The sequence below is a fragment of the Myotis nattereri genome (genome assembly GCF_964212035.1).
Source record: "Myotis nattereri genome assembly, chromosome: 17".
Classification (NCBI taxonomy): Eukaryota; Metazoa; Chordata; class Mammalia; order Chiroptera; family Vespertilionidae; genus Myotis; species Myotis nattereri.
The window spans coordinates 34,905,247-34,977,335 of record NC_138092.1 but is presented as its reverse complement, the minus strand read 5'-3'; the positions used below and the strand labels follow the sequence as shown (position 1 = coordinate 34,977,335).

General features: G+C 41.0%; 1 protein-coding gene across 1 annotated transcript; it reads right to left on the bottom strand.

Moving 5' to 3' along the window:
* Positions 1-19,159: 19,159 nt before the first annotated feature.
* Positions 19,160-50,251, bottom strand: DNAJC5B (DnaJ heat shock protein family (Hsp40) member C5 beta; the record flags this gene model as incomplete). Its single annotated transcript, XM_081111624.1, has 4 exons — positions 19,160-19,254; positions 25,912-26,083; positions 29,338-29,551; positions 50,133-50,251. The coding sequence occupies 4 exons, from the start codon at positions 50,249-50,251 to the stop codon at positions 19,160-19,162; spliced, it is 600 nt and encodes a 199-aa protein (XP_080967750.1).
* Positions 50,252-72,089: the final 21,838 nt, after the last annotated feature.

Genomic DNA, 72,089 nt, shown 5'->3' with positions numbered 1-72,089 from the left:
TTCAGAGCTGGAGGAGTTAGGAAGACTTCATGGGTGGGGTAGCATTTGAATTGATCCACTGAGGAATTTCGGTGGGTCATAGGTGGGGCTTCCTAAGAGAAGGCACAGAAGCAAAGACTGTGAGCACAGGAGAGCTGGGAATGCCCAGAGTTGTATGGTGCTTTGGGCTGGAGTGCAGAACATAGTGCTGGCTCATTGGCAGGCCAGGCACACCAGGCTAAAGCGTTTTCAACACTTAATAAATTAGACAACAGGAAGTGTTAAAAGTTTCTCAGAGGGATGTTTCCATGAGAGCTGTGCATTGGCTAGATTATAATCTCACAGTGGTGGTTGGAACAGATAAAAGTGACAGTGACCTGGCTAAAGACCAGATGGAAGGTTGTTGCCAATAGCCTGGGTGAAAGGTCACAAAGCCCTGGCACCAGGCGATGGCAGTGGGGAAGGAAAGGAGGAAATGGACTCTGGGTTGACTACAAAAGTAGAACTCACAGAGATGACTCAGATGCCCTGAGACTGAGCAACGAGCAATGAAATGGGAAGCTGCACAGTGAGTCAGAGACAGGCCTATTCAGCACTGATGGCCTCCTCGCTTTGTGATCTCAGGGAACTGACCTCACCTAGCTGGATTTCAGTTCTCTTAGCGATAAGTGAGAGTACTTCAGAACCTAATTTAGCAGAATGAGTAAGGAAACCCCCCTCCCCTCTGAAACAGTATTAATTTTGACATAGAGAATCCCCAATTTGATTATTTAACATAGAGTTGATCCCTATCCTCTCCTCTTTTTCCCTCTGCTCCTTCTTGCTCTCTGCCTTTTACTGTTTCTTAGAATTGCCTCTGGAGGCTACACAGGAAACTAGAAAGAATCCCATAGGAATATGAGTGAAGTTGATGGGTAATTATTTCCTTTTCCTCCTCATCTGCTTTTCTCCATTCCTCCATCCTCTCTACTCTCAGAGACGAGCAATCTATACGGTGGGCATGTGAGCTGAGAATGGGACATGGCAGTAGCACTCTATTCTAGGGAGGAACCAAAAAATTTTAGTCCACTCCCAAATCATTCACAGAGTCTAAGAGACAGGTAGAATTCCGGAACTGAATCAGAATTAAAGTCTGGTTCAAGTCATTGGGATTTGGAGTGGACTTGGGCCTCCACAGAGACATGAAAACCAGCCTAATCTCCTAAAGGTATCCTGGACTCTATAGGAGTTGGTGCATGACATCCTCCCCTTTCCCTACCCCATCCCTCCCCACACCTGGACAAGGAGTTGAAGCCAAATGGGAGCAATTAGTTGAAATCCCAACTGCCCCTCATGACTGAGTCTCACTAGACTGGGCAGGAGTATGTTTAGACATTTAGAAGCTGAAGCAAAACCACCACTGCTCTCACCTCCTCCAGCAGTTTCCCAATCCCCAGGTAAGTCAGAGGATGAAAGTTGGGTCTCTAAGAACCTGAGTAATTCATCAAACAAAACAGAGAACTTAGGGTCAGGTAGAGCTAAAGGGAAGTAAAACATAGATACAGTTTGAAGTAAAGCAGCAAGGCAGAGAGGCCCTGGTGGAAGAGAAAACAAGAATTGCCTTATAACACGGACTCAACTCATGGCATCTAGAAAATACTTAAAATTTTCCTCTGTCTACATTGTCAGTCTTTTCAGTTTAGCTGTCTATCTGCCAATAGACAGTTTGAATATGTGGTTTTTAAATTTTTAATGAAAAAAATTTACAAAATCTAAAATTAAAGAGAAATGAACTATTTTGAAAAGGACTTAGCAGAAGCCAACACTATGGCATTTCTTTCATTAGTTTGCAGACTTCTGGCTGAAAGCTTTTTTTTTTTTCATTTTGATAATTACTCCTAGTCCAAATCTGTTGTTTATAAATTTTACTTCATCATAAATATCTCTGAGGAAATGTTTGAAAGCCAACATATTGTACTTCCCTCTGAATATTCCTTGGCATAATCCACATGCCAGAAATAAACAGTGACTACCAAAAAGGAGCAAATATTTTAGCTAAGGCTTTCCATTGGCCATGTCTGAACTCCTCACCTTGGCTCCAGGCCCTCCTTGACTCCATCCTCAGCATATACAATTCCCCTCTACCTCCTTTTCAACCCCAGTGTCCTAATTGATTTCTCTGAATTCACTCTTGCCTTCTGCAATCTATTTCTCATATGTCACTCCCTATTTAAATCCAATTAATGGTCTTATTACCCCTAGGATAAAGATATTAATCTTCCCTGTGGTCCCTAAGGCCTGATCTGGCTCTTACTTATCTCTCCGACCTAACTACCCAATAGAAATAAGATCTGAGTGGTATATATGAGCTATATATATGATTTAAATTTCTAGTAGCCACATTGAAAATCAGAAACAAATAGAATTATTGCATTAATATATTCTATTTAACCCCCAAACATATAAACTATTATCATTTCAACATGTGATCAATATTTTTTAAAAATGAGATATCTGTAGAGATAGTTTTACTTCTTCCTTTCCAATCTAGACATGTTCTACTTCATTTTTCTTGCCTTATTACACTCACTAGAAACCCTAGAATGGACATCCTTGCTTTGTTCCTGATCTTAGGAGAAAAGTATTCATACTGTGAAGTATAGTGTTAGCTGTGTTTTTCATTGATGCCCTTTATCAGTTTGAAGAAGTTCCCTTCCCTTCTAAGTCTACTGACAGTTTTTAAAAATCTGGAATGGATGTTGAATTTTGTCAAATACTTTTCAGCATCTATTGAAATGATCATGTGGGTTTTCTTCTTTAGTCTGTTTAGTATGATGAATTAATGTTGATTTTGGAATGTTGAACCACTTTTATATTCTTGGAATAAATCCCACTTTGTCATGAATTCCATTCCACATCCAAGTTACTGATCCTGAGATCTTGTTTGAATTCTTGCTCTCTCATCTGCCCTAAACATGTGTTGTCCACCTGGATTTTGGGTGCATACCTTCCCATTCTTTTGACTTATTGCTCAATTTTTGTTCTTTTAGTAATCTATAGTTTCACTGCCAGCTCCTCCTGTCAGCCATCTAGAACACCCAAAACTTGGGACATATCATCTGATAAAATGATACCCTACTTTGTAATTTGTTTCCCCCAAAATGATGAGAGTATATTTTAAGTGAATTACTATGCACTTTATTGAAAGACTTTATTGAAAAGAATAAAATGAGATAAACACACACACACACACACACACACACTGTCCTAGAAAATGAAAGATATACCAATAAAATACAACAGATTGTACACATTGGTAACAAAAATGTACAGGTCGCCGAGAACCCTAAAATGGACATTGGATAAAAGAATGATCATTTGTTAATTGTAATCCTCAAAAAATAATAATAATAATAATAATAATAATACCTCCGCCTTTGTCTAGAAGATTTATTTTTGTGTTTAGAACTACAGTATGAGTTCAACAGCTTTTTTTGTGGCTGTAGTCTAGAAAATTAGGGTATGGAGAACTTATTGCCAGAAGAGCCTTTGTGTGTATTCTGCTCAATCTCTGAACCTTTCAGTGAGTGTATGTGTTTTTGTTTAACTTTCTTCTAATTAATCCCCTTGGTGCTGATCTCTCTCTAACTCTCCACAGTTATTTCCCAGGAGAAAAATGGCATTAGAACTCTCCTCCATCAGCAAGCGCTGGGTTCAGGCCGGTCTTCATTTGGTCACCTCTCCTAGGTATGTATACATTATCTTATATTCAGATTTGCCCAGAGCCAGCCACCTCACTGTACACAGTTGAGATGGAGCAGAATAGTCCTCGCTTCCACAGCTCAACCAAAATTTAAAGTAGTCAGCGCACTTTTCCAAGTTCTCTGTTTTTTGTTTGTTTTTGTTAGTGTTTATTTTCCATCTGTCAGCTATTCTAACTACGGGCAGCTTAGTCCTGGATGAATCCCTGGAAGTGCAGCCATCAATCGCAAAGGAATTCAAATGGCAAGATGTGACTGCACTCTGTCACCATTTTAGGAGAGAAAAAACAAAAAACGATTTCGTGAATTTCCCAAATAAGTGGGTCTAAACTTTTAAAACTTGAAGGATAAACGTCGTGCACCCATAACCCTCGTCTGAAAGTTTTATAGAGCGGTAACTTCAAACTAGCTGTACCCTTCACTTGCCCTATGGCTGACTTTCAGCAACATTTTAATTGAGAATCGAGAGGGAAAAAACGAGGTTAGAGGGGAAAAAGAAAAAACTGGAGGATGCGGGCATCGATCCCGCTACCTCTCGCATGCTAAGCGAGCGCTCTACCATTTGAGCTAATCCCCCACCGCTGGCTAAGGCGCCTTATCTCTTCCCCTAGAGAGAGGTCAGCATACGTAGTCACGAAGATAAACATACTTAGATCACATTCCTGACCTTCCTCACCGAGGCCAAAGAAACAAAACGCAATCATCTCTCCTTCGAGCCGGAATCGAACCAGCGACCTAAGGATGACAGCGGGCTCGCACCTACAGTCCTCCGCTCTACCAGCTGAGCTATCGAAGGGAGCGAGGGAACTTTGTCCTGGTTCTTCCCATAACTTCCAGATATTTCCTGGCTTTAGTGTACTTTCTACCACGTTTCCTTCCTGATTTCCAGGTCCCTGGAGCATAAAACCTTCCACGCAGCCCTCCCACCTCCTCCGGCAGCCGGAGGCCGCTGGCAGGCGCTCGGGCGCCCGCCCTACGGGGGACGCAGAGGCGGCGGTCCGCGGCCCGGGAGCCGGCGGCGTGACCGCGCTGGCTTTCTCCGCGAGGCTCAGGGGCCCGGACGCGCCCAGGACGACCTGGACACACGCAGAAGGCTGCGTCCTGGCACCTCCGGCCGAGCGCAGACTCACTGCCGCGCTCGGCACTCGGACAGCAGGGCGCGCTTCCGGGGTTCGCAAAAGGCTTCACAAAGGAGCCGCTGCCGTGGGCCCAAAGTGGAGCGCAAGTGGTAGAAACTCCAAATGTTCCTTGTAATGTAATGTATATTAGAGAAACGTAACCACGGGAAGGACTTGAACCACAGAAAGTTGGGGGAGGGAATAAAAAGCGCACTTGTCTCCTTCGAGCCGGAATCGAACCAGCGACCTAAGGATGACTCATGATTCGGAAATCAACTACAGTCCTCCGCTCTACCAGCTGAGCTATCGAAGGGACGGGCGACGGAGGTCCGCCTCCTGAGATTCAATATAAAAAGGAGAGCGCGCCCAACCCGCGACGGAGGCGGATCTGCGCAGGCGCAATACGGTGCGGAGCGGGACGTGCCGCGTGGTTGTGCGCGTGCGCAGAAAGGTAGTACAGCTTTGCTGGCGGGAGCTCTGGACCTGGGGTGTCCAACTCGGGTGTCCGAGACGTGTGGTGCCAGGACTCAGGGACCCCGACGCCAGCCCCGCTTGCCTGGCGCCCTTTTCCTTTACTGCCGCCGGTCGGGCGGCGACGCCTGAGAAGGCTCACGACTCTATGGCCTCTATGCCCCCCCCACCGCTTCCCCGGCACAAGGGGCCAGTGGCGCAATGGATAACGCGTCTGACTACGGATCAGAAGATTGTAGGTTCGACTCCTGCCTGGCTCGGCGTTTTGTTACCTCCCGTTTTAAAACCACAGATGATCACAACAATCCCCACACTGTGTCCCCCTCCCCGGCAGCATGACTTTCTCTGGCTCCTCCAAACCACAAATGCCCAGAGTGGTTTACGGCACGTTGGCCCTTCGCACCGTCGGCCGGGGGAGATGCTGAGAGCTGGGGCACTGACGCGACCCCGAGGCCGTGGAGGACAGAGGGCCGCCCCCGCGGGCCCAGGCGGGAAGCCGCAAGGTGAGGCCCGCGCACACTTCCCGGGACGAGCGGTCCCAGTTCCAGGCCGGCTCCCGCCGGGGCCAGGGCTCGGGTCGGTAAAGGTAGTTGAAGACTTCACAGCCCCTACGTCACCAGAGGCACCCCCCCATTCCCCTCACCCCCCACCCCACCCCCACCCCCACCCCGGCTGTGCGGAGGCCAGAAGTTCAGGTCCTTTAAATGACTTTCTGATCTGGGGCCTGTTTTACTTATTTGATTGTTAAAGGCACTGAGCCCTCCTCGGTTGTAAGCACAACGTGAAACTCATTGAAGGGCTCCGCTTCTGCTCTCAAGCGTCTTTGAACCAAGAGGGCCTTGTATGGGTTTGAGCAAACAGTCCTTTTTTTTTTTTTTTTTAAATTGTATTCATCTTATTTGTGGAGAGGAGTTTAGAATTCTTTCTTAAGACTCTCCAAGTAAGATAGCAATTCCTAAAAATCAAAGCTTTAATAAAAAGCGAAGTTCGGGAAGAGATGAGGAAAGGGCTGGTTTTTAAGTGGGAAGACGATTTCCTTAAGGCTACACAAATATGGTTAAAAGCAGTTAAAAATGTAGGGCTTGGGGGACAAGCACAGGCTTACTTGAACAAAATAATGGTGGGTTTTATTTGTTTCCTACTGAACATTTTGCCATTTTTTTGACAAATCTTTGAAGTTAATAGCGTTTCTGAGAGTTTTAAAACAGTATTATCTCTGCGGGAAGTTGAGAGATCCCTCCTCTCTTCGTCTGTGTGAGGACCCGGAAGTTAAAAGTTTGCACGTGGGAAGAGGGTTACACCCCTCCCCTCAGTTTGTGGACAGAAACTTGTAAGCTTGGGCCAAGAGAAAAGAGCCTCCGCCTGGTTGGTACCTTTTCACTTCGCAAGGGTGGCGTTTGTTACCTGCCGAGGCCGCTGCCAGCCTCTGTGCCCGAAACCCCGGGCCCTCCCAGGAGCCCCTTTGATGCCCCCTTTCCTCCATCAGCGGCCTGGCCACATTCCTGGGGGCAAAGGCGGTGCAGGATTCCTGGCTCTCGTACTGGTGACAGAAACTCGCACAGTCAGTGTAAGCAAGGGAGACACTGCTTGTGAAGATACGGGGTGTCCCCGGAAACCAAGGATGAGATGAACCTGGGCCTGCCTAAGGTTTTTCTCCCAGTGCCTCTCAGCTCCTCTTGAACTTCTCTAGTGCAGCCATTTTCAACAGTGTGCCTCGAGCATTTGTAAGACATGCAGCCCCCGACTGTTTAGTCAGGGGCCCTGACCTCTTTTCCCTTATATTGTCAAATAAAAATACGACAACAGCCAACAACAATAGCCGTCAATGGGAATGAATCTAGTTATACCTATTTTATTTTATTTTATTTTTTGTCAGATGAGCAAAAATGTATTTTTTGGTATGCCACAGAATTTTAGTAATTTTAGTTTAGGTGTACCAGGAGATGAAAAAGGTTGAAAGTCGCTGCTCTAGTGCAGAGTTGAAAACATGGTGCTGCCTCCCCCGCAAAGTTCCTGACCTTTCTCTCTCACAGTCTGTTGCTGTAGACTGAATACTTGTGTCTCCTCAAATTCACGTGTTGAAAACCAAACGCTTAATAAGAGGTGGGGGCCTGTGGGAGGTGATTCGGTCATGAGGACAGAGCCCTTACAAACAGGATTAGTGCACTTATAAAAGAGGTTCCGGTGGGGGTGGGCCAAAAGGGGTCAGTAAGAGAAAAAAGGAGGCATATGGTAATACTTTCAACAATACAGATTTTAAAAATAAAAATTTAAAAAAAATAAAAGAGGTTCCAGAGAGATCCCTCCTCTCTTCCACTATGTGAGGACACAGACGTTAAAAAGTTTGCAAGTGGGTAGAGGGTCTTCACCAGAACCTGACCGTGCTGGCAGCCTGATCGTGGACTTACAGCCTCCAGAACTGTGAGAAATAAATTGTTTATAAGCCACCCAGTCTGTGGTGTCTATTTTGTTATAGCAACCCAAACGGACTAAGACCTTTATCAACTAGAGACTCACTTCTCTTTTTCAGTCCTGACTGCAAAACGCTTCATTGTCTGGCCTCCATTAGGTGCACACCCCTGTCCCATGAAATGTGTCCAAGGTCAAAATCATATGCAACCATCAGGGCAGCTCACCTCTAGGCTTATGGTTGGGAATAAATGATTGTACCCCCTCCTTCCTAGGATCCCAGTGAAAAGATAATAAAGATATGCAAAAAGAAAAAAGACTGTTGTAGTATGGAAAACAACAAAGTACAATTAACAAACCTGAGATTTTGATTTCTGTGATTATATACCAAATCACTACATCAAAAGATCTTGATGAAATGAATCTCCAGCCCGTCACCTCCATTAAGGAGGTTAACAGGAGCCATTTGTTATGTACAAATAGGTAATTGTGAAGATAGCTAGCGGCCCGGTGCACAAAGATTTGTGCACTCGGCGGAGGAGGGTCCCTCAGCCCGGCCTGCACTCTTTCGCAGTCCAGGACCCTTCAGGGGATGTCCACCGAGCAGGCCCACACTGGCAGTCAGACATCTCCCGAGTGGTCCTTAGCACGGCGTAGGAGGCAGGAGAGGCTCCCACCACTGCCCCTGCACTCGCCAGCTGTGACCTGGCTTCTGGCTGAATGGCGCTCTCTCGTGGGAGCACACTGACCACCAGGGGGTAGCTCCTGCGTTGAGCATCTGCCTCCTGGTGGTCAGTGAACCATAGTGACCAGTTGTTCCACCATTCGGTCAATTTACATATTAGGGTTTTATATAGGATTAGGAATTTCTAAAAAACAAACAAAAAAGAAACAAAAAAGAGCTTTATGAAGGACTCATGGTCCAAATGAAAGCAAACTGAAATTGGGCACAATTGATGGCATGTGTTACAGGCTAATTTGTGTCCCCCCTTCCCCCAAATTCAAATATTAAAGCCCTAGCCCTCAATACCTCATAATGTGACTGTATTTGGAGATATGGCCTTTAAAGAGATAAAGAGAGTTAATTTGGTGGGCCATAAACCAATGTGATTAGTGTTTTTATAAAAAGAGATTAGGACACAGAGAAAGAGACACCAAACGTGCACACATAGAGAGAAGGCTATGTGAACACATAGCAGGAAGATGACCATCTGCAAGCCAAGGAGAGAGACCTCATAAGAAACAAACCCCCCGACATCTTGATCTTCCACTTCTGGCCTCTGCAACTATGAGAAAATAAATTTCTATTGTTTAGCTACTCAGTCCGGTATTTTGTTATGGAAATCCTAGCAAACTAATATAGGGGTGGAAAAGAAATTTGCTTCTTTCCTGCATTCTTTGGTATTGTTTGCATGTAGTAAAAATTGTTTAAAAATAGAGGAACTGATACCCAGAGATGTGAAATGACTTACCTTCAATAACAATGCACAATGGCAGATGAGGTCTCAGATCTCCTGAGTCACCAGCCAGGACCCTCTTTTTAGTATTACTTGGTCTCCCTGTCCCCAGTTGAACACTTGAATTACAGAGAGTGGACTGCTTCCTAGGAGCAAGGAGGTTGAAAGGTGGCTTTGAGGCTAGGCTTGGTCAGACGATGACCAGGATGTTCTGGGAGTAAAAGAATGTTCCATTTATTAAAGTGAACTCTCTTACCTCTAGAACCCAAAAATAAAATCCCTAGAATTTGTTAACAGTGGTGCTTCACAGAAGTTATGACAAGGTACAGCTTAAAAAGTACCTGACACGTATGCATAAGAAAGCATTTTCAAGGAAACTGTTTTATAGATCAGGAAGCTCTACCAAGAAATAATAATAAATAATTTCTTCAGGATGACCCCCCAGATTGAGGGAGTGGGGCTGAAGTCAGATTTACTGAATTCTCATCTGTGGCTTTCTGTAAATATGTACTGTGTCCAAGAAAGCTACTTGTGAGAAACCACAGATTGTTTCTGAGATCAGAAAGGAAGCCATTCTGGAGAACTCTAGGGGAGATGTAGTTGATTCTTGTTACTTGAAATTAGGTTTTATAAAATCACCACAAATATTGATTTAGTGAATACTGAGCTATTGCTGCTAGAGGAATATAAGGTTAAGTTCCTGTGAGCCTCTGTACACAACATTTTCATTAAGTGATCAATGCATGCATTGTTTTATATGTGTTTCTGTTTAGACGCTGTATTTAGTGTATTATTGATTCATTAACATTGAACTCACAGCCAACAGAGTGAGTTCTAACATACATATTATTATCTAACATACATATTTTCTCCATAAGGTACATTATAATTTCTTACACTTAGGAACACTAGGCAACACTTCTGCACTATGCCTTTAAACATTTTATTTTTAAAAATATATCTTTATTGATTTCAGAGAGGAAGGGAGGAGAGAGAAAAAGAAACATCAATGATGAGAGAGAATCGATCAGCTACTTCCTGCATGCCCTACACTGGGAATCGAGCCCACAACCCGGGCATATGTTCTGACCAGGAATCATGACTTCCTAGTTCACAGGCCAACACTCAACCACCGAGCCACACCAGCTGGGCTGCCTTTAAACATTTTAAATAGTGAAATCACCAACAAAAAGCACAAAAATGAAAAAAAATGTGGCACTTGTTTACAGTAAGAGAGCTGAGCTAAGAAGGCAGAACATTGCCTTGTTCAACCTCAGCTGGTCAACTGAAGTTTCTTGTCATTCTGTGTATGTCTGTGCATGATCATGAAATGAATTTTGGCAAGCAGGCAAATTTGCAAATATGGAATCTGTGAATGAAGATTGACTGTATTATTAAGTCAAATTAAATCCTGAATTATATACCAAATCACTACATCAAAAGATTTTGATGAAACCAATCCCCAGCCCCTCACCTCCATTAAGGAGGTTCACAGGAGCCATTTGTTAGCAGAGAGATGGGTGACCTTTGCCAAGCTACTCAACTCTTCCGTGTTTTAGTTTCTGAGTCTGAAAAATGGGGAATGATGATAATGGTGATAGTCCTTGTCCTATAGGTTGTTGTATTAAGCGAATAGGCTTATCTAAAGCCAATACAAATTTATTATGGTAGTGTCAGATACAAAGCACTACAATTGTTGGTAATTATTATTCATTTTAATAAATAATTTTAAAATAAATTTTAAAAATAAATAATTATTATTTATTTTTAATTTATGAAAGAATGAATCATCTTTTTCAAATACAAAAGCCCCTGTGGTCCTAAAAGCCATCACTTTCCACCTCCTTTCAAATCCTTTAGTTTGGGAAAAGGGATGTGCTGAGAAGGAGGTAAGAGAACTAAGAAAAGCGGAAGCTAAGCAGGGAAATGAATCATTTTTCTCTTCTACTAAAACTTTATCTTTTGACGTGTCTTTCAGGTAATTTTTTTGTGGCTAAAAATTAATTTCCTAATATGCTATATATTGTGTTTACAAATAAATTCCATCCTAAATACAATAAACTTTATTTTTTTTCTAAAAAAAAAAAAAGAAAATATATATATATATATATATATATATATATATATATATATATATATTATTGATTTCAGAGAGGAAGGGAGAGAGTCAGAAACATCAATGATGAGAGAGAATCACTGTTCGGCTGCCTCCTGCACGCCCCCTACTGGGGATCGAGCCCGAAACCCAGGCATCTGCTCTTGACCAGAACCCAGGACCCTTCAGTTCTCAGGCCAGTATTCTATCCACTGTGACAAACCAGCTAGGGCACAATAAACTTTTTAAATGAAGGCATTTTACATAGAACTGTTATGCTAATAAGTTAATATATCAACAATATTTTTATTGTCTGATGGCTTTCATTTGTTACTTTTAAACCTAGATTAGCTTTAAAATGTTACTTTCTGCAATTATAATAAATACCCCTGAAGAGTGACAGTTTAATAAATAGTTAACATATATATGTACAAATAGATAAAAACGTTAAATGTTGGACTTTCATTACTGAAGTAAAAATCTGCCCTAAAAATTTTCCCCAATTCTTCTTCACCAGGAAAAATGAAACTTTGTCTGACAAAAATGAATTTGGACATCTCAGGAGTGGAGATACTTGGATACCAGAGCAGATTACTCAGAAGTAAAGGGAAAACCCCTCACAAGGTAAGATCCCTTCTTTCTGGCCTTGAGAACAAAGATGTGTCTGGTGGGCTCTCAGGCATTAGAGAAGCTGATAACTGGATTTTCAACTATTAGAAAGCTCAGTTGACAGCCCAGTGGTGAGCAGAATGTGTTAACATCTGTCCTGTAACTGCTGATATATGATTCTAGGAATTTAGTTTTGCTTCTTGAGGACAGCCCTGTAGCAGCATGAAAATTTCAAAAAGTTGTGTCACACTTCTACCCATTCATCTGGCACCGAAGATGTTTAAGTCTCCTTTTAGGAAAAAAGCTTTTCTCAGAAATAGCATATTTCTGAGAAAATTAATCAATTAATTAACAGATACTTATTAGTTTTCTACTTTGTTTTTAGCACCGTGCAAAATACAGATGTAAGATGTAGTTCTGGAAATCAATGCTAATTTGAGCCATCTACAATTTGGAAATGGATGTGTTTAACAGAAACTGGTTGTCCAAATAGGTATAATCTACATTTTTGGTGCTTCATAGTCTAGAACTGCTCAGGAACAATATGAAGATTAATGTGACTTAGGTGCGTAGGAGGGCTACAGACGGAAAGGGGGGCTTTTGGAGAGCAGGAGGAGGTTTCTCTGCTTGGAGGACTACTACCCTGGAAAGGGACATTTGTCTTTATATCCGTGAGAAGGGAGGTCAGGGTGCTGAACTTTAAAAAAACAACTCTGTAATTGGATCAGAGCCTTGATTGGCTGCCGAGCTAACATATTTAATTTTCGCATTAATTTAATGCTAAGCCTCCCTTAAAAACTAAGGATTCTGGGAGCTTTTGTGTTTCTAGCAGTAGGGACTTCTCTATTCTATGACACAGGTTAACTTAGTTGTTTTACAAAATGTCCCTGGCTGTCTGTCCTATGTCAGGCACTGTTTTAAGTACTGAGGATTCAGCAGGACACAAAACAGACAAAAACCTTTGCCCTTGTGGTGTGGAAGACAGACAATAATCAAGATAAAAAGTATGTTGGTGGAAGGTACTAAGGAGAAAAAAATAGAGAAGAATGGGTGAGGTGAGGTATTATATTTCTAAGCAGGGTGGTCCAGGAAAGCCTATGGAGAGTGATATTTAAGAAAAAGTCTGGGGAAGTCTCCATTTCTAAATTAATCTAACTCTGACTCAGAGCTGCAGTTAAACACTGTAGCGAGAAATTTACCTCAGCCAGGTTTTGAGAGTCCCTCTTTGGTTGTAGGGGTTCAGCAGAGGGTTATGTCTCTATCCTCCAAGTGAGTTTCAAGCCCCTAATCTTGCCTCAGTCTGGTTTTTTGTTTGTTCGTTTGTTTGTTTGTTTGTTTGTTTGTTTTTTCCTGAGGTCTCAGTGTCCAACCCTGTGTGGTTCCCTGGAGGAGCCAGATGTTGGCACAGGAATCTTTCATTTGACTGCAAAGCCATGGCTTAATTTTGTCACCCAGGCATCCAAGTGTTACCTCATCATAGAGGCTCTCCCCTGTAGGGACACAAGTGTGGGCTACTCTGGGAACACACACACACCCGCCAAAACTCCCAAACCCATCTTTAATCTAGAGGCCGTTCATGATGAGGGTATTTCTCTTCCTCAAATTTAAGTACACATCTTTCTAATAGACCTTCTAAACAGCCCAAGCTCCCAAACAAGAGCCTGAGTATTGTTTTCCAGGTGTCTGGCTACCTTTTTTTAAAACCTCTAACGCTGTGGTAACAAGAGAGTGACTTTTAAAGATGAATCTCACTAGTAGAACCCTTATTCCTTTGACTCTGCTAAAGCACTAAAGATAAAAAAACAACAATAATGTTTCAATAAATTACCTTTCTATACATTCAAATAATGAATGTGGTCATTATAAATTATTTCTATTGGTCAGTACACTCAGAGAATTGTTTGAAAAGTAATTTTGTTCTCCCTTTCCCTATTAGCATTGTGATTATTTGTGCTTGAAGTTGGGGGGAGGGGGAAGACATTTCTTTAAGAATATTCCGTTACCCAGACTATTTCCAATCTCTCCCTCCCCCACCAGTTGTGTTATATTTATAATAGTTCAGTTTATCTAAAAGACCAGTAAATGCCTTTGAGACAGCATGGAGAGACCTAGAGAGTATCATGCTCAGTGAAATTAGTCAGAGAAAGACAGGTATCACATGATCTCACTCATATGTGGAATCTAAGTAACAAAATAAACTGATGAATGGAGTGGATCCAGAGACATGGAAGCATGGAACAGAGTGTGGAATCTCAGAGGGAAGGTGGGGGAGGGTGGGTGAGTGGGAGGTAATCAACCAAGGACCTTGTATGCATATATGTATGGCCCATGGACACAGACAATGGAGTGGTGAGGGCCTGGGGCAGGGGGTGGGGGCGGGCTGGAGGAGGTCAGTGGGGGGGTGGGGAAGGAGATATATGTAATAGTTTCAACAACAAAAAATTATTAAAAATAAATAAATAAAAGACCAGCAAATGTTAAGGTGGTGAGTTGGCAGTGGTGAGCAGAGAGATTAGGAGATAAAAAAGTAAAATGTTTAGGGGACAATGGGGGGATAAAGACACATATATAATACCTTAATCCAGCGGTTCTCAACCTATGGGTCGCGACCCCTTTGACGGTCGAATGACCCTTTCACAGGGGTCACCTAAGACCATCCTGCATATCAGATATTTACATCATGATTCATAACAGTGGCAACATTACAGTTATGAAGTAGCAACGAAAATAATTTTATAGTTGGGTCACAACATGAGGAACTGTATTTAAAGGGCCAGAAGGTTGAGAACCAATAAAAAATTAAAAAAAAAAAAGAGAGAAAGAAATGAAGGTCAAACGGAAGAAAGGTAGAAATGGGAGAGGGAGAGGGACAGGGAAGGGGATAGAGTACTGAGAAATGGGGAAGAGAAGGGACAAGGAGACAATGAAGAAACAAGTGAGGAGCACTGACCCATTACTAAACTTCTGAAGGTCAGAAGTTTGACAGTGTCACTGGGCTAAAATCAAGGTGGTAACAGGGTTGTGTTTCTTTCTGGAGGCTCTAGAGGAGAATCCATTTCCTTGACTTTTTCAGCTTTTAGAGCTGCCTGTATACCTTGACTCATAGCCCCATCCTCTTCCCCTTTGAAATCATATCTCTGACCATTCTCTGATCTTCAAGTGCATTTTTCTGACCATTCCTCTATAGTCACACCTCTCCCACTCCATAGCCAGGAAAGGTTCTCCATTTTTAAGGACCCATGAGATTAGATTGAGCCTGCTTTCATAACCCAGGATAATTACCCCATCTCAAGGTTCTTAATAATCACATTTACAAGGTTCTTTTTACCATGAGAGGTGATATATTCACAGGTTCTGGGAATTAGGACATGTGTATTTTGGGAGGCCATTATTGTGCCTACCACAGAGATCATGTAGCCTTCATTGGAACTCTCTGTAGGTCAGATGATCATGTATATCCAGGCTAGGCCATACCAACTGTGTTTTAGCCTGCATGTCATTTGAAATGTAGAAATAGAATGTCATTTATTCTCAAAGAATTAAGAAATGCATATTTTGGTGAAGAAAAAAATGCATATTTTTATTATGTTCTAATGTAAGACAGCAAAAATAAATGGATGAACTATAAAACTTTATATGAAATCCCCTACTCAGGTAGCCTGGAGACCAGGATTAGGTAGTGAGCCACTAAAGTGGGTAGTTCATTTGACCCTGCATGAACCAGGGCCATGCAACCATTGCTGAGGATCATGGTCAGCATATCCCTTCTTTCCTTGATGTTTCTCTGCTAAGATGTTTGTGGATTCAGAATAACTGCTGGTGATTCCAGATGGCAGCTGTTGCCCCTTGACTCCCAAAAGATGTTTAAGTGGCCCCTCCTCAGATTAAGAGTTGATGATCCTTGTGTCTGTAGCTAAGGGACATTCTGTGTAATTCATTTCCTCATTCATAGGTATTCATGTGCTTGCATTTGCCACCCATCATTGTAACTAGAAACTAGCCTTTGTGAGAAATATTGGTCAGGACCCCTTTTGGAATTTAATTTCACTATTTGATTCTGATTCTGATTCATGTCCTTTTCTCATCTTAACCATTCTTGTACCAGCTCCCTGAGCAAGCTGGGAGTGGAAGTAAAAAACTCTGTGTGAGAGAGAAAAATGAGGTCTGAGAGAGAAAGAGAAGCCAAGCTTTGTTATGTGCAGGCCTGGTGCATGAAATTCACGCACTCAGGGGGTCCCTCAGTCCAGCCTGCTCCCTCTCGCAGTCCGGGAGCCCTCAGGGGATGTCCAGCTGACAGCTGGACGGGAGAGGCTCCCACCACCACTGCTGCACTCACCAGCCATGAGCCCGGCTTCTGGCTGAGCAGCACTCCCCCTGTGGGAGCACACTGACCTCCAGGGGGCAGCTCCTGTGTTGAGCATCTGCCCCCTGGTTGTCAGTGCACATCATAGCAACCGGTCATTCCACCATTTGGTTGATTTGCATATTAGTCTTTTATTATATAGGACTAGAGGCCTGGTGCACAAAAATTTGTGCACTCGGGGGGGAGGGGGGTCCCTCAGCCCGGCCTGTGCCCTCTCTCAGTCTGGGACTCCTCGGGAGATAATGACCTGCTGGCTTAGGCCTGCTCCCGGGTGGCAGAGGGCAGGCCCAATCCCTAGGTGCAGCCCCTGGTCGGGCTCAGAGCAGGGCTGTCACGCACAGAGCAGGGCCAATCAGGGGGTTGGGGCGCTGCCCCCGTCACACACAGAGCAGGGCCCATCAGGGGGTTGGGGCGCCGCCCTCTATCACCCATAGAGCAGGGCCGATCAGGGGGTTGGGGCGCCGCCACTCTCACACTCAGGGCAGGGCCGATGGGGAGGTTATGGCTCTACCCCATCACACACAGAGCAGGGCCCGTGGGCGGGGGGGGGGGGTGGTTGGGGAGCTCCCCCCTATCAGGCACAGAGCAGGGCTGCTCAGGGGGTTGGGGCCCCGCCCCCTGTCACACACACAGCCGCAGGGCGATCAGGGGGTTTGGGCGCTGCCCCCTGTCACGCTGATCCCGGTGCCGGGAGGCCTCGCTGCTCTGCTGATCCCGGTGCTGGGAAGCATATTACCCTTTTACTATATAGGGTAGAGGCCTGGTGCATGGGTGGGGCCGGCTGGTTTGCCCTGAAGGGTGTCCTTGATCAGTGTGGGGGTCCCCACTGGGGTGCCTGGCCAGTCTGGGTGAGGGGCTGAGGGCTGTTTTCAGGCTGGGAGTGACTGAAGTTCCCAACCACTCCTTTTTTTCTTTTTCTTTTTTATTCTGGGCCAGCTTTACCTTGAGGCTTGGCTACAGCTCTTAGGCCTTCACGGCTGAAAGTAGGTTTCTGGCCTTTGCTTACAATGTTGCGAATCTGCTGGCTGAAGTCTGGTGGTATTTGTTACAATGTTTCTTAAACTGCAGGCTCAGAGGCCTGCAGCCGCAGGTGGGGAACATTGGAGTCCTCTGTCACTGAGGCAAGCAAGCCTTATGTTAGTTTCAAGCTGCCTGGCTGCCAGCCGCCATCTTGGCTGACAGTTAATTTGCATATCTCACTGATTAGCCAATGAAAAGGGTAGCGGTCGTATGCCAATTACCATGTTTCTCTTTTATTAGTGTAGATAGGCTTGACCTTTGCAGTCCTCAGGAAGGAAATGTAATGACTCAAATTACCCACAGGTAGAGCTATTTATCTCAGAGTTCTGAGCTCATCACTTGGGCTGTTAGTATTTGGTATGTTCATAGGTCTTGTTGAGTGAGAGTTTATATACAGAAGAAATTCACATCACATTTTCCTATGAGTACCAACATATACAAATTTATGCAAGATCACCTTATTTGTTAAACACTTGACTTGTCAGAGTTCTTTAACCTCAACTCTTTCATCTGGTCTCACTAAAGATGACAACAGATATGAAAACAGAGTCATAGGGAGGTTAGCCATATTATTCTCATCTCACTTGATCAAAGGGATAGTTTATTAGAACTGAGATTAGAAAGTTTCTTTACTTTCAAGCCAGGGCCCTTTCTACTTGATTTTGTTGATTTAAAAAAAAATTCCAGTAACTCAAGAGTTAGAGCAGAGTTTTAATGACATCAGAATTGTAAGCGGTATCACACCAATTCTCACAATGTATATTTAACCTTAATTAACTGTTAATTGGTGGTAGGGGAATAAGAAACAGAAAAAAAAATACATTTCATAATATCATATAAAAACACAACAAGATCTTGAAAATACAATGTCATAGAAAGATCTAAGAAAGACCTTGAAAAGCAAACACTTTTGCTGCTGTACTGTTCAGAAATAGTACATAATGAATATCTGGATCAAATAAGGAAATGTAAAGATGACCTCTAAATTTAAATGTTTTACATGCACAGAGATAAACATTTTCTCATCAATGTAATTAATCCCACCAAAAATGAGATAAGTGATATGCCTTTAAATGTAGGCTATAGAATTTAGAATTCTACCCTTTACCTCACGTGTTGTTGTTTTTCTTTAGTTCAGCTAACCTAGGTCAGTTATGCAGAAATAATTTTTACATAAAAATGATCAACATATTGTTTGGGACTGCCTTGAGCTCATAATGATTTTCCAGATCATTTATAACATTGAACCAGGTTGGAGTTTTGTTTTTGTTTTTATGCCAGTGTAAAAGTACACACAAAACCTGGTTTTATTTGTCAGTTTTCAACAAATTAAAATTTCAATCTTTCAAAAATGTACTTTAAAATAATACGGTTTGTCTTTTTTACCTAATAATTTCTTCCTGCCTCTTTAAATATTTCTCTAGCCATATTGAATATTGACAGGGAAAAACCTCCATACATGCAAAATTCCTCCTAAGTTCTCGTACATATTTTGCTGATATTTATGGCAAATGTGAATATTGCATTTAGCTAAATAGATGAAAAGTGGCCTTTGTTTCAGCATATTGTTTTAGTCTGTAAGGAGTGAGGTCTGGCTCCCATAAAGGACAGGCTCCTAAAGCCTGTCCCGTGCCACTGCTTTACCTCATGCAAGGAGCATCAAACAACTCTTCAAGTCTTTATTCATTGAAATGGAATGTTTCGTTAGGAATTCTACTCAAAGAGTAAGTCTGCATACTGAGAAAGTTATGTAGGGAAAGTTATCTTTCCCTAACCTAAAAATAAAATACAAATGTGGAAAAGTTCACAGCATTTCATGCCCCCTGTCCTCTCCCCATGACACCTGGAGGCCTGGTTGAACCAAGAGGAGGTACTGCAGACCCTCAGTGGGCTCAATATTAAGAGTCTGTGCAATAACTTCGAGTTCCTTCTCTGATTAGCTGTGTTTTCTCATTTGCATTTGTAGGCTGAAGAACAACTGGAAAGTCCAAATCTAAAAATAAACAAAGCAAAACAATAAATATCCTCTTATCATGCTATGTTTTCTTTAATGGGGCAAGTGGTGGATATTTTTGTTGAAATGATGATTGGCAAATCAATTCAGCTTGTAAGATATTGAGGATGGTTATCATTTAAAGGACTTCAGAAGGGAGGAGACACTGTCCTTACTCTTCTATGAGTTCTATCAATTATAGAAATATAAAACCAAAGCACTGAACCCAGTTTTCCGTTTGAGGCAATTGCTGAACTTGGTTTAGTTTTTACCATCTTATGGGAATGAGGATAGACCCACTACATATCATATAGACTATTTTATACATATATATATATATATATATATATATATATATATATATATGGAAAAATGTCCCATAGAGTTGTGCAGTGCACAATATCATATAAGGCTCTCGTCGGGAGAGAGGCCAAAACCCAGAGTTTGCTTAGATAAAGAGTCTAATAGGAAGCTCCCTACATAAAGCCAATACTCAAAATGGTTTTGTGCTCTGTAAATCACCATACCTCTAAATTTGCAAGGAAATTTGTTAGTCTTGAGTTGTGTTGAGACATTTACTACATTTGCTGTTCAGCATTCACCATGCTTTAAAAACCAGAAAAAGGGTACCAAGGAAGATATTAAATTCTTCCTCTTTTTCACTGATCCTCACTTCCCTTCCTACTCCCTCTATATGAAAAAAGAAAAGTCTCCACCTAAACCTCACACCTTATACAAAAGTGAGCTCAAAATGGGAATAGATCTAAATGTTAAACATAAAACTTTTAGAAAACAATGAAGAAAATCTTCATGACATAGGCTTAGGCTAAGAGTTCTTAGATATGACATCAAAAGCATAATCCATTAAAAACATTAATAAATTTTTCATCAAAATTTTTTCTCTGCAAAGCAGCAGCAAAAAAATAAAATAAAATAAAAAAAATAAAAAAAAATAACCCCAATATGTAGCTATAACATTTTTGTAAAACAAACAAAACCCCCTATAATTACACAAAATTTTTTTTTAAGTTGTGATCCTTGAGGAGCTGGTGCCAGAAGGTTTATATAAACTTGCCTTTCTTTGACTCTGTACCTGCCTGTGGTGGTTGAATTTTTATGAGTATGTCTTACTTTTCATACAAGGTCCCAAACCTCCCCATCATTGGTAGCTTTCAAATGAGGTTGGGCCACAGTCTGCTAGAAAAATTGTGGGGAGATGAGGGTTGACACCTTGGACTCCTTCCAACTCTAAAATCTTAGGATTTTATGATTAGATCCAACATAAGATAATAAAAAATCCTCTAAGTGAGAATATGTTTGCTATATTTTATTCTATTTCAGAATCACCAAAATAAAATAAGCAAAGCTCCAATGTCTTACATGTGCCTTCTAATGGACTCAAATCTTGATGTATGCTGCTTATCATTTGTCACGAGTAACTTGATATCCAAGTGACTAGTAGCTATTTTCTTAAACAACTTTAAGTGGGTCTTCTTTTGCAGAGTGGAAGAGACCATAATCCATTAATAGAATCAGAGTCCAGACAGTATATTCTTCACATGGAATCTTCGTTTACATCCTCACAAGCCTTAAATTGCGCTAATTTTACCAGTAAACTACATTAAGTCTTTGAATTAGTGGAATAAAAGTCTGAAACTAACTAATGCACTTCACTTCAAATAAGGCATAAATTCTCATAATGAAATGTTAGACTGAGGAGCAGTGGTGGTGGATTTACTGCAGTTAATGCAAGTTAAGCTTCAGGGACCCTAGAAATATGTTCACATTTTTTGTAGATTTGCAAAAGTAAAATGTTTTCATCATAACAGAACACTGTCTCTTTCCACTTTACTTTTCCTCCATTATGCTTTTCTTCGTGATGAGTGGCAACAGAGGGGCTATGGACATTTTGGGGATTCGGTTAAGGGGAGATATAGTTGGGGATAGGTTTCCTTTGGGTTTAGTGAGATATGATTTTGTGGTTTGCAGCAACTCTGTGTATAATTATTGGTAGCCATACTGGCATAGGGATGGCTTTAGGGATAAGCTTGTAACTCAGTATGCCAATCCACTTGTTGAGGGGGCACTAAGATTCACACCAGAGGTGGTGTCACACAATATGAATGTGTCGGTGGGCTCTTATCCTGGCAGTATTGGGTGATAGAGGGGAAACAAGGTTTGAAATGTGCAGTCAGAAAATGGTGTGTGGAAAATTTTTTCCAAATTTTATGTTATATATGAAATCAACTGATTTTCGCAGATTTGACAACAATCCCTAAAAATTTAGACATTAGCAATAATGAGTTGCAAAACTGTAACTTTTCTCATCTACAATCATAAAAACAAATTGATCAAACATGCTAGAAGAATTATTTTTCTATTCTTCTTACAGAAAATGATATTATGAAAGTGTTGTTCAATGAAGAGGCAAGCAAAGAATATGCACCCAGAAAGCATAGGGTAAAAGTATTATAGAGATGTGCCAGGCACTTAATTAAACTATTGCTGTTTTTCTAGATTTTGTGATATTTATGTTATCTTTCAGTTTTTTAAAATATATTTTATTTATTTATTACAGAGAGGAAGGGAGAGAGATAGAAACATCGATGAGAGAGAAACATTGATCAGCTGCCTCCTGCACACCTCCTACTGGAGATGTGCCCACAACCAAGGTACATGCCCTTGACCGGAATCGAACCTGGAACCTTTCAGTCCTCAGGCTGACGCTCTATCCACTGAGCCAAATCAGTCAGGGCTATCTGTCAGTTTTTAAGCTTTGCAGTTTGTTGTGATTTCTTCTTCTCATTATAAATAAATATTTACTTTCTGAATTTAATTTTGCATTTGTAATTTTGTGTTCTTTTTCATAAAGAGGACTGTCCCCAAATTGTATAAGTTTAAAGCCCTACAAAACCTGGATTAATTCTGCATTGGAGCTTTTAAGTATTTAGGAATGGAATAAAGCTTTTTCCTCTTGGCTAAATCTTCTTTGGGAGGGTGGTCTATTTTATTCATCAGTTTATTTTGTTCATTATATTCCACTTATAAGTGAGATCATGTGATACTTAGTAATACAGTAAAATGTGATAATAATTTACTTAGTCTAGAATCTGACCTCTACAATGGAATTGGTAGCTCTGGGGGGCATCGGAACTGAGAACAGTGAGAGACACATAGATTTATCACCAGTCACCCTGCAGGAAGGAAACCTGGGTGGAATTTGGCACCAAGGATGAATTTCTGTTCCAGAAAAGAAATCTGCAAAGAAGGTCCGCTGAAATGACCTTTGGAACTTTGATCTAATTTAAAAGAGGAAAAACTTTGCCTTGGCTGGTGTGTTCAGTAGTTAGAGCACCAGCCCACGCACCACCAAAGATTCATAGGTTTAATTCCTGGTCAAGGGCATGTACTTGGGTTGCAGATTCCATCCCCAGCCCCAGTCAGAATTTTAAAAATTAAAAGAGGAAAAACGTTGAGGCTTTTCAAAGACGTGTGGACACTGGATTTGTAATACCTAAGTTTAATTCACCTAGTTTTGGGTTCCACAGTATAAACGACAAGTTAAAGTTGCTCTTTACAGTGGATGATAATGACAGTGCTCTCCTTCCTATCCTCTGTCAGTGAGTGAGTACTGGATAGGATTGATGGATATTATGGGAGATGCTATGAATTATGGGACCAGAGACCTCTGACATGATCTTTCAACATTTTACCTGCCTCAAAGAGCAGTTGGGATTAATACACTGGGCTCATCATTCTTAAACAAGATGTGCCAAGGCCATTCACTGGCCCTTTTCTGAAGAGGAGTTTGCATATATGTATCTCTTTTTAACCCATGTATGAGTAATACTGCTTGCTTGTGCTTTTTGATTTTATGCCTCCATTAAAAGACTTGTTCTTTTATATCCCAAATAAGGCAAAGGAAACTTATGATCACATTTCACCGTGGGCCCATACTTTGACTCCAGGGACAGTAATAAAAAATTGTAATAGCAACCCTCATTTGCTAGACTGGTCACCCAGCGGTCCCCATAAGAAGGGGTCACAGGTTACAGGGAAATCCCTTCCATCCTCTCTGACTGCCCCCCTCCCCCCCAATCCTAAAATGGTGTAAGTCTAAGCATGATTCACATGATTAAAGACTCCTTCCTTGAAGCTGGAGTCAGGGTGGATAGTAACTGGATACTACTTAGCATCACATTTGATTGTGAACAAAAGATGCATGCAAGCCTTTAAGCAGTCTGCTGCTTGATGTCATGGAATTTGTTTCATTGTGATGCAAAGAATCAGAGTATGGTGCAGTCCAAAGTGCACCATTCCCAATTTCAACAGTTATGCCAACACTAGGCCACTGTCTGAATTACCAAGTAATTCTCCTATTTGGCTGTCCAGGGTTCTTTGTGATTTAGTGATAGTCCATAATTCAGAATAATGATGCATTCTACAGGAGAAAATGACAGTAAAATTATGGCTACAAGATAAAGGACAATGGCAGGTTTGACTCCAGCTTGTTTAAACAAAATCATTTTTCAGAGAATGTGAAATATTTCTGGTGGTGTAAATTCTGTGAGATTTTATCGTTTGCTACATTTTTTTCGTTATTTCTAGGCAAAGTGAATATGAAGAATCAAGTAATATTTCATGGATATGTACATACATATATGTGGATATATACATATATAGACATGTGGGGGTGGTTTAACAAAGGAAATAGATAGCCCTGTTTACATAGGACAATATTCTTGATGCTGGTTTAGGGCGAGCTCTAAAGTATAGGCTTGGAAGGAAGCTACATTTCCAGGGGAAAAAGACTATGCTCCCCCAAATCTACCCAAAACTCATTATAAAATAATCAAAAAGAAGAAAAGTGACAGGTTGCTGACTTTTCTTGATGTCCATTCCCTTCTATTTGAATAAAGATCCTAAAGAAACAGGCTGAAATGCTTCTTCTGGGAGAAATTTCTACGTTGGTTCTCCTACCCCTGGGCACTCCCAATCCTCCCTGAACCCAGAGCTCACACTCTTGTAATGAGACCATGAATTATACTAGCTTTGCATATTGTACTAGATCAGCATATTTCATGATTTCTTTCTAATGGTGTCAGGCTCTGTTTTTCTCTGTTGCTGCTAAAAGTATCTATTCTTTCATCCTCTGCAAAAGAAGTACCAAAGCTGACAGTCTATGGCAGTGGTTCTCAACCTTCCTAATGCTGCAACCCTTTAATACAGTTCCTCATGTTGTGGTGACTGAAAGGCGCGCCGCCCGCCTCTCCAGACGGTGCAGGAGGAGGCGTCTGGCCTCTGGGCTCTGAAATCCCTCCGTGCCCGCCGTAGGGCCTGGCCTCCCCGGAGCGGGTCCGAGTGTCCAGACGGCTGCGTGGTGGCCTGCGGCGGGCCGAGGGGTGGGGCCGGGCGGCGACCGACCACGGGGGAGGTCATGGGAGCTGAAGGCCTCACCGCCTGGCTCTTTCCTCCCTTCCCCCGTGGTCGGCTCCCCGCTTGCCCGCACTGGGGCCGGGGGTCCATGCGGCCCTTGGGGCCCAGTCGGGGGGACCGGGGCCTGCGTGGGTCGACCGCAGGACCCCATGGGGGGGCATTGGCTCCCCGGCCCACGGCGGGAGCTCGGCGCAGGCTGCCACCCGCCCGCTGCCCCCCGGACCGGGCCCAGTGCAGCAGCGGCGGCAGCGGAGTGGGGCGCGTGCCCTAGCTCGGGGAGGCCGCCATGCTGCAGTGCACCGGCCCCGTGGCCGGGCCTGCTCCGAGTGGATGCCGCTCCTCCAGAGCTGGGCCTCTCCACCGGCTGCACCCGGTTTGCTGGGCCTGTGCCGCCCAGACGCGCTGGAGTCCCAGTCTGCCCGTGGGCCAGCTGCGGGTGCTGTGCGGGAGGGCCATCCTGCCTTGTGGCGAGTTCGAGCGGCAGCAGCAGGAGCCGGACAAGGACTGCGCTCTCCATCTTGCCTTGGGTCCTCCATCTTGGGACAGAGCCATGTGCGCCCTCCATCTTGCCTTGGGTCCTCCATTTTGGGACGGTGCCATGTGCTTCCTCACGGGAAGAAGCCGCTGCTAGCCACACCCAGGATTTCTCTGGACTAACCAATAATAATCAAGGGAAGTGCACGCCATCACTATGACCACATCCTGTACCGACTCGCGCCTGGCCAATCGGTGGGGCCCACAGTCCCCTCTCCTGCCCTCACTCCACCCCCCTTTAAAGCCCCCTGTCCCATCAGGCCTCTCTCTCTTGGCCACTGGAGCTTACCGTTGCATCGGTGAGTGTGGCAGGGGAGCCAAACCTAGGTTTGAAATAAATGACTCTTTGCTTTTGCATCGGACTGACTGGCTCCCTGGAGGTCTTGGGAACTTTGAAATCTGGGCACAACAGTGACCCCCAATTTCATTGTTACAAATTGAACATAATTAAAGCATAGTGATTAATCACAAAAACAATATGTAATTATATATGTGTTTTCCGATGGTCTTAGACGACCCCTGTGAAAGGGTCATTCGACCCCCAGGTTGAGAACCGCTGGTCTATGGGGTTCTCCCAACTTGGTTGATGAATTTCTCTCACTTTTGTGATAACCATCACCATGGGACCTGGTGCGTGGCCAGGCCTATGAAGGGACACCCACTACCTCTGCTCTCATCTTACTCTACCTTTTTCCATGTCAGTCTTGATCTGCTCCTCAAGATCCTCTGGGGACACATAGAAGTCCTCTTCTGGCTCCGATGATTTGGGCCGGCAGTGTCCACAGCAGCAGTTGCAACAACAGCATAGACAGCAGCAAAAATAGCAGCCGGTCAAGAGGCCAATAATGACAAACAGGGTCTAGGAGGAAACAGGAAAAGCAAAACAGGGGTGAGGGGTAGTGGGGTATGTGAGAACTCCAGAAATCAAGTGTGTACTCATGTACCTCCAGAGACCTGAAGACATTGCAGTTAACCCTGCACTCTCATCCTTATTGCATGCAATTTTTTTTCGTTTCCTTGGAAACACATTCCACATAGAGTTTTACCTAGTAAGTTAAAACCCAGAGGAAATGTCGTGTAGCCAAAGTCATGATGCATGACATTTTCTTCGTTATTCTTAAGTTATGGTGATCATTATTAAGAGTAAACCAAACCAAACAAACCCAACCAACCGACAAGCAAAAAATCTACAGGTCTCATGATCTAACCAAGGGGACAGAATCATTCTCACCAGAGGAGCTATTGATAGCTTCCCCTCCCCCACCCACATTCCTCTTGGTCTCTGCAGACTTTCTCTCCTCAGTATATCTTACCCTCTCCCCTGTCTCTATCCTGGCTGGCAGGACTTTAGAACAGGTCCTGTTACCTCTGTTTTGGATGTTTCAGTAACATCGTAACTGGCTTCCCTACCTCCTCCTAATCCACCCTATGGGTTGCTGCTGGAGCTTCCTGAAATACACATATTCTCTTGAACCCATGCAGCTACTTCTGCTGCCTCTCAGATAAGGCTGGAGCTACTTATTGTGGTCATCTGGCGTTTGCCAACCCTTCTCCTGCACCAGCCTGTCCTGTTCCTGCCATAGCTTTGCTCTCCCTGTGAAATTGTCTGCCTAGATGTACTCACCTAGCCATGTAACAATTACCCACTTCGTGTTTCAGAGTCATCTCAAAGATCCTCTCCCTGACATGTTTTCTGACACCCCCCCCCCCCTTTATACTCCATACAACCTTCCACCACAGTGGTGCTTAAGTGGTTTATACATCTTTGAATCAGAATGCACATTTTTATCTAATAAAAGGAACAAAGGGGATAAAGATCACTGTGTGTGTCTGCAATTCTTCAGTGACTTAAGGTGACTTAAGACTTAGGTTGAGGAACCTCACCTGCCCCATCCTGGCTTCCCAGCCCAGCACTCCATATATCTGACTCTGGCCCCCGTTGTGGGGTGGCGTGGAGTGAGGGAGCTTTAGTTACACCCTTACACCTACCATCTTTTTGCTCTAAATACTCTACATTTTCATAGACTTAGGTAAATTACTCTAAGAATAAAACTGCAGCCCAGCTGGCGTGGCTCCTTGGTTGAACGTCTACCTATGAATCAGGAGGTCATGGTTCAATTCCCAGTCAGGGCAATGCCTGGGTTGCGGGTTTGGTCTCCAGTGTGGGGCAAGCAGGAGGCAGCTGATCAATGATTCTCTCTGTCATTGGTGTTTCTCTTTTTTTCTCTCCCTTCCTCTCTGAAATCAATAAAAATATATTTTGAAAAAACAAACCTGCAACACCTTCCTCCTCGACAACTGCCTCTAAGACCCTCCTGTGCAGTTCTCTTGAGTCATTGCCCCAACAAGCTCCTCCTTTCATCCTTTTAAAATTTTTTACTGTGCAATTGCCAGATTTTCCTCTTCTCTGAAAATTTTCTTTAATTCATATACTGTTTTGTTCTTTAGCTGTTTCAAACTAGATTGTTTGTCTTGTCTTATCCCTTCCAGTGCGTAGCACAGTACTAGGTGCAAGTAGGCGTCCAAAGTTTTTAAGATGAATATTTCAGTAGTACAGATTTATTCATACAGTGCATACTTAATACATGGTCGCTGTGTGCCAGGCCACTCTCATGGGCACTGTGCAATTAGGCTTTGGCACAAGCAGAAGGGGAAGGTAGAATTTTTTGTAGCCCTATTTTTGTTTTTTTTGTTGTTGTTGTTGTAGCCCTATTTTTAAAAAGCCACATCAGGAATTACTTTATATACCGCTTATACTACTGGACATCTGCTTGTCTATGAATTTTGATCAATTTTGTCAACTTCCTGAGCAAAGAAACCTATTCTCATTTTTATGCAGGTGGGCTCCCATATGCAATCAGATGCTAGTGTGCAAATAATCTAGAACTACAGATGGGCCTTCCTATGGGAGAAGTGTCATGCCTGGAGGTTAGGTCCCCGGGCAAGCCCACAAAAAGCCCATATTGTTAATGAATGTTTAATCTATCATCAGAAATGACATTGTCAGTAAGTACACTCTCATTCCAAGTTCCAGAGCTGCTTGGCAATTGTCTCCCTCCCAAGTCTTCAACAATAGAGAAAGGGGGTTTTAGTGGGAATCCTAGTTATCCCCAAGAAAAGGAAGTATGGGACTGCAGGAGGCAAATGAGGCTTGAAGTTGCAGACTCTCTCCATGCTTGTGTACAAAAACATTCTCTTCCTGCATATATAAAACTCTTCAATTTTGCAATATTTATTTTAGTGGGAGAAAGTAGCAATCAGAATACCACAGAACATGCCTTTTTGGAAATTGGCAGCTTTATAAATTATTAATTACAACTCATGAATGTAAGTTCATATGATTTAACAAAATGTGTGAACTGCTCACATGTATGTGAATTGTCCAGTAATATGCTGGTGGTCTATATATATATGCTCATATGCAAATACATTTTTATCAGAAGATATTAAAACTCATAAACAAATATAAAACCATCACCAAACATACATTTAGTAGGGATTCCTAGGAAACTGCACAAAATTACTGTCAAAAATCAGTTCTGATTGCACTAAGTCCCTTTAAAATGTTGCCTTTCTTGACCAGATATCTTTTTTCTCTCCTTCCTTCTTCTCCTTCACTACTTAATTTCCCCCTTCCCCCCAAATTTCCTTTACTACCTCACCACAGGCTCCACGTGAGCCCATGACATCATTACCACATACTCCCCCAAGTATGTGCTATAAATAGTAAAGTACATGGCAAAATTTGTTAATAATAATTTATTGGACAGTCGTCACACTAATAAATTATTTTCCGTTTTGAGCAATGAGTTAGTTCTTAATTAGTCACTATGGAGGAGGAGAAGGCAGTCAGAATTAACCTGAAGCTTCAAATGCAAATATAATTAATGTCTGGAAGTATTTTAAGTTGTGCTGTATATTACAATCATTTGATGAACTAAAGCAAAAGCAATCCTCAAATAACAATTTTCCATCAAAGCTATATCTCCTTTTATTTACAAGAGTTTAATAATATATAAGGTTAGGCTTTCTTTGAAATCGAGTCTAAAAGCGTGAATAATATCATGATCTGACAGGAAATTGGTTCTGAAGGAAAAAAAAAATAGGATTCACCTTTGCCCACCAACTTGACAGCATAAAGTAGGTATTAACATTCTCATCTCCAAATTGCTCGGCCACATAGAGTCCCAGCGAGCCGTACTTGTCATAGATGATTCTCTTGGACATGTCAGTCAGTATGGTGTGGGCATTGTTGATTTCCTTAAACTTGTCAGCAGCAGCTGGGTCATCTGGGTTCTTGTCTGGATGGTGTTTCAGGGCCAACTTTCTTTTAAAAAAAGTAAGGGAAATGTCATTTGACAAGAATTACAATGGCATTTTAGAAGGGCACTATTCATTTGTACATTCTTTATAGATCTACTACTATGAAATGAGCCCCAGCTGGTGTGGTTCAGTGGATAGAGCGTCAGTCGGCTTGTGGACTGAAGGGTCCCAGGTTCTATTCTGATGTGTCTCTCTTTCACATCGGTGTCTCTCTCACATCAATGTTTCTCTCTATCTCTCCCTCTCCCTCCCACTCTCTCTAAAAATCAATGGGAAAAATATCCTTGGTTGAGGATTAAAAAAATAAATACTGTGAAATGATAATGTTGATTTAACTGAGCAGGTGATAATTAAATGTCTCTTGTTTCTAATGTGCAGGTACAATAGTATTGTTTCTCCTCTCATATCCTCAAAGGGATTCTCAAATGCATGGTTGTTGGGGCTGAGACATCTTGCTGTTGGCAAATATTTGAAGTTTATTATTACCTAGAAGCTGATCAGTACCCCACCTCAACATGCAAATGCATGGAACTTTAAGAGCAACAGGACCAGTTTACACCAAAAATTTCATTTACAACTGGAAGAATTTCCAGAATTAACAAACCTACACACCACATATTCTAAAAGTTAAATTCACCTATCAAACATTTTTCTAATTTATATTTCCTTAAATAGATACATTATAACCCCTTCAACAAATCTTCCACAAATCCCTTTTGTTTTTCTGAATAAATACTGTGACTTCCCTTGTATTCAAGTGTATATTTTACCTCTTTTCAAATAGGTCTTTCCACTTCAAATAATCCATAGAAATTTACTTGTAAGTAAAAGGCCCTATCTCTGTGGACCATAAAGTAGTTTGTAAAGGGTGTGAGTATGCATTGTGCTGTTGTGCTGCCTAGTGTGTGTGTGTGGGGGGGGGGGGGCGCTGATTGGAAATGTTTTTTTATCTTCAGTTATACTTACTCAAGTACAAATAAAACTGTAAAACAGATGTAAGAAGTGAGCTTTGTAATAGTCAGGCTCTGGCTGGTAGCCCTCTCCAGAGAGATTTAAATATTGATTAAAGCCATGTATAGAATTGAGTCTATAGTAGATTTTCCAATACAAAGTCAATTAATTTTATGACTCTCTACTGGAAAGTCCACATGACTTATTCTCCCTACTGTGCCTATCATAGGTATATGTAGGAATACACCATATGGTTTTGTTTATTTTATCACTTTTAGAGTAAATTGTTTTTATTTTGATGCAATAATAAGGGCAGAAAAGTAAAGTATATCTTATAAAGCAAGCTATACAATAAGTAGGGGAGGGGTCACACCTATTTTATGAATGAAAGTATTGTTGGGTTAGGAAGTAAGGGAATAATAAAGTAGCTCAGTGTTAGGATGCTTAAAAAGTACCGAAATATTTAAAAGTACAAATCTTGGTGTGTAATCCATTCTAGCTTTGACCTCAGGATAAACAAAAAGAATAAAACAATGATGGTTCATTGTAAATTTGATAAACCAAAACATTTTTCATCTTTTTGAGAGATGTTTGGGTTATCTAGAAATTCTTATAGATGGAACCATTGAAGACATTTTTATGTGCAGAATCTATTATGAGATCTTGTGCTAATAGCACAAAATTCCTATTTTGTCATTTTTTAAAACTTTTATATTTACTATATGCCAGCACTATTGTAAGGATGTTATAAATATTAGTTCATTATTATTCACTAAACTCTATGAGATAGGTATTATAATTTTATTTAACAAATGAAGAAATTTAGACAACAAAAAGTTAAGTAACTTACCCAATGTCACACAGCTAACAATTAGAGCCAGGCTTTGAACACAGGCAATCTAACCCTGAGCACATGCTCTCAATCACCAATATGCTGCCTCCTATATATGTTTAAACTTAAGAAAGTAAGGCACACAGAATGTTATTAGGCCATTGTAAGGACTTTGGCTCTTGGTCTAATTAATGTGGGAAACCATTGGAGTGTTTTGAGAAGGAGAGTGGTATGATCTGATTTTAGTTTCAGAAGAACCATCAAATCTTGGAGAGGACAAAGGTGAAAGCAGGGAGACTCTTATAGAAGTTTATAGTGATTCAGACCAGTGTGGTAGTGTAGAGGATGTAATGAGAAATGGTTGGATTCTGGATATATTTTGAAGACTAGCTGGATTGGATGTGAAATGTGAAAGAAAAAGAGGACCCAGGGATGAACCAAAAATTTGGCCTGAGCAATGGGAAATTTGGAGTTACTGTTAACGGGTTGGCAAGAAATTTTTTTGTAGTAGGAAATGGTTTGCTAGGATTTGGAATTCTCTTTTGGACACCTCTGAGATGCCTATTAGACTTCCAAGTGGAGATGGAGGTAGAGAGATCTATGAGCCTGGAGGTCACATGAGAATTATGGGACATGTATGTTTGGGAGTTCTCAGTGGGTAGATAGTATTTAGAGTCATGGAATGGGAAAAGATTCCCAAGAGAGTAGGTCCAACAGAAGTCCAAAGACTGAACTATAGGAAGGAGGAACCAGCAAAGGAGATGACACAAAGAAAGACTAACTTGTAGAAGGAAAAAATCCAGAGAATATGGGATCTTGGGGTCCAGGTGAGCAAAGGATTTGAAGAAGGTCAGATGTGTCAAATGCTATTGACAGGTTAGGTATGATGAGGATTAAGAATTGATCACTGGGTTTAGTTATATAGAAATCTTTAGTGACTTTGACATGCACCCCCCACACACACATAAACACATGCATCTATACACAAACACAATCTATATCTATATATCCATATATCCATATCTATCCATATCCATATATATATGTAATATATATGCATCATTACTTTGGCTACATATATAAGTAGCCTAAGTGACCAAATGGCCGAACGACTGGTTGACCGGTCGTTATGACATGCACTGACCACCAGGAAACAGACACTCAACACAGGAGCTGTCCCCTGGTGGTCAGTGAACTCCCACAGCCAACCTCCTGCGGTCCCTCCCCCCAGCAAGATGGCCCTGATCACTGGCCATGATCACCGGCCAGACCGAGGGACCCCACCCATGCACGAATTCATGCACCAGGCCTCTAGTTGTGTATATGTCTTTATATAGGGAAAAATAAAGCATAAAAATAGGCTCCTGGGATCTTTTCATTAACTCTGGCTTTCTTAGAAAAGAAAGAACAATGGAAGGTTATATCTATAAGCACAATTAACTGGGTTTATAGATGTACATTGGGATTATAGGTGATTCTGTGTTTTGTTTTTTGTTTTAATAGCTGAAAGTTTAGAGTTTGTTCCCTTAAATGGCTCATGACAAATTAGAAGGGGGAAAAGGAAGAAAAAAAGTCCTCCAACTTCCATGATACAACATTCATCATCAAAAAACCTCATGTGGATTCTCTAAGCACATTAATTTTAATGGCTCAATATTCCTGGAATTCTCACTCTGTACCCTGGAATACAATTGCAGCATTTTCCCTACTAGTTCCAGAGATCATGTCCAGACCAGTCAAATGCAAGAGCTGTTAACTTCTGCTTAGAAACAAAGAAATTCCTGGAGAAATGGCTCTTTACATGCATTTCTTTGTTTCTGGTATTCAGTTGTAGACTGATATACACCGCCCAAGAGTTGGCCAGAGAAGCCTGGCTTCCTGTCATATTTTAAGCTGCTTGGATCATTGTCATCTCACAAGGGCAGATGCTCTCAACCATTTATCACATTCCTCTAACAATGGAGTTGGCAAAGTCAGAGAGCTGGAACACCTCCATTTGTAACAAGTCCAATTCTTGGTTGCCAGCAGCATTTTGACTCCTCTTGGCAGATACTCCTGGCTCTGAGGAATCCTCTGGAAATATGGCTAGCAGAGACAGCTGCCAAAATTACACAGTTGCTCAAGGAAATAGTTGATCAGTGACCCACCCCCTTAGGAATTGTCTATGGAGCAAGAAATGTGTAGAATTTAAGGTTGAAAGGAAGTGCTTGGAGTACATTTAAATGTACCTTTACTCACTTGTTTTAAATGTATTTCTTATAATTTCTAATTTTATACTTAAAAGTGACATCATATTAAATCAGAGCTTGTAATTCTAAATCTCTCTCTCCCATTAGTCACTTGTTAAACTGGTATAGCTATAACTAATATTAGAAGTAGCAACAATGCCTTTAATTTCTACTTCAAAACCCAATGACAGCTATAAACTGAAATGCATAGTGAATTCAGTGAATTACAGCTAAGCCAAACATAAGTTTATAGTTGCGATTTCCTAAGGCCCCTAAGAGCTATCTATTTTGAGGCAGTGGAATAATTCTAAGAATTGTCATGTTCCTCCCAGTTCTCTTCCTTACACCACCTAACACTCAGGTGAGATCTACCTACTACTCTACCAGTTTCTGAGTCACCTAAGACTTGATTCTGACCATGTTGCTCTAGCGCTAGTCCAAATCTATCTCCATGGGATTGGAATGTCAGGTTTTTCCTCTTTGATTTTCTGCAGTTTTTATGTGATGTGCTTGGGTATAATTTTTTTTTATTCTGCTTGACTTTTACTGGGCTTCTGGTATTTAGGGATTGATATCATTCACAAACCTGGGAAGTTCACATATATTATGCTTTCAAATGGCGTTCTCCTTAATTCTCTTTCTACTCTCCTTTCAGACTCCAATTGCATTTATCAAAGGCCATGTTAATGGATCCTTTATATATTTTATCTTTCTTGCATTGTTTCCTCTCCTTTTCTAATTCTTTCTGGCTATTTTTTCTGACCTATCTTCCAGGCAGTTCTCTAATCTGTTAAACCGTACCTTTGAGTCCTTGATTTTGGTCATTGTATCTTTTAGTTATAAAATTTATCTGTTTATTTTAAAAATCTGAAATATTTTTCATAATTTTCAGTTCTCTCTGAAAATTCTCATTGTTGTAATTTATCTTTCCTGATCCTGATAGTTATTTTTAAATCTATATCTGATCATTTTAATACCTGAGGTTTCCACAGTTCTGTTTCTACTTTCTCATTTCTGCTATTCTTGTTCATATTGTCTTGGCTTGAGTACTTGATCATCTCTGTGTGCCAGATACGTATTTTAGAAACTTTTTTAAAGAAGCATTTGGAGAACTAAGATGTTATCTTATACCAGACAGCATTTTTATTCCCTATTTTCAGATGTCTGGAGGCACATACAAAAATTGGGATCATTTTAATCCAATATTAGGGATTGAGATTTTCTTGGTCAACCAGTGGCTCAAAGTTTGGTTACAATCCATGCAATACTGGTGTTTCCATGATCTATGTGTGTGTAATAAAGCTACAGTAAAATTTAGTAGCTTAAAACAACAAGCATTTTATTTATTTGCCTACAATGTTATAATTGGGTTGGACTTGGTAGGGACAGTTTCTTGCTGAATCTGGCTTTGGCCGGGACTACTCAATTGGAGACGAAGGATCTGCTTCCAAGATGGCCTCGGTGACCTGCTGGGAAGTGGTGCTGGCTGCAGCTAGAATTCAGCTGGGGCGGTGGGCTGGGGACTTGCCTCTCCATGTTGCTTCTCCACATGACCAGGAGAGATGCCTCACAACATGAAGGTCTCAGGGTAGTCATATTTTTTCAGTGGCTAACTTCAGCCAGATTGCAAAAGTAGAAGCTGTTAGGCCTTTTAAAGTTTTAGTAAAATATTACTTCTGCCACATCTATTGGTTAAATCAGGTCAGAGAACCAGCCAGGTTCAAAATAACTCCACAAAGACATGAATACCAGGGGACATAGTTTGGGAGGCTCACTAAAGTCATTGTCAACCACAGATGGTTTACTTCCTTGCTGCCCTTTCTCCTGAGGTGCCGCACTTGGGAATCTAAATAGAACTGCAAGATTCCCATTCTTGTTGAGCTAGGGTCCAAAACTTTTCCCTCTTTGTAGAGTCTTGCTCAGCCTCTCAGCTTCTTTTCTCCCATATTATGACCTAGTCAGCAGTAATTCTTTACTCTCAAATAATTTTAAGATGTATATTTAGAAATATAACTTTCCTTTTAGTTTTTCTAGTTGTTCTCAGCAGAAGGGAGAACTGATACAAATTACCTAGCCAGTGATAACCAGAAACTCCTAATTCAGAAACTTCTGCTTACTTTGTATGTTTATGTTTTCTTCATTCAAATATAAACTGCGCAAAAAGCTTTAAACCACTGTTATATAAATGAGCCAAAGCACCTCTATGTTGACTCCTATGTTGTTCATTTATTTCTTTTTTTAAAACATTGATTTTAGAGAGGGAGGAAGAGAGAGAGATAGCGAGCAAAACATCAATTGAGAGAGATACATTGATTGGTTGTGGCCCATCGGGGCCCCACCTGGGGATCGAGCCCACAACCTAGATATGTGCACTGACCAGGAATTAAACCTGCAACCTTCAGTCCATGGGACAATGCTCTAACCAACTGAGCCACACTAGCCAGGGCCTTTGTTTACTTCTTTATTGCAGGCTAAGATCCATTAGCTCAAAAGCCTACTGGTGCCAAACTCAAATTTTTATACATTCAAGTATTTTAAAAGTAACCCAAACAAGAAGATTGTTAGCTTTTTAGAGCCTGCCTGCTTTATATATTGCAAGACCTCACCCTACAGCTGCTGGCCATTGATAAGATACAGCCATGTGGTTATAAGACTCAAGCTGCCACGGCCCTTTGGAGCTCTCTGACTCCAAGACTTCTCACTAAGCTTCTGGGTGACATCACCTAGATAGTGAGCCTTCTTCCCACCTTCTCCCTCTGTTGGGAGTGCCTTTGCCCTTTTCCCATTCTGAGGGTGGCCCCATGCTGTTAGTCTCTGAAAGGTCTCATTCTGTGAGGGGCTTCCCCTCTCCTGTGATCCTGTGGAAACACCGCCCAATAAAGCATGTTGTGTGTTACTGGCTTTCTTGGTCACATCTTTTCCCTTGATCAGCCCTCAAATCTTTCAAACCCCCTACAAACATTTCATGTATTTGTACCCAGTACAGTTTCACTCCCTACAAAAAGCTCTAACAACAACAACAAAAATTGCAGTATGCTACTGAGAGCTGAAAGGAGAGTGTTAATGGGACTCAAGGAAGCAGGATCCACTGGTCCAGGATTAGTGTAGTGTCAAGGGACAGAATAGAATTTAAATAGCAAATAATGATCCCAGTACTACCTCTGCTGCAAATGATTTCTGAACACCTGATACCATAATGTACAACTCAAGTAATCGAATCATACCAAAAGCAAAGGGCCCCTGAAGGCACATTACACAGTCCTATGATTTCTTCAAATTTACAGATGGAATATCTGAGCATCTCACCCCGGAAATTGGGTGTTGTCTGGGATCCACAGTTACATTCGTGATTTAAGACAGATTGCATGAGATAACAATAGGAATCATAAATGGTGATCTGTTTCAGAGAATTGGTCTTTTCCATCATGTAGAAACACATTGAGAGTCAAGTGCTGACCTCTAGTGGTGGTCAAGACAGTGACTCCACTGTACTTCAATGATTCCCTGGCAAATAATCCCAGATTTTTACTTGACTTTATGAGGCATTATGCTTGAGTATGTTTTTAATATCAGAGTTAAAAATACTTAAACTTTTGAAAAGTTAAAATACCACTTGGTATTATTATTTACCTGATGACTAGTGATATTGAGCACCTCATGTACCAGGTGTATGTCTTCTTTGGAAAACCATGTTTATTCAGATCCTTCACCCATTTTTTAATCAGATGGGTTTTTGTTTATTTTGCTATTGAGTTGTATGCATTATATATATATATGAATGATATTAAATTGTTACCAGATATATAGCTTGAAAATATTTTTTCCCATTCAGTAGGTTGCCTTTTCATTTACTTGATGGTTTTCTTTGCTTTGCAGAAACATTGTAGTTTGATATAATCCCACTTGCTTATATTTGCTTTAGTTGTCTTTCTTTTAGTGTCAAATCCAAAAAAATCATCGCCAAGACTGATGTCAAGGAGCCTACCACTTATGTTTCCGTCTTGTAATTTTATGGTTTCAGCTCTTACATTCAAGTCTTTAATCCATTTTGAAGTAATTTTTGTGTATGATGTAAGATAGTGGTCCAGTTCATTCTTTTGCATGTGGCTGTTCAGTTTATTAAAGAAACTGTCCTTTCCCCATTGTACATTCCTGGCTCCTTTGTCATAAATTAATTGAACTATACAAGCAGATTTACTTCTGGGCTCTCTTCATTGATCTGTATGTCTGTTTTTCTGCTAATACCATACTGTTTTGATTACTGTAGCTTCATAATAAGGTATGAAGTCAAGGATCATGTTGCCTCCAGCTTTGTTCTTCTTTCTCAATATTGCTTTGGTTAGTTAGGGTCTTTTGTGTTTCCATACCTGTTTTAGGATTCTTTGTTCTATTTCTGTGAAAAGTGCTTTTGGAATTTGATAGAGATTGCATTGAATCTGTAGATGGCTTTGGGCAATATGGACATTTTAACAATATTAATTATTTCAGTCCATGAGCATGTAATATATTTCTGTTTGTGTCTTCTTCAATTTCTTTCAATAATCTCTTATAGTTGGTTAGTTTCCCCAGATTTGAAAAGGTTTATTCTGACAGCTTTTTTCAGATATTTGTAGCTTTTGTGGAAGATCAGAAATATGGAGTTCCTTATGCCATCATTTTCACTGACATCACTACCTATCAATAGTTTTAATATCTATATCAATTTCACTAAAATGTATTAAAATTTATAGAAACATATCCCTTTGAAAGTGTACTCTTATTATTTACTAGAGGCCCAATGGGCAAAATTCATGCAAGAGTAGGCCTTCCTTCCCCTGGCTGCCGGCACTGGCTTCCCTCTGTCACCAGGACTCGGGCTTCCCTCTGGCCACTGGCAGGCACCCGGGACCCGGGCTTCCCTCGCAGCCCTGGCTTCATCTGGAAGGACGGAAGGATGTCTGGAAGGACATCAGGTCTAATCAGCATATTATGCTTTTATAATTATAGATGCTTTTGTTTTAATATTACTGATAGACATAAAGCAGAATTAAACATTTTGGTATGCAATAGGTGTAACAATTTTCATTGAGTTCAAACAGTATTGTATCTTCATATTCTTGCTTTCAAATTTATGTTCACATAATTTTCTTATGAGTGTATTAGATTACTTGATTTGACCCCCATTGCTAAAGCACCCAGGAAGCATTGCTTTTTCTTGCATTTATTCATTTATGCCTTCATACATGCATTTATTCACCAACTAGTTATTAAGCACCTAGTCCATCAGGCATAGCTAAAGGTCTATGGTATATGGCAAGTAACATCTGCTGAGTGAAGCCATGATTTTTTTAAATCAAAAGATGACTTAAGAAGCAGTTCGGCTTAGTAGTTAGTATTGCCACAAGAGGTGCATTACATTACCTTAGGGCCTATAAGGACTCCCTTGTGGATCTAACTATTTTAACCATTAGATATATAATATGAACTTTGCTAGTAGTTACCAGAATCCACATCTATCCCAATGCAAGGAAAGATGTCACATTACCTGGTATGTGCAGTCATTCCCTAGGTGTGCTGAGAGTGAACCCACTGCCTCACACTGTCTAGAACTTAAAGCTTGATGCTCATTCTGGATCCTTTCTCTACTTCTGTATTTAAATCCCAGTCTGGGACTAAGAACCCTGAATTTCATCTCCAGGCTTCCTTCTCAGACATTGACATTTGCATCCTCCTCCAATATGGCCCATCACTCAGGTTCTGGCCTTTGAATCCTTTGGATTCATGGCCGTTGTTTTAAACTCAGAAATGTTATGGTTAAGAGCAGTGGGCTCTGGAGTAAAGCAACCCAAGTATCAGACTTGCTGCGTGTGACAGCTACTTAACCTACACTTCTAAACCTGTTTCTTCAAGTGTAAAATGAAGACTATAGAAGTACCTATAATACAGAAATATAAGAATCAAATATAATAATAACTACAAATCACCAAGCATAGTGCCTGGCACATAGTAAGCATTGCATACACTAGTATGTTGGAATGTGATTTGTCCTTCTGGCTTCTATTTTATCTCCTTTGATAAAAATTGGTGTAAACTGTACTAAAATTAAAACTGTGTTTATTTTCTTGGGGAAGACTTCTCTAATCCCTAGTCCAGATCAGCTGTCTTTGTTATATACTCTTGCGGAGCCATGCCTTTTCCTCCAGGGCACTGTATCTCATCCATAATTAGGCACTCATTTTTGTCATCATTTGATTAATTTCTGTTTCCTCCACTAGACTTCAAGTTACATGAGATCAGTAACCATGGTTTACTTATAATTGTAATCCCAGAACCTATCATAGTGCCTGGGACAGGAATGAATGGTGGAATAAAGCATTAACTTTCATTTAAATGATTAATATGAATCCTATGCTCAAGTTAATGTATTGCATCCACAACTGACTCCTTTATTTGGCTTGTCTTTCAGTATGTATCTTTTAAACCTTACTAAATCTAACTTTCTATAAGATAAGCTCTTTAAATGGTACAAACTATAGATATGAATAGGTATAATATGAATAATTATCCAATATGAAATAGGTATTGAGTAAATGAGTGAAAAAAAAGTCATTGATCATTATGATTCTTGTGCCCAGGAACAATGAAGTTGAAGTTGCATGAAAAAATAAGATCAAGTGGAAAAATTGTCATGGGAGAAGGGAGGGTATGCAAGAGCTGGAAGATAACTCTGACTTAGCCTCATATTCTTTTGTTCTTAGTGGAAGGTTTTAGAATTCAGGAAACAAATTAGTGCTTGATAGAGATTAATTTCAATTTATCTTGTGAGCTTGAATCATCATCTTGCCTTGTAAATATTTACCATTCTTCTATTAGCTGTGTATTCCCCTGACATTCACACTTTATTCATCGTCAGCCTCTGTTATGACCTGTAATTGCTAATAAAGATGGGTAAAAGCACCACTGCTTGGGGTTGCCACAAATCGCTATGGAAATGACACTCCTTCCTGCTCCTTGTGAAAATAACGTTTGACTCACTTTCGTCTACTCTGAGGCAACTCACCTCTTTAGAGATGGAAGATGAATTCCAGAAAGTTCCATGTGAAATTGAATGAAATAGAATAGAAGAATCAATTTAATTACTGCTGCTCTATACCAGGATAGAAATTTGCCGGAACCGGTTTGGCTCAGTGGATAGAGCGTCGGCCTGCGGACTGAAAGGTCCCAGGTTCGATTCTGGTCAAGGGCATGTACCTGGGTTGCGGGCACATCCCCAGTAGGAGATGTGCAGGAGGCAGCTGATCGATGTTTCTCTCATCGATGTTTCTAACTCTCTATCTCTCTCCCTTCCTCTCTGTAAAAAATCAATAAAATATATTTTAAAAAAAAAGAAATTAAGCTTATCCGTGAGGCACAGAGATCTAGGTGCTGATGTATAAAACTAGTTCACTCTGATTTTGTGGTCTCTGATATGCTAAGGAAGAGTTAGATCTCATTCAGAAAGTAGGCCAGCATTTTGTTAGTTTCTTGCACCAAGGGAAAGCAGTCGGCCTCCCTTTTAAGCATCCTAATCTTGTTTTTATCTAACTTCAACAATGTATATATCAGTGTAAATAAAAAACTAACATTAAAGTTATACATGAGATTTTGAATACTCAAGATCCACATTCTCCAAATTGTATAACTGGCTGTATTCTCTACAGTTTTCCCTTCCTTATCCACTACTTCTCACTGGAAGGTCCCACAACCATACATAGTGAGCAGGTCCCAGGCTGAAACCATTGCCTTTCCTTGCTGGTCTGCCCTCTCTGTTTACTGGGTCAGTAAATGACTCCCTACCCAGCGAGGTGACAAAACCTTTGAGAATGATCCTGAAGAATCTGAGAATATAATCAAAGAGAACACACAAAGGCAAAATCTATTTGCTGACCAATTTGTTCTTACATTTGGTAACATTAGCATGGTGCTAGGGCTGGAAGTGTGAGAAAGTCAAAGCACAGTGCCTTCCCTCAGAGAACTGATGGAGTGGGAGAGGCAGGAAAGGAAGGAACTAAAACCTCTCTGATGCTCTGATTGGACATCACAGTGGGCCATGGAACACATGGAGGGCCTCAAAGAAGGCCCCACAGGCCTCCTTCCCCCAGCCCCTTGTAATCATTTTGGGTGTAATGTTTTGGTCGCTCCCTTCCTCCCTCCCGCATTCCATCTCTGATTCTAACTTTTTGCTTATATGCCCCTTAAAATTTTGAGAGACCATTCTCTCCACATTCTAAACTTGGTATCTAATATTTTTGTTTGTTTATATGTTAATGTTCACCCAAAGATTATTTTTCCCATTGATTTTTAGAGAGAGAGGGAGGGAGGGAAAGAGAGAGAGAGAGAGAAACATCTATGTGAAAGAGACACATTGATTGGTTTCCTCCCTCCACATGCACCCCAACTGGGGCCAAAAATTGAACCTGCAACCCAGACACATGCCCTTACCTGCAACCCTTCAGTGTATGGGCTGACACTCTAACCATTGAGCATACCAGCCAGGGTGGTATCTAAATTTTTTTATGAGAATAAACAGATGCAAAGAGTACAAAATTTTCAGCATAGTACAAACATTGGCATGTTAAAATAAAATAGTTTTAACACCCTTTTAAATGTATGCAATAGAATTTAAATGTCACCCCCCCCACACACACACACACACACACACACACATACACATACTCCTAAAACAGTTTCCTTGCACCCAGGCCCTAACTAGTTTGAAGAATGCCATTATACAGGGCTATTTCTATTACTTCTTGTGTATTTTTTGTATGACTTCTTAAGTATTCTTTGTATCACCCAGTACCCATGTGCCAGACCTTAGCTAAACATTTCTCATGTATCATCTCACTTAATTCTCAGCAGTCCTCTGAGCTCAGTATATTATCTGTATTTTGAAGAAAGTGAGGCAGATGGGATTTAAATCCAGATTTTTCTGAATTTCTACCCTGTGCTCTTAACTTCTACTTTATACTTAGAATTCACTGCAACCAAGGGATTTTGGTGTTAAAATCTATGTGGAACATCTTGAAGAGAATGTGTAACTTCCAGCACCACTCCCCGCACCTCCTATCTGCTTTGCTTTTCTGCACAGCACTTACAACATCAGACAGACTGTATATTTTACTTAATTTACTTATTATTAAGTTTCCCTACTCACCCAGCCCAGAATATAGGCTTCAGAAGTGCAGGGATTTTGTCTGTTTGCCTAGCACATAGTAGCTGTTCAATAAATATTTGTTGAATAATGAATAGAACTTGCTGCTAGAAAGCCATTAATGATTGTGAGAGATTCTAGATATACTAAGGGCTGCTAAGTGCTCTCATCATCCTTCTTGGCTTCTGTTATAATCAGGTAGCAGTATGAGGTATAGATCAAATCTACTGACTTTGGACTGAAGGATTTTTATGTACCAGTCAATATCAAGAAAAGAAGGATCTAATCACACACCTAACGTGCTTGCTGAGCAGCAAACTATATTTACCTCTTTCAAGTTACTAAGGAGAATACAGAACAGGTAGCCTTGTTTGTTATAGAGCTATGGTAGGGAGGTAGATGCATCTTTGAGCCATTACAGCCTACTGTTCATGGCTGGGAGTTTGAGCACATCAAGGCACGCTTGGAGGCCTGAAGGCAGCCTCCCAGAAGTCCCCCAAGCCTGAAGAGCCTTCCAGAAAGAAATCCACGTCATATACCCTGCTGGCGCAGCCACAGCTGGGTAAATCTGATGAACCAGTGGGGCCTGATGGACGCCTATCTGGGGGTGGCAGAGACTCCTTGAAAAGAATGCCATCTCAGGAAAGAAAGAGCCAAGCATAATGAGCTTGACCTAGGAGCAAAGCTTTAGGGGTCAGAGAGGATGGAGAGTCTAAGTATAGGGTCATTACTGCTAGTCTCTGACTCACCTCTGAGCACGCGTCTGGGTCCTTTAGAAAGAGATCTATAAGAAAAGATAGAAGGAGCTTATCTATCAAACTTTGACACTCCCTGGAGGCTGTAACAGAGGGTATCACAAAAAGGAGGGAGCTATCCCCTATATCCAGCCTCTACCTCTCAGTGGCGCACAGACCAGCAGGCACTGGTGATTCCCTCAAGCCTCCAGATGAATAGCATAGGTGGCTTCTTGGCCTGTTCAGACACTTGGTCACCAACTATTTAGCAAGGAGACCTGCTCTCCCTGCCGGGCCTGGTGGGGTCACAGAATAGCAGCAGAGCAGCCCTGCCCAGCTGAGAACCAGAGGAGCTGCAAGCAGAGCCTAGCATGCCGAGTTGTGCCTGCAGTTGACCATGGGCATGCCCACTGAGTGAATGAAAGCAGTGTCGTTCACAGGGTGGAAACTTGGTTTGTTGGAGCAACACTGCTACATGAGGATGAACTCAGTCCTGGGTCCTGGGAGACTTTCCCAGGGGGGACTCCTAAAAGGACTTGGGTGGTGAAGACTTTACAGGGAACTCAAGTTCTTGAGTCACTTGAAAAGGGCCAAAGCCCGGTATTGGGGATTAGAGAACAAGCTTTGAGTCCCTTATTTCACCAACCAACCCTCTCGCCAATTGTCCCACCATTCACTAGTGTGTCTCTCCTCCTCCCCCCCCTTCCTCCCCAGCTTCCTAACTCAAATTCCTGTTGCCTCCGAGAGACTACTTAAATTACGTGAAAGAGGGAAACATGCCAGTTTAAAGTTACAGCAAATATGTGCAAGATAAGTAACCGCTTAGCCTTCCCAGGTGTATTTGATTAACTAAAATGTCTCCTTCAGACAGCATGAAAAGGGGGAGTAAAGACTTTTAGGCAGTGGGAGAATAGGGGAAAATATTTGCTTATCTCATGCAAACACTGTTATGATTAAGTGGTGTGACCCAGCCATGAAAAACTTGGATTAAATGAGCCTTAAACTTCAAGCTCCTTGGAATGATTATGCTGTACAATGTGAAAGGCAGATTTATTCCATAACGAAGGCCATGGATGAGACTCATACGAGTCTCACCCTGTGATATGGCACTTTGGACATGGAGCAAAACGTCACTTTATGCTGGATAAATGGTTTTTGAACAGTAGCAGCAAATGGCAGGATAATTTTAGACTTTTAAAGATGATGAGGATATCTATCCATTCACAACTGTACCTGGTATTTTCATTATGCTCTTCCACGAAGAGCTCCACACACTTTGAGAAAAAATGATCTCATTTATCTTTACAAAGCCTCAATGAGACAAGAGCTTCAGTACATGATGGATTGACACAGAAGCCTTCCTCTTGTCACTGCTCCCAGCTACCCTCTGAGGTAGCTGGGGACTCCAATTTATCAGCTAACAAATGAAACATGGTTATACTATTGTAGGGAAAAAGATGACATATGAAAAATAGATGCTTTACTCATAGAAAGATTTTATGATAAAGACTTATAAATAAACATAGGAAGGGGCTGAGCTAGGCCTATGAGACTGCTATTTATGTGAATTTTTAAGGGAATAAAGAAATAGAAATATTGGTAATTTCCTTCCCAACTCTATACCCACGCTTAGAGAACATTGCCCCTTTTTCTTCCCAAGAGTTGGATCCTACAGTTCTTGCTAAGGTAGTGGGTATTTGTGATTCCAGATCCCTAGTCAGAGCCAGCTAGACTTGGGTGAGCGTCTGACCCAGCTGGGTCTATTCGATCCTTGCTCCAGGAGTTTGGAATAGGGGCATAGCAAAAACTGGGAAGTGGGCAGAACAGAGATAGTTTCCCTCTCCCCATCTCTATCTACTTTTCTGGGACCATGGGGGTTTTCCTGAGAAGCTCTAAGTTGGTTTTAAAAGGAAACCTAGATTTAAAACAACCGAAATATTTATCAACAGGGAACTGATTAAATCATGGGACATCTATGTTATGGTACATGATGCAGCAAAATGAAAAGAATGAAACTTTTTATGAACTGATCATTCCTGAGAATGATCTCCAAGGTATATTGTTAAGAGAACAATACAAAGTACAGGATAGGAGTTACAGTACACCACCATTTGTATAACAAGAAAGGAAAATATAATATATGCTTAGACCATTGCCTTTAATATACTTATTATGTCAGGGCTTACGTCTATCATTTTATTATTTGCTTTCTGTTTGTGTCCTCTGTTTCTCACTCCTCCATTTTCCTTTTCTTGTCTTCCTGTGGGTTACTTGAATAAAATTTTCATATATATATATCACAGTCTACTGATATTCTACTGATTTTGTTTTATCAATTTGAGTGAAGTGCAGAAACTTGACTCCCATTTGGCTCCCATTATCCTCCTCAATTTTAGATATAATTGTCATGAGTATCAAATAATGTTATAATTTTTATGCTAATCATCATATGTAATTTAAAAACTAATGAGGAGGATAATCTATGTTATTTACCCATATTTCTGCATTCTTCATTTTCCCTCCTCCCTTCCTGATGATCTAAGATTCCTTTCTTCATCATTTTCTTTCTTTATCTGAGAATATTTTTATTTTCCCGTAATTCCTGAAGTATAGTATCACCAAACACAGAATTTACAGCTGACAGCTCTTTATTTTTAACACTTGAAAAATGTTGTGTCACTTCTGGCCTCTGTTGTTTCAGATGAAAAATCTGCTGTCATTTGAATTGATGTTCCCTCATAAATAATGTGTTGTTTCTCTGTCTGCTTTTGAGGTTTTGTGTTTTGGTTTTTTTTTTGTTTTTGTCTTTAGCGCTCAGAAGTTTAATTATGATGTGTCTTGGCATGGATTTCTTTAGATTTATCCTATTTATGGTTCACTCAGCTTCTGGATCTGTAGGTTTATAGATTTGCCAAGCTCAGGGAATTTTTAGTCATTATTTCTCTGAACAGCCTTTTGATCCCATTTTCTTTCTTTCCCTTTTAGGACTCTAATGCTATACATGTTGGATCTTTTGTTACAGCTGTACAGGTTCCTGAGACTCTGTTGTTTATTTTCAGTTTATTTTTCTCTCTGTTCAGGCAGGTTAAGTTCCACTGATCTGTCCTCAACGTCGCTGATTCTATCCTCAGTCAGCTCCCTCCACTACAGAGCTCTTCTAGTTTGTTGTAGCATTTCTGCTATTTTCCAGTTCTATAATTTCCACTTGGTTCTTTTTTATAATTTCTCTTTCTTTGGTGAACTTTCTATTTTTTTCACTTGTTTCAAGAGAATTTGTAATTGCTTGCTGAATCTTTTTATTATAGTTACTTTAAAATACCAATAAATCCAATATCTGGTTCATCTCAGTGTGGAAGTCAGATGATTATCTTTTCTCATGTAACTTGTGATTTTCTTGGTTCTTGGTACAATGAGTGATATTCATGTGGACATTTTGGCTGTCGTATTAAGAGACTCTGATTCCTATTTATATATTTTTTTATTTTAATGGGCAGCTACTCTGGATTTAACATGCATTTTCTAGCTTATGGTCCCTAACCAATTCATCTTCTCTTTCTACCTTTCAGGGTTCTCTTTTACTTGTCTCTTGCATTGTTTCCAAGGCTTTTTAGTCATGTTTAGCAGGGAGGATCAGAGAGAGACAAACCTGTACTGTCTTGCCCAGATGAGAAAGTCTGGATATATGCTTATAGAGGTAGGTGATCTCTCTAGAAGGGTACACAGGGAATTGCTTTCCCCTGAGACAGAACTTGGAGATCTGATGTATCAGGGAGGTTTTTTGTATACTTGTTTGTTTGATCTCATTTTAATCAGGTAAATATATTATCGATTCAAAAATAAAAATAAAATATAAATGAAGAAAAAAAATGTCTTCTAATTCAGCCTTGTTTTCAAGAGCACAACCAAGGATTACAACAGAGGTCAACCAGCGTATGGATTCAACAGTTGGTAATTTTATTAAATTTCACTGACTTTTAATTTCGCTACATTTTGACTGCTTTAATTCGGATCCCTGAATATAACGATAATATTATGAGTAGTTTTTCAGCCTGCTCATACACTTTGAATAACTTCCAGAATACAAATGTGTAATTTAGATAGAAGCAGATGCTTTTGGCAGCATACGAGTACCCTAATCAGCTGAAAAAATAATATTTGTATGACATTAAAACAAAATTAATAGGAAGATGTTGACTACATGAAAAGACTTTAGATTGTAATTATTAAACTTGCAAACAGCTCGGCATAATTAGTGCCTTAATTAGGATATGACCTGAAGTTTTAGCTTACAAAATTAATAAAGGCAATTAAAAGTCACATTTGTAAAGTGAATTTTAAAACTTACAAGGTAGTTAGTTAGACATCACTTTTTTTTTTTTTCAATTTGGAGAGCATCTTGGTAGGTATTAAGCTTATAATACAATTACTTTAATTCCCAACTCCCACCCCAGCACAATGTCTCAGCACCAAAGCTTTAAAAGTCAAGTTTAGTAACCCTCGTCCAAGGGTGTCCAGGCACAGGGCTGAGCAGCTCCCAGGCACACACCTGGATAGCTCTAGGACCCAATAAAATGGCAAAGACTCTTTCTCTCCCCACTACCTTACAAGAAATATAAGCTGGAAGATGGACACTGACTTTGGTCAAACTTTACCATTTTCACAGAACTGTTTGGATTCAAATGGCAGTTTCCACCACTGTCACTTATTCTTCAACACATGCTCCTTGAAGGCCTTTTGGGTCCTACAGTTTACCACACAGTGAAGGTTCCAATACAAAGCTAAAGTATTTTTCCATCAATAGATAAAAAGAGAGAATTCAATAAATTTTGGTGGGCTAGTAATTTAGGAAAAAATAAATGTGAAATCATACCTTTATTCCTCATGTTAAACTCCAAATTGACCAAAGATTTAATATAAAAAATGTAAAATCATAAGTGTACTAGAAGAAATGGGCTAATCCTGTATAATACAAGGCTAATACAGTGGGGTCTTGACTTATGAGTTTAATTCATTCCATGACGGAGCTCGTAACTCAAATTACTCGTATGTCAAATCAAAAAGTGAACGAGTGAGACAGTGATGCTGGGCTGATGTTGGGGCGTTCACTGTGACGTTCGCTGGGCCAACTAGCGGTGGGGTATCTGAAGCTGGCTCGTAACCCGAATTTTAGCTCACAACTCAAAGCAAAAAATCGGCCGAGAGACAGCTTGTATCTCGAAAAACTCGTTAGTGGGGACACTCATAAGTCAAGGCCCCACTGTATGCAAATTGTCCCCTCAGGAGTTCGACTGGCTGCTATGATGTGCACTGACCACAAGGGGGCGGCACAGAACTAAGTAAGGCCTCAGACAGCAGCCAGCAGCCAGGGGAAGGAAGGCCCCAATCAGCCCTGATTGCCAGCCAGCCAGGCCTAGTGACCCTACCCGTGCACAAATTTTGTGCACCAGGCCTCTAGTATTTTTATAATATTGTAATTGGGAGAGGCTTTTTAACCATGACAGATAAGATAAAATCCATAAAGTAAATGACTAACAAATTTATCTACTTAAAAATTCTAAACTTACATACATCAAAAACCCCCATAAGTTTTAAAAATCTAATTCAAGGCCAAATAAGAAGTAACTGATTAAAAATAAACTTTCATTTATATTTTGATTCATTTTTTTTTCTAACAGCACAACTTTATTCCTCAATAAATAAGGACATAATTGAAAATGTACATCATGTTTTATGTACAAGGAAATTAACTCTGGGGAAAAATTAAAAGAATGTACATGTTTTTAAAAATAGCTAACAAGGTAATTAGAAAATAGCCATAGCATTAAAAATCAAAATATTTAATAGCACCAGTATACTTTTATGATAGGACCTTGTTAAAGTGAAAGAGAATATAGATGAATCCAACTTAAGTTTAAAATGTCTTATTTAAACAGGAAAAAGAGACTAGAAGGAAAAAATATCAATGATAATTATCATTAGAGATAGAATTATGGATATATGTTATTTTTATTTTTAGTAGTTTCCAATTTTTCTATAATAAGTAAATTATTTTTGTACTCAATCCTTTAAAAAAAAAATCCTTGGAGGTTTAAATAAAAAAGTGTTTCAAATTTTCCCAAAAATAGCTAACTTGAAACTAGATCAGATATGAAAGATCAAAATTGAAGAGTTAAAAAGTATAGCATACAATACAACAACACACCCCCCTTAAAAAAAAAAAAAAAAAGATTTGTTGAAACTATATTATATGGGCTATGGGCTTAATCACAAATCCTATTCATTCACAGTGAGATCTCTCTCTCTCCATCTCTTTCCTCCTCCCCCTCCTTCTCCTCCTCCTCCTCCTCCTTTTCCTCCTCCTCTTCCTCCTCTCTTTCCGTCCCTTTCTTCCCCCCACCCTTCTCTCACCCCTACCTCTCTCATTGTAGGCTTAGAACATAGGCTGCCCTTTCCTAAGGCCCAGCATCACGAGACAGTTCTTTCATAAAATCAGTGTCGGCCTCTCTATTCCTAACTGCCTGTGTTTATGGAACAGGGAACATGAGCTCCCAAACTGAGATTACCTGGTCTTAGCAGAGAGCAAATACCTTTAATTGAAGGCCCTTGCCAATCACAAAATAACCATCTCTAGTAATACAGGATATGTCATCATTGAACTGCCTCTGTACCTGTAGGTTTTCTTAATTTCTTCATTTGATGCTCCCTTATGCAGACCAAGAATTTCATACAGAGCTTCTCCAGAGGTTGACATAGTCCGCTGTCTTTGGTTAGGGACGTTACATGCCATTTTCTCCTGCTGTAAAACCAAAAGGGGGAAATAGCCATGAAGGTTATGCATACTGGATCCTAAAAGGAAGATAGTTCATTTCTGGCCTTTTGCAAAATGACAACCTGAAGTACATTTTTATACCAGCTGCAAAATGAGGGGAGTAAAGGGTTAGGATTGCCAAAAGGAGAACTTCAAGTCAGTATGAAAGGTTACAGGCAGCTATACAAATGGAATATGGTTTTGTCCATATGGAAAAATAGAAGCAAGATGTTATCTAAGTATTCAACTAATTCAGAATTATTGAGAAACAATCCTCATAGGTCAGGCATATGTAGATTTATTTTTAAATAAATCTGTAGAACTTGTAGAACTCCTTCCTTGTCTGCTTTCCAAAGTTAGCCAACAATGGAAATAATCATCCATTTTGCCTTGACCTATTGGCCTAACATAGGGCAAGAGTTTAAAAAAACAAAAACAACTTTTTATTAAGGAAAAAATCCTGGCCTTATCTGGGAGCCAGGTTAGAACTGCTGGAGCTATGTGATACCAGAGGTCCCACAGTGCTCATGGGTTCTGCCCCTGAGATAGCTCCTTTCCCTGAAGTCTATTTGGAAAGAGTTGTGCTATCCCAAGTCCCAAGGACCATCTTCCTGCTATGTTCTGGCTCTAGGAAGGGCCAGGCAGAGTAGCAAGCACACTAGGGGCATTCCTGCATCCACCACTTAACCTCTCCACGCCTTAATGTCTTCACCTGTAATATAAGGATAAAAAAGACAGCATAAAGACATCTTAAAGATTTAGAAATAATGCATCTGATATACCCAGAATATAGTAGGTTCAAAGGAAAATGTAAATATTTTTATTAAAGGCGGCACAGTGTATAAATCAGGGAGTGCACTGTAGTCAGACCCTCTGGGTTGGAATGTTGGCCTTGCCATGACCCAGCTGCATGGCTTTCCCTATCTGTAAATGGGAGACAAAAAATGAGCCTAAACATAAGAATTAAATCAATTAATATATTAAACAAAAATGAACACCATTGTTCATAGCAGAATTATTCATAAAAGCTAAAAGGTGGAAACAACCCAAATGTTCATAAAGAGATTAATGAAAATGTGGTGGGTACATACAATGGGATATTTTTCTGTGATGAAAAGAAATGGAATCCTGACATATGCTACAGTATGGATGAACCTTGAACATTATGCTAAGTAAAATATGCTAAACCAGTCACAAAAGACCAAATATTATATAGTTCCTCTTATGTGAGGTAACTTGAATAGGCAAATTCATAGAGACAGAAAGTAAAATAGAGATTACCAGGGGGTGCAGGGGAGTGGGGAATGGGGAGTTATTGCTTACTGGGTACAGAGTTTCATTTTTGGGATGATTAAAAAGTTCTGGAAAAATACAGTGATGATGGTTTAAAATCATAGTGATTGTACTTAATGCCACTCACTGTACAACGTTCACTGAGTCTGGCGTCTCAGGGGCCTCTAAAACCATCCTGATCCATCAGGCAACATTGGGCAAGCTCTGCTCTTGCCTGTGTTGGTTTGGTTATTAGCCTGCTGGGAGCAGAGCTGGAAAGTTGGTTCCCACCAAGCCCACCTGACACTGGGACATACCCGTTGGGCTCTGCTGCTGTCAGCTCTGTTTCTATAGATTCCCTAAGTTGAGCATGAGTATCTCCACATCCCTGACACCACATTCTGGGCTCTGCTATAGTCATTCATTCACATTCATTCACTGATAACACTTGCTACACAAGGCTCAAAGCCAAGAGATAAATGATGATTTTCAAGGAACTGTGGTCAGAGGAGCGGACAATCTAAGTAGTTTTTATGTGTGTGTGTGTTTCTGTTGCTGTTGTTGTTGTTGTTTTGCTTTTATGGTAAAATATAACATAAAGCTTACCAGGATAATTGTAGATTTTTCTTAAATCACTGCACGTAGTCTTCCTTTAAATTGAATGTGACTTCTAGATATTTGGGGATGAATACTTTGGGGGAAATTACAAGGGAATATTAAGAGATTCAAACCAAACAGATTCAGATGTATTGTGTAGACATTACTAGTATGGATAAAAGGAGCAGTGATTCCCAGTAGAGGCACATGCCCGGGTTGTGAGCTCAATCTCCAGTGTGTGGTGTGCAGGAGGCAGCCGATCAATGATTCTCTCATCATTGATGTTTCTCTTTCTCCTCCCTCTCCTTTCCCTTTGAAATCAATAAAAATACATTTAAAAGAAGAAGGAGAAGGAGGAGGGGGAGGGGGAAGGGGAGGGGGAGGGGGGGAGGGGGAGGGGGAGGGGGAGGGGGAGGAGAAGGAGAAGGAGAAAAGAAGAAGAGGAGGAGGAGAAGGAGAAGGAGAAGGAGAAAAGAAGAAGAAGAGGAGGAGGAGGAGGAGGAGGAGGAGGAGGGGAAGGGGAAGGGGAAGGGGAAGGGGAAGAGGAAGAGGAAGAGGAAGAGGAAGAGGAAGAAGAAGAAGAAGAAGAAGAAGAAGAAGAAGAAGAAGAAGAAGAAGAAGAAGAAATAAATAAATTTGGGCCAACATGCTTCCATAAAGAAAGTATATCTAGCCAGTCAAAAGCGCCAAGGAGAAAGGTATGGCAAGTAGTTGCCTTTGCTTTATCTGTTTTTCTCTATCTTCAGATTCAAAAGGAAGTTGTAATTTGAGGGGAAATGTATTCACTCTTCATCTGTATCATGAAATAAGACAGATGTCAGGGTTCCCCAAAATCAACTGATAGCCCTAAAATCAATTTTAACAGGGCACAGACATACACAATCTTCACTTTGAGAGCATCCTACTCCATGACCAGCTTTAATTCCCTCCTATTTGGGTCTTGCTGTCACTAACCCAGGAAAAAGATGTACATAGTATTGAAGATAATCTGCTGAACATGTTATGGTAACACCCACAGCAGACAATTCAGTTACTTATTTTTCAAAATCTGCAGTGCAAGCCTGGTCTTTAGGGAAATTGCAAATTAATATGGGATGCAAAACTGAAAGCCAATAATGAAACTAGTGTTCAGAGTTAAACTAGTACTAAGTATAGAGAGCAAACTGAACGAGAGGGAATCTTCTGGAGGACAGAGATTCAGCTTTGAGTCCTGGCATTGTGCCTGGCACCTATTAGGTATGCAATAAATGTCTGTTGGGTAATTAAATGAAAGAAGATTTTCTGGTTTGGGGGTTGAAAGAAGAGGGACATTTTGACAGTTTGACTGGAACATTTTTTTTCTAAGGCTGCCTCCTTCAAAGTTATCCCAGGTGTGGAACAACAGAGATGGGCTCAGTTGGGGGCTACCATTTCCAGAGAATAGTACTGGAAACAGCCTGGGTTTTATCCTTCTCTGTCCCGTGGCCATCCCTCTACGCACTCCTCTTCCCAATGGAAAAAAGAAAGGCAGATCGCGTCTCTCAAATAATTTCATACATAGAAACTCACACCAGCAAAGACATCATAACTGGCTATTCCTTTGGTTTATGTATTTTTCCAAATCATCCCTTCAATTATAAATCTAATCACACTGTAATCTGTACCTAAGTGAAATATGGTAGCTGACTTGCTCCGTGATGTGGGTTGAATAATATTCAGAATGGATTGTTATAGGAAGTTTGGAAATTTTTTATTCTATCTATCACCTTCTTTGCCTTATTCCCCAAAGATTTCCTTTCAGTCAGATAAATGTCTTTAATTAAAGTTGGTCAATGTGGTTAGTAGTTGGCTAACTACAGACTGAAACATAAAGCAACCAAAAGACTGCAAGGCTGCTCTCTGCACATCCAACAGCAACCACTTCTACTTTTTCTGTTTCCTTACTGAGCTGGAAACCAGACTCTTCATAAATTATTGATATAGACAACATTTAGTTTCAAATTCAATAGAGTAATACATTGAAACCCTTAGTTGTTTTAATGTGTAAAAATATATTATGCTCTGAGAACATACAAACTACAGAGTAATAGTGAAAACATTCCCTAAAATCTCTCCTTAAATAGCCTTAAATAATGGAATCATACCCTTATTTAACTCCTTATATAAAATATAATTTTATGAATTCTTTTTCTGTAGCCTTTGAATTCTAATATTCCTATGCAAAATTCAAGTCATTATTATTTATTCATAGTCTCTCATCCATAAGCTAGCCAATGGAGTAAAAAATGCTGTCATGCAGTTATTAATTTAATCTTGATCATCCAGTACTTGATACTTAATCTTCTGGACTTAAATAAGTTCTAACTGCATTATAATTCATTAATATCATAATTTCTTAAAGCATTGATTACTGTACAGTCACTACCAAACCATATATGGTCACCCTGTCCCTTATAGGTATAATTAAAAGAAGATTCAGCATGCTGATGATAGGTATCCAATTCAAAATAAACGCATATTTAAAGGTTCTACAAATGCTGTTGTAAATTCTTTATGTTCACTTTGAAATGTTCCTTTCAAAGTGAAAGAAGCTTTGTCTATATCTATTATGTGAATTCTGAAAAATGAGAAAAAAAATCAAACAATGCTTTTCTTGGCAGGGTCCCTTCATAGTTGAGAAAAAGAAAATGGTCAGGGGAGATAATCATTAAACACAGCAAAAACTCTTTTGATGGCTTGGATTGGGAAAACCAACATGCTCTACTATTCTGTTATTACTTCTGTAATTCCTCCATAGGACTCTACTTATTGGAGGAAAATCTCCTTATTCAAATTGTGTATCTTAAAGCTAACCACACATTCAAAAAGCTAATTCGGTTTTAAAATTATAATTGTTCCTAGCATAATTACTTATTTACTATTGAAAAATAATTCTCTCTTAATTGCACTGGTACTTATATAAACAGCAACCTCAAGACACACAACTAAGAAATGTTACAATACACACAGTACCTGTTCCTATAACTCCGATTCTGTGTTCTCAATCAGGAACAACGTGATGTTTTTAACTAGTCTGGAAATAGATGTGCAAAGAAATACAGGAAGGCAAAACCGAAAGGATCTGTTCCATACCTATTCCACTGTTTCAAAGCAAACAGTTGCTCCTTTCCATCGTTCCCATATGGAGTTAAGCAGGTCAATGGAGTCAAGTTACTTTTCATTTGTTACTCTATCAGCCAATTGGTTATCCCTCTGGAAAACATAACAAAGAGAGAATAAAACATGCATGACCATAAAGGTTGCCATTACAAGGCATCTAGTGATCCCAAAATAATGTTACCTCTATTTTGTTCATTAGTCAGCTGGTACTTGGTTTAACCAAATGCTACAATGGAACTGCCACCAGGTTTTCACCAGAACTTTAAATTAAAAAAATGTGCTAATCTCCTGATATGCAAAATGAATTCTTATAATATTTTTATTGAGATATAATTGACAAAACATTATATTAGTTTCAGATATACAATATAATGATTGATTTTGTTATATATTGCAAAATGATCACCACAATAAGTGTTATAAACATCCATCACCTTACATAGTTACAAAAATTTTTTCTTGTGATGAGAACTTTTAAGATCTATTCTCTTAGCAACTTTCAAATGTGCAATACAGTATTAACTATAGGCACCATGCTGTATATTACATCCCCATGACTTCCTTTACAACTGGAAGTTTGTACCTTTTGACCCCTTTCATCCATTTTGCCCAACCCCCAGCCCCCATCTCTGGCCACTGCCAATCTGTTCTCTATATCTATGAGTTCTGTTTTGGTTATATATATATATATATATATATATATATATATATATATATATATATAGCTAATATGCAAGGTGTCCCCGCGGGAGTTTGACCGGAGACCTCGAGTTCTATCGCTCACTATGACATGCGCTGACCACCAGGAGGCTCTGGTCAGCATCCAGCAACTAGGGAAGGGAGGCCCCAGCCAGCAGCCAGAAGGTCCTGATCAGCCCTGATCACCAGCCAGACCTAGGGACCCTACCCTGCATGAATTTCATGCACTGGGCCTCTAGTTCAACATATAAAAGAGATTGTATGGTATTTGTTTTTCTCTGTCTGATGTCACTTAGCATAATGCCATCAAGGTCCATCCATGTTGTCATAAATGTCAAGATTTCCTTTTTTATTTTAATAGCCAAATGAGACCCCAGTGTGAGTGTGTGTGTGTGTGTGTGTGTGTGTGTGTCACATTCTCTTTATCTGCTCATCCATTGATGGACACAGGTTATTCCCATTTCTTGGCTATTGTAAATAATGCTGAAATGAACATAGGGGTGCATATATCTTTGAAAATCAGTGTTTTCTTTTTGTTTGTTTGTCGTGGTTGTTTCAGATAAATACCCAGAAGTGGAATTGTTGGATCATATGATAGTTCTATTCTTAATATTTTGAGAAACTTTCATACTGTTTTCCAGAGTGGCTGGACCCATTTGCAATCCCACCAACAGTGCAGAGGGTTATGTTTTCTCTACATCCTTACCAGCCCTTGTTATTTCTCACCTTTTTGATAATAGCCATTTTAACAGGTGTGAGGTAATATCTCATTATGGATTTGATTTGCATTTACCTGATGATTAGTAATGTTGAGCACCTTTTAATGTACCTGTTAGATATCTGTATGTCTTCTTTGAAGAAATATCTACTCAGATCCTCTGCCCATTTTTAAATCTGATAGTTTGGGGTTTTCTGCTATTGAGTTGTATGAGGTCTTTGTATTTTGGGGACATTAATCTTTAATTAGATAAGTGATTTGCAAATATTTTCTTCCATTTGGTATGTTGCCTTTTCATTTTGTTGATGGTTTCATTTGATGTGCAGGATTTTTTTAAATTTGATGTAATCCTACATGTTAATTTTGCTTTACTTGCCTTTGTTTTTAGTGTCAAATCCAAAATATCATTGTCAAGACCAATGTCAAGGAGCTTACTGCCTGTCTTTTCTTCTATGAGTTTTATGGTTTCAGGTTTTACATTCAAGTCTTTAATCCATTTTGAGTTGATTATTGTGTCTGGTGTAAGACAGGAATCCAGTTCCATTCTTTCACGTGTGTCTGTCAGTTTTCCAAATATCATTTATTGAAGAGACAGTTCTTTCTCCACTGTATATTCCTGGTTCCCTTGTCATAAATTAATAGGCCACACAAGTGTGGTTTTATGTCTGGGCTCTCTATTCTCTTTCATTTTTGTGTCTGTTTTTAATGCCAATACTATATGTTATGATTATTATAGCTTTGCAATATAGTTTGAAATCAGGGAGCATGATACCTCCAGCTTTGTTACTCTTTCTCAAGATTGCTTTTGCTATTCGGGGTCAAAGTGGGTTCTTCTAGATTTTATTTTCTTTAGGTCTAAGGCTAGAAATAATCATTTGCTTTAAAGTTACTGGAAAGACCATGTAACATTAATAAGGAGGAAACTGTAATTGCTCAGTATATAATTCAATTATTTTTATATCTGAACATTTTATCCTAACCTTAGTCAAGAAGAACTGAATCACAGTTACCCACATCTTAGTCAAGGTGACTGAGGTGGTTTTAAAGAATTAAGGGATCTCTTGTTAAAACAATACCCAACTCTCAGATGCAAAAACAAGAGAATAGTTTCTGTGATTTCAGGTAGGATTCTATGGACAGAAAAAGTCTTAAATCAACTGAGGCAGGTGTTACTCCTGAATTTGGCACAGTGGGTCTGTCTGGCTCCTGAAGCTCAGCAGAGTTGAAAGATGCTGCTTAGCTTGACACCTAGCTTGGGGCTATTTTGTGTGAACATTTTAGCACTCTGATCTCTAGATGGCACTGTTTTGTTTTGCTTTAGATACAGCATAAAGGAACGAAAGGCTGTTTCTCATAGATCCGGGTTTCCAACCAGAGTTTAGGAAGCAGCCCTTTGTCATGCAGAGAATTAGGTGTGTGTGGGGGGGGTGGGGGGGGTGGCGGGGGGGGGGGGGAGGACAAAAGACATTCAGATCTAAGTTCCAGAATCACTGCAGCTTTAGGACAATGTCCTTTGATGGGTTAATGTGATGAGATTAAGGGTGACTTTTTTAAAAAATTACAGTTTCTCAAATTCAGTGTAATAAATTATTTAGTAAAATTCATTATTTTGCAGAATTAACTTTCTTCTCAAATCATTACTTTTAATTTTTAAAATATTAAAAAAAAACATGAGTTTTGAAATTTATGTAAGTATTGCAAAACTCATAGGTGAAGTAGAACTGTAGCTATGTTTCAAAGAGCAAACACAGTTTCTAGTCATTCAACAATTAGTCACCTACTAGGATCCAGGGGCTAAATGCTAGAAATATACTAGTAAACAGGACCAACCACAGATTCTGGGTTTGTGGGTCACAGAGTTACAGCCTACCAAGAGAGACAGATATTAATGAAATGAATATTCAAATAAATATAAAAGTGAGACTTTGGAGAGATGCAACAAGGCCATGCAAATCAGTGGAACAAGGGAAATCAGAGAAAGCCTCCCAGAACAAAAATAACCAAGCAGGGATATGAAAAGAATTAGATGTTGAGGTTGCTGGTAAAATCAGATATATTCTAGGCAGGTGAAAGAGCATGGTCAATGGCCCTCATGCTAAAATTAGAGAAATAAAAGAGACGTGCTGACATGCTTTCATACATAGTGCATAGAATGGCAGCATATGCCTCTACAAATGTGACTTCTGATATATCCTCTGAAGATACAGCCAGAGGTTAATGGGATCATATTCCACTTAAACAGGTGAGGCTTTCCAGAAGTGGTGAGCTTCAATGATGTTTGTAAAAGGAAATAACTCATGGTAAGCCCATAAATAATTCCCCAAAGCAAAATACACCAACTATATTGTAAAAGCATTGCCAATTATGTCATTTGGGTTTGAAGAGGCTGACTTAGAAGATATTGCAAGATTGAAACAAAGTGGCCTTTCTGTGATGTAGAAAATTGGAGAGAGAATGGTGTGTGTGTGTGTGTGGGGGGGGGGTGTTACTTGCTAATTTCCCTGGTGTATTCTATTTATGGAATCTGCACTATTCCTTTATTCACTACTAGAGGCCAGGTGCATGAAATTCATGCATGGGGGTGGTCCCTCAGCCCAGCCTGTACCCTCTCCAATCCAGGACCCCTCAGGGGATGTCCAACTGCCCGCAGGGATTGGGCCTAAACTGGCAGTCGGACATCCCTCTCGCAATCCAGGACCGCTGGCTCCTAACCGCTTGTCTGCCTGATCGCCCCTTAACTGCTCCCCTGCTGGCCTGATTGGCTTGAACTGCCCTCCCCTGCTGGCCTGATTTCCCCTAACTGCCTCTGCCTCAGCCCCCGCCACCGTGGTTTTGTCCGGAAAGATGTCCAAAAGATGTCTGGAAGATGTCCAGTCTAATTAGCATATTACCCTTTTATTAGTATAGATTCCTTTTGGGTGCTTCTAGAGACATTGTATATACCTGGCCCAATGATTGTATAGAGTTAGGGTTATTATAAATAATGGCAAGTACATCAGCACAGAATCTGCAGCCAGTGCTAGACAAGTTTGAATATTCAACCAAAATAATCTATCATAAACATTAGGGTACATAGTCTTTCATTTAAACTTCCTATCTTAGCAGGTGCAAACACTACTCATTATGAACATGTGATGTGCAAGTGCACATGGCCCCAACAAGTAAATCCTAATCTAAACAGCCCAAAACAATGAACAAAGACATTATTATTGCTCTCATTATTACTATTACCCATCTACATTGTTTATAATAATAAAAGCATAATATGCTAATTAGACCAGACGTCCTTCCAGACAACCTTCCGGATGGGGCTGCAAGGGAAGCCTGGGTCCCAGGTGCCAGAGGGAAGCCAGTGCCAGCAGCCAAGGGGTAGGAAGGCCTACTCTTGTACAAATTTTGTGCATCGGGCCTCTAGTATTATTATAATAATTCATGGAATTCAGGCCACCACTTTGTAAATTTTAAAGGGAAGAATCATCTGGGAAAGCTTTATTCTGTTAAATGAATTTAGAAAGAGGAAAGACAGGTGATAACTTCGATTTTGTATAATTAAGAGGCTTTTGGTTACCATTCCGATGGCATCTCAGACATAACTACAGAACAATCCTGGCAATTCTTCTGTAAAATCAAGTGTTTATATTTCAGAAGGGCAAATTTGTTAATTTCTATTAGGCTTCATAATTTTCTGAAGTTAAAAAAATGTCCCTATTGAGGAAGGTTACAAAGAGGATGGAATTTTAATGTGCCTGATAAATATGGAGAAAGCATAGAATCACAGAATGCTGAGCGGGAAGAACTAGATGGAAACTCTTCTTAGGGTCACTTAAAAAAGATTTTAAGAATTTTGATGCCTGGCCAGAATATCCCAAAGCAAAATCTTGCAGACTGGGGCCAGGCTCAGACACTTTTAGGCTCTGAGCGGTTCTAAAGAGCTGCCGGGTTGAGAGACACTGATAGCCACTTCCCTTATTCACTCCATCTGACGAGCAGAGAGCTCTTCAGTTAAGTAACATGGAAAACACCTGCCGACTATGCAGCCTCTGGAGGAATTTTCCATTGCCTGGACGTCCTAAGGAAATATTTACTGAAGATAATGGCTCCCATGTGATTAAACACAAAATAAAATTTGGCTTCACATAGTTTAACTCAAGAAGGAATATCCAAAAACAACATGCCTTTTTCTTAGACTCTAGGCAAGTCACTGTCAGCCTGTGTCTTTTCTGCAAAACAATAAAATAGGAACTCTTTTATCTCTCAGACCTTTTGTCAAATGTCTAGTACAGTGTACCAAGAATGATACTTGGAACTTTTGTAAGCACAGATCTAACGATTGTTCTCTAGGGTTGGGGTTTGAACAATTGGTAAGTAGTTACTCTCTCTGTGCTGCTTCCCCGCACTGCCCCCCAACCCCACCCCAACACACACACCAAATCAGAACATGGTATGCTAAAAGTGCTTTAAGAAATTGCACTTTTAGCATAAGTGGTTGATCCTTGACCTATGAGCCAGGAGGTCACGGTTCGATTCCCAGTCAGGGCACATGGCCGGGTTGTGGGCTTACTCCCCAGTGTGTGTGGGGGTGAGGGGGGTGAGGTAGGAGTTAGGGAGTGCAAAAGGTAGCAGATCAATGATTCTCTCTCATCATTGATGTTTTATCTCTTCCTCTCTCTTTCTCTCTGAAATCAATAAAGATATATTTTTTTGAAAAGAAAAGAAATTGAAAGTGCAATCTGATTAATTTCATTCCAAATCTAGAATTCATCAGTGAATGGGATCCAGTGACTGGTAATTGCTCCCTTGTTATCATAGTGCAGGGCACTATGCTGGGGGTTGTGAGGGATTCAGAGATGGTGATGATGGTGATTATAGTAACTAACATGTAACTAGATTATTCCATTGAAAACCTAGAAAGTATAAGGTTGGTACGTCCACTTCCTGATTTTGCAGAGGAAGAATCTACACCTTCTGATAGTGAGGACAGTCTGGCAGAATGTTCATGATTTCTAAAGCAATCAGGAAAGCTGTGTCCAGCTCACCGAAGGGCCTGGAAGGAGCAGGAGCAGAGCAGCTGGGAATGAATCTTGACCGTGGCAGTGAGTTTAGACTGCATCAGAGAGCTTTGCTTCAGGAGTTGACAGTCTCATTCCAGGGAACTGCTGCCTGCTGTACTCCCTTGCACCAGATGGTGTGTGTGTGTTAAAGCTCAAGAAAAATAAAATGGAGTGACGGCTTTAAACAAGGAACTACCAATAGTCACGTTCATTAATGAGGCCCAGCGTGTAGTTCAGTGTCAAGGACAATATCTATTTGATTAAACAGAACTCTGAATGAGACCTGTGTTTACTGAAAAAATATTGACTGAGTCTCCTCTCCTGCTAGGAAACGTAATATGTATTTCACAGATGTGAAATTTAAGCACCTCGTTGCCTACTCACAGTAAGCAATTGCTGTAATAAACCAAGGAGGCTTCGGGTCCAACCGATGTGTTTATCTGACAAAATGTCTATAAACAAAACCTTGATCCTTGACTTTGCCAATAGTTGTTCCCTTTTCACATTAGCCCAAGATGTCTCTTATGTTAAGCAGCTAAAAAAGATAGAAGACAAAAACTTTTGCTCAAGACAAAGTTCTTTCAATAGTGTTTCCAATATAAACAGTGATTGTTCTGCAAATTGTCATTTGAATGTGGCTAACCATGAATGTAACCTACAAATTGTAGAGTGCACAAACTAGTTCTCATTCCTTTTTATTTGGCTTTTTAGTAGTAGTAAGATTGGACTAAAAATATATCTTTATCTTAACTCTAAGCACCCTTTCAAATGAATCTTCACCCAGCTCAAGTAACAGATAAATATTTGAGAGAAGGAAATGCTAAGGATGCCCTCTAGAAATTAATAACTGTCCTTATATCACACTTGGTAATTTCCCAAGTATTTTCACATGTATACATTGTTTGGTACTCAATGCCCATTTTAAGAAAGAGATAACTGGCTAAGTGTTGTCATGTGACTTCCCTAAGCATGAACATGGATAACGAGAAATAAAAGCTGGAACAGGAGTCCAATCTAAGTGTTCTGCCTGCAAATCCTGGTCTTTTATATCCTTGTTAAATAAAAAGGCTGAATTGAGCAATAGAATTGTATATGACAAACAGGATCCTATCTTATTCATGTACATGGCTAAACAGCCCCAACAATGGTCAAAGACCTAGGAAGCAGGCAAGTCCTGTCTGCCTTCTGGGCCCACCGCACCATGCAGACCATGGCCCTGCACCAACTTCTAGTGTCCACAGTAGATCTTCTCAGTGGTACATTTCAACCTAGTTGTCAGATGACAGTGACCTTGTGCCTTTATTATAGATATACATTCTCCCTCATTTTATCAGTTTTCATGTTCATATGAACCACTGTGGCCACTAAATAGTAGTCAACTCATTGGCAGTGCTTTTGTTCTTCAAGGCCTTTTTCTATCTTGTGTAGTAAGTGGGTGCTTTGTTGCTGACAACACGCTATTGGAAAGAACAGGCTAGCTCTCTGCTGAATGCCACTGGCTGGTCCCCAGAGCCGAATAGCTAAAACAGAGCCGCCTCTCCCAGGGGAAGAAGATGGACAGCCCCTTTCCAAATAAGTCGCCAAGTAGGGTGCAGATTCTTCTACAACTGCACACACACATCCAAGAGTTCTGGACATACAGAATTAGATGGGCTCTGATGCTAGTGGTGTCTTGTCCCTGCTGCCCAGGGGGCACCTGCCCACAGGCCTCAGAGCTCCAAAGCCAAGCCCATCTCCCCTTCCCAGTGCCCTCACCACTATCAAGATTCCCATAAATGTTCCCAACTGCTCTACTTCTGCTCCTTCCAGATTCTTTGATGAATGTACAGTTTTCCATAATTCTCCAGAAACCATGAACATTCTGCGGATCTCTCCTCACTGTCAGAGGGTGTTGGAAGGAGCTGGTCCATGACCACAGACACACAGCCTAGTCAGCTGCCACCATCACCAGAGCCCCAGCGCTGCCCATATTAACCATTAGGGCCTCTGCAACCTCTTGGCCTTCTTCATTCACTCAGAGCCAGGCCTCACTTCCAGACACTAGGTAGAGCAATCTTGTGGAACCAATTTACAAGTAAAATGGCCCTGGAAATAACAAGCTGGGTCCTAACACAAGGTAGCTCTTACCTTGGACACAGTCCAAACCTTCCCACAGAGCCGACCAGAACTAGACAGTCTCAAGATTGGGTGAGAGGATGAGTGACAAGTGCTTCCCCACAGAGGAAGCTGCAACCTTGCCCAGCACCTTTCTGTGGGTATCCCAGCCCCAGGCCCCAGAGCTTGGACATCCAAGTGGTCTCAATAGCCTTCTCTGTAACTTTCTTAGATGCCTGAGCAAAACACATAGTCCAACGAACAAATATTCAATTCAGCATTGGTTCTCACATTAAAAAAAAAGAAAAAGAAAAGACTGGTTCCCAGGATCTCAAGTTTAAAGCAAGGTGGTCAGCTATTCAGTAGGCCTGCATCGCCCTCTGGTGTTCAAAAAGAAATGAACTGTAAATGGGAGTTTCAACTTGGAAATACTCCTCGCCCCAAGTCACCCTCCAGTGTCCCTGACACCTCCCTCTCTCAGCCACCTGAGATTCCAAGAACTGCCAAGAAAAACACTCACAGAAACATTAGGGTAGGGCAAGCTTTGCCTAGAAGGGGCTCCGCCCTCTTGGTGCATTCTTCTGAAGCTGAAGTTTTGCAATAGTGTCGAGTCAGTGTGGGATATAAAATATAATCTTACAAAACTCTCTTTTGAAGTTTTTATCTGAAAAGAAACTTTGGGCAATTGTTGAGCTTCTAAGGTCTCAGACCAGGCGTGGGCAAACTACGGCCCGCGGGCCGGATCCGGCCCGTTTGAAATGAATAAAACTAAAAAAAAAAAAAGACCGTACCCTTTTATGTAATGATGTTTACTTTGAATTTATATTAGTTCACACAAACACTCCATCCATGCTTTTGTTCTGGCCCTCTGGTCCAGTTTAAGAACCCATTGTGGCCCTCGAGTCAAAAAGTTTGCCCAGCCCTGTCTCAGACCCATGCACTCATTGGCTGGGCCGGACAAGACCGGAGAGATCTAAGCAGCAAGCAAATTCACAAATAGTAATGAATGCTCGTTAGCTGCTGTTGGAGGGAGGCAAAGACCAAAAGATTTCCCCCCCACCCCCACCCCCATTCTGAGGACATGCAGAGGTCCCAAAACAACAGGTCTTAGTCGGATTTTCCTCGGCCAGCAGGGTAGAGAAAGTATTTTATTTAAAGGCAGACACACATGCCAGTCTGAAATGGTTCCCCTGGCATCCCAGTCAGCAACCTGGACCCATGAGACAGCTGAGTTTATAACCTCTGGTCACCACCTAGAAGAAGAGGCAACATATCTTCATGTAAAAGCATAACCCACACTACAAGGCAGCCTACAAGAAGGGCCAGACGATGGTATAGATAGAACATCCGAGCTAGAGGAGTTAGGAGGGAAGATTTCTGGGAACCAGAGCACAGGGAACAGGGAGGGAGCTCCCCCTTGCAGTTCACACTGGGGAACTTCCACTTGCCTCATGCCCAAACTTGACGCTGGCATGACAGGGTATCAGTTTCCTAGCACTCCTGTAACAAGGTAGCACAAACTGGGCGACGTAGAACAGCTGAAGTGGACTCTCTCTCTCAGTTCTGGGGGTTGAAGTCTGAAATCAAGGCGTCAGCAGGGTTGGTTCCTCTGGCAGCTCGAGGGAGAGTCTGATTCATGACTTCCTCTTAGCTCCTGGGGTTGCTGCAATCCTTGGCATATGTACCTCCGTCTCTGCCTCCATCACCATGGCATTCCCCGTGTCTGTGTCTTCACGTGGTGTCTTTCCTCTGTCTCCTCTTCTTACAAAGACACCAGTCTATTGGCTTAAGGGCCCACCCTACTCCAGTGCAGCCTCATCTAAATTTACGCCTGAGTAACATCTGCAAAAGTCCTTTTCCAAATAAGGTCACATTCACAGGTACCAAGGGTTAGGATGACCACTGTTAGTGACACAATTAAACCCACAACAGGACTGCAAAGTCGGGCAGATTTGGAGGTTATATTTAGGCCTATTCAGTGGTGTGCTGGGAAATGTTTACCACCAGATTTCCAGGGGAGGAAAGGACCTAGTTTGCAGATTTTCATGCTGTAACTATTTCTTCCCAGGCTTATTTCAAGCTACTAACATGACATCTAGCTTGCAAAATTCCAGAAAATTTAACAATGTGTGGCCCTCATCCACTGGTGCTAACTGGCATGCCATTGGGCCTGTTATATTAAAAATATCAATGATTAAAAGGAGTTACCTCTTAAAATGTTTATATATTTGCATATTGAGGCCAAGATGCCCCTACAACTTCTGAGTATCTATATGTAAAATGACTTGTTTTTTATGTAATTCTTATCAAATTTTAAATCTGAGCATACCTCTAGGCTTGTGGTTGACAAACTGCGGCTCGCGAGCCACATGCAGCTCTTTGGCCCCTTGAGTGTGGCTCTTCCTAAGCCTTAGGAGTACCCTAATTAAGTTAATAACAATGTACCTACCTATATAGTTTAAGTTTAAAAAATTTGGCTCTCAAAAGAAATTTCAATCGTTGTACTGTTGATATTTGGCTCTGTTGACTAATGAGTTTGCTGACCACTGCTCTAGGCCATTCTGTTTTCTGGGCCACCCTTACCCAGAAGCAGCATCAGCATTATGCTTCTCTCAGCCTTTCCAGACACTCAGCCAACCCCCCACCTTTGATATACCTCCATCCACAGGTTCCTTGTCCTCCCTCTAGTTATCCCCAGGTCTGATAACTCACCCATATTCTCTCAGGACCTTAGCACTCGGCTCTCATTCTCTCAACGCCAACTCCTGTCACTGACCTGGGGCCCTTCAACTCCCGGGTGCTCCTCCCAGCCAGCACCCCCTCCCTCACAGCTCTTTGTCCTACTCAGATATCCAGATGTCCTCCAGCTCTCAAACCTTCAACCCCAGCCTTATACTTTCTGCCCACCATTGCCTACTTCGTCAGCTAACTCCATAGCACACGTGGCATTTACATCTCACTAACACTTGTCAGCTCCCCAAATTTATCAACTGTGTCCCTTTCTTCAACCCTTTCCCTGTTGACTCCAGGGTCACCATTGTAACCATTCCCTTGTCAATACCCCTAATTCCTTTTACCACCCCAGCCAATGTTCATTTGTACATCCACTGGTGCGGTGAATGTTGCCACCACAGACCCATGATCTCCAATCCCAGCTGCAACTCAGCCTTGCGTCTTTCTGTGTGTCTCAGGAGGGCCTTAGTCCTTTTACCATTCTCCATCATCCTCCTCCAATCTTGTGCCTCACTTTCAGCAAAAGACATTACTAGTATGTCCTACATCACAGGAGGAAATACAGAGCACTCTAATGTTAACAGTGTGTTTTCACATAGGTTTGTTTGGCCTATACAACAACTGGGACAGGTAGACAGAGAAAGTGTTGTTATTCCCATTTTACAAACCAAGAAACTGGGGCTCAGAGGAGTTTCATGTCAACATCAGACAGTTACTAACAGAGCCAGGGTAGGAAGAGACATCTCCCAATTCCAGGAATCTCGGGTGAAACAATAAAGTGGATGCTTTGTCCAAAGGCACCAGCAAGTCCTTGGCAGCCAGAACTAGCACCGATGTCTCTGGGTATCTTCCAAATTCTTTATCCACCTCTAGAGTGTGCTGCCTTCTCAACAATGGTCTCCATGCCCTCAAAGCACCTGAAGGCCACTTACCCTTTATGTTTAGAAAATTAAGAAGCAGAAGGATCTTGTACGCAGTAAGAAGTCTTATCTTCCTTTCTTTTGAAAGTTGCCACCAGTGATTGTTTCCTTGTGTAAATGTTTATCCAATAGAGTGTTCTCAGAGCCTTGGCTGAAATAAGGCCCATTCACCCTTAGTTCCTGTCACCTGTTCACAGGCTCTGGAAACAACACCAGAGGAGATAGAGGGAGCCAAACTAGGGGTCTGACCTGGAAACGTCATCTTAGACTTAGCCCAAATGCGTGCCTGTTTGCTTACAAAAGTGCCATAGAGAATCCACTGGGTGGTGGAGCCTGGGTAGGAACATAGATCTCCCAATTCCAGGAATCTCAGGCCAAGCAATAAAGTGGATGTTTTGTCCAAGGGAACTTAAAGATGAGCTGATTTTCTAGAAACACATGATACACGCCAAAGCCACTTCCGTTGGGAATGGGGGCCCCAGCCTTCTGGTGAAGCATGCAGACCAAAGGGAATCTGCTTCTGTTCATAGAAAATGACTTCCTATCCCAATTTCTCTACCAATACTTTACTTTGTGCTGCACCTTCATCATTGTGCATCACTGTATGTGCTGCAGATGTGAAAGAGGTGCTGACCTCCCTTGTCATTTGGTGCAGTCTGCCCCTCAAGCGCTGCCTTGGAGACATGCTGTCCTTGAGCCTTCCTCCCCACTCAGGGTCGAACCTGAGGCTGCCCAACCCCCACCCCATCAGAATTGATATCTATGGGGTATGCCAGGGGGCCTGGGAAATGGATGACTTGACTTTTAACTGTGAATTTAAATAAGACACACCCTCCTGAGTCTCAGATTCCTCCTCTTTAAGACAAAAGGTTTGCTATGGCCAAAGCTAACTCAGCAATAGTGGAAAGACTGCTTAGATTGTCACAAGCAGACTCGCAGGGAGCAACGCAGAGAGTGCTGTAGGAAGAGGGTAAGAGCAGTCTCCTTTAAATAAGATTGATCTCGGGACTTACAGTGAGTTTTCAACTGGACAGCATTTCCAGAAAGTGCTAGTGGGAATGGATAGTGAGGAGCAGTGACATGTCAGGCATGAGGAGCAAACCAAGTGAAGGGAAAGCCCAGGCCTGTTCCTTGGCTGAATCAGCAGACAGTACATACCTGCAGAATTATTGATTCATGCACACTTTCAACTGGTTTTATGGGAAGATTTGGAGGAAGGATGGAACAGGATTAGACTGGCCCATGGGGCCATTTAAGGGAATATGGGGTGTTCCTGGTGGCTCTGAGGACAGTATTTTAAGAGGGATGTCTCACAGTACCTACCCTTGGCAGCCCATGGTGGCTCTGTTATCCTGTCCCTCCCACAGCAGAGTGGGGTGGTGGGAAGAACACAGGGCCATTCTGAACAGTAAGTGATATCATCTATGCCAAGCATAAGCACATTGCTTTCAATAACGGGTAGGAACTATTAATATTCTATGGATTGCCTCAAAGGCAAAGGAAAGCAGAACCTTCCTAGTAGCTCTAAGTTGCACTCATGTCCAATATGTTCATACAAGTGACGATAAAAATGAGCCCCCTTCCCCACTACTGCCCTTGAGCTTTGACCAACAGATAATGCCTTCAGACCTGTCCCACCTCAAGCATGGAGCCTCAGGATCTGTGGGGATAACAGCACCAGTGCAGAGAGGCAGTGATTACACCGGTGAAGAATGCCAAATGAAGTCATTGAAACCTAGATTAGAATCCTGGTTCTGCCATTTACAAGCTCTGCTGCAAGTTATTTCAACTCTCTGAACCTCGGTTTCCTCATCTCTTAAATATACAAACACTTGTTAAATAAATATCTAGAGAAAATGGGAATAAAAGTACTTTCCACATGGGTCTTTGTGGCAATTAGAGATAATTACTAGGCCTATTGGTGATATTGGTATGATGGTTCATGTTATGTGTCCACTTGACTAGGCATGGAGTACTTAGATATTTGGTCAAACATTATTCTGGGTGTGTATGTAAGGGTATTTTGGGATGAGATAAACATTTGAATCAGGGGAATGAATAAAGCAGATTGCTCTCCACCTAATCAGTTGACAGCCTGAATAAAACAAAAAAAACCAACTCTCCTGTAAGTAGTTACACACCACTTACCAATGGGGAAACGTTCAGAGAAATGCATCATTATGTGATTTTTCTCGTTGTGCGAACATCATATAGAGTATAACATAAACTTATATCTCCCCAAGGCATGGGGAAAGAGAGCAGAGGTGACAGGGAAGTACAGAGCACATCTACTGTGCTTGGTCAGTCTGGAGATGTACTACTTCCTGATGACATGAAGAGCCTTAAATTGATTTATATGGAAAGGAAATATGCAATAAAAAGAAACTGTATGTTCATCAACTTTGTTCCAGGTGAGAAAAGTACATAGGGCCCTAGGGAATATTTTATCTCTTCTTGTACAGACTTTGAGAAAGGAAAATAAAGGAAGCTAGCTTGGGAGGGTGTCAAAGATCACAATTTGGTTTTCTCCTGATGACCTTGGCTACCAGACAATAGACACCTTGCAAGGAATGCCGCGAGGCCTTTGAAAGCCATCAATGACTTGGCAGGCAGGCAGATTGATCTCCTAATCAAGGCTTTCAGCTAAAATCTGAGTTGGGGAGAAAGAAGGGGGCCCAAACTATGAAAGGCAATAGAGGATAAAATGTCCACAATTCTTAGAAAAAGACAATAGGAAGACTATCAGGAACAATACTTACAGGAACAGATGTCTGTTCACCAAAGTCTGCTGAATATCTAAGCACCCTGGTGACTTTAACAAATGAATGCAATTCAGGCCTCATATCAACTGACATGTCCTCTGAGAGTAAAGTGTCAGAGGAGCTCTTGATCAGCCTTTTTGAAAGTTCCATCTCTGAGAAGTGGGAAAAGTCTGAGCTTAGTTCTTACTTGCAAAGAACTAGTCGCTGACTGGCAGTGGGCTGTGACATTTTAGAATTTAGCACACCCTTGGTGTGGCTGGAAAAGTACAGGACTTTCAAAGCACACTTTACAAATTTAGAGAAAAGATTGGTGAAATATGAATCTGATAAGCCAAATACCTGCCACCATCACAGATGATTCCCAGGTAGAAGAGAAGTGGTGGGATGTGCTAAATTCTTGTGGCTGCAGGGGGAGTCCTCTTACTGCTGATCTGAAAAGAGATTTGTGTGAAAAGGTGAAAGGAGAAAGTCACCCTGAGTGAGACCATGAGTAGTTTAGAGCAGCAAGTACATCAAGAGCTGAGGAGAGTGGGCAGGAATGAGGACAGGCAAGAGCACTTTAAAACCATGTTTGACTTAAATATTCATCAATAGGAGGCTTGTGAGACAACTGTCAGTGTATATCCATGGTAGACATCAAAGGTAATGAAATAGATGTACGTGAGCTGATATAAAATGGCTTAATACAGTTTCACAGTTAAAAAATAACAAGGCATAAGAGTGTGTATAGTGCTGAAACTGGTTTGGCTCAGTGGATAGAGCGTCGGCCTGTGAACTGAAGGGTCCCGGGTTCAATTCCGGTCAAGGGCATGTGCCTGGGTTGCGGGCACATCCCCAGTGGGAGATGTGCAGGAGGCGGCTGATTGATGTTTCTCTCTCATCGATGTTTCTAACTCTCTCCCTTCCTCTCTGTAAAAAATCAATAAAATGTATTTTTTTTAAAAAAAGAGTGTGTATAGTAACCTCATAAAAAACAAAAGTGGATACACACAGAGAGAGCGTGTACATAATACATGTTCTCACATTTGTGTGCATGTAGAACGTTTCTGGAGAGTATGTAAAATGCAAAGTTCCAGGGGAGAAAAAGCCCAGGACTGGGATGCACTGTTTCTCAGAGCATAACATTTTATACTACTTAAATTTTTTTTTAGTACATGCACATACAACTCTTCAATTAAAATCCTCTCTTTCATTAAACTATGCTTGGGCCAGGATCACCAGTGCTGGGAGGGGCCCCCTGCTTTGAGCAGCTGTACCCTGTCAGCATTTAACACCCTCCTCATCCCATCACCTTGGTGTCCATCTTCGACCAGTCTTCCCCTTGCAACCATTCTCCACACCACTTCCAGTTTGCACTTTCAAAAATTAGATTTACCTAAGCCAAGAAGTCCTTGTTGTCTCCTGTTTCCTGTCGGTCCAAGTCTGGTTTCCAAAGCTGCCATTAGCAGGAAGTGATATGGCATCTATACAGTATCATTTATGGGCCCAGCCAGAAATATGTCTATCTTTCTTCATTTATTCTCTGTTTGGCCCATGCCTGGTCCATCAACCAGGCCAATTCAGTTCTCCTTTCTAAAGCTCTCTGAAGTCTACTGCCTTCCTTTCTCTCCCCCCGCCCCCCCCCCCCCGCCGCACTCCCCCTCCCCCCCCCACTCCCCCCGCAACTACTTGGACCAAGTTTATCATTTCTTTGGTTTACCCTGCCAGCCTCCTGATGGTCCTTTCTCCCATCTTTTCCACTTCCATCTGTTCTCCATACACTATATTCTCTTAAAATCAAATAGTATCCTGTTACGCCCCTGACTATAACCCTTTAAAGCTGCCCATTGATCT